The 59328-nt window shown below is 41.6% G+C and overlaps 2 protein-coding genes across 3 annotated transcripts; one reads left to right on the plus strand and one right to left on the minus strand.

The window, feature by feature from the left end:
• Positions 1–2638: 2638 nt before the first annotated feature.
• LOC135524684 (B-cadherin-like) lies at positions 2639–13811 on the minus strand. 2 transcript variants are annotated; one of them, XM_064952430.1, is made up of 13 exons: positions 13676–13811; positions 7329–7368; positions 7133–7170; positions 6890–7030; positions 6645–6800; positions 6394–6532; positions 6094–6266; positions 5879–6007; positions 5532–5717; positions 5111–5352; positions 3726–3865; positions 3364–3588; positions 2639–3224 (listed from the first exon to the last, which is right to left on the minus strand). In XM_064952430.1, the coding sequence occupies exons 1-13, from the start codon at positions 13706–13708 to the stop codon at positions 3061–3063; spliced, it is 1806 nt and encodes a 601-aa protein (XP_064808502.1). In that variant the 5' UTR covers positions 13709–13811; the 3' UTR covers positions 2639–3060. The 2 variants fall into 2 exon arrangements, with proteins under 2 accessions (XP_064808502.1, XP_064808501.1); XM_064952429.1 differs by having other exon boundaries at positions 7284–7368.
• Positions 13812–33842: 20031 nt separating this feature from the next.
• LOC135524686 (hippocampus abundant transcript 1 protein-like) lies at positions 33843–52791 on the plus strand. Its single transcript, XM_064952431.1, has 12 exons — positions 33843–34091; positions 37041–37136; positions 37825–37887; positions 37987–38114; positions 38368–38482; positions 38724–38942; positions 43422–43535; positions 45120–45191; positions 49536–49648; positions 49740–49837; positions 50284–50450; positions 51342–52791. The coding sequence occupies exons 1-12, from the start codon at positions 34011–34013 to the stop codon at positions 51546–51548; spliced, it is 1473 nt and encodes a 490-aa protein (XP_064808503.1). The 5' UTR covers positions 33843–34010; the 3' UTR covers positions 51549–52791.
• Positions 52792–59328: the final 6537 nt, after the last annotated feature.

Consider the following 59328-nt stretch of genomic DNA (forward strand, 5'->3'; position numbering starts at 1 on the left):
CTTGCCTTAATTTCATGTGTAGAAATAATCCAATGTTAATTTATTTTCACTGATGTGCACAACCAGCTACATACTTAAAATGAATGATAAAATATTACATGTTCTAGTGAATTAACAATGAATGAAAACAGATGTATTAACTGCAATGTTCCCTCTAAACTGTGCAGTGGCTCAAGAGATTGAATTTCACTGAGTTCGCCCCATAAGTTTGCACTTTATCGATCAAAGTTTCTCGGGGATCGAATCAACATTTTATCAGACCCTTTTTAATGCAAAAAAAAAGAAAACACATCTAACTTTGCAAGATTGAGTCTTTGGTTTTGTTTTAGGCAGAGACAGATCTCAACTGAGTGCAATTCTATTGATGGGTATCCCTCAAGCGTCTTTCAAATCAATTACCCTGGAGTGAATATGCTTTTCAGATCAGAACACAGAGCACATTTGTTGATATTCTTTGCTAGTTAGCGAGTTATTAGCCCAGTTATAGGTACATTGTATTCGGAAAGTATTCAGACCCCTTCACTTTTTCCACATTTTGCTATGTTACAGCCTTATACTAAAATTTATTAAATTGTTTTTTTCTTCTCATCGATCTACACACAATAGCCCATAATGACAAAGCAAAAAAAGATTTAGAATTTTTAGAACATTTATTAAAAATAAAAAGCCTGAAATATCACATTTACATAAGTATTCTGACCCTTTACTCAATACTTTGTTGAAGCATATTTGGCAGCAAATACAGCCTCGAGTCTTCTTGGGTATGGCTACAAGCTTGGAAAACCTGTATTTGGGGAGTTTCTTCCATTCTTCTCTGCAGATCTTCTCAAATTCTGTCAAGTTTGTTGGGGAGTGTCGCTGCACAGCTATTTTCAGGTCTCTCCGGAGATGTTAGATCGTGTTCAAGTCCGGGCTCTGGCTGGGCCACTCAAGGACATTTAGAGACTTGGCCAGAAGCCACTCCTTTGTTATCTTTGTGTGTTTATGGTAGTTGTCCTGTTGGGAGTGGAACCTTCTCCCCAGTCTGAGGTCCTGAGTGCTCAGGAGCAGGTTTTCATCAAGGATCTCTCTGTACTTTACTCTGTTCATCTTTACCTCAATCCTGACTAGTCTTCCAGTCCCTACCACTGAAAAACATTATGCTGCCACCACCATGCTTCACTGTAGGGATGGTATGGGCCAGGTGATGAGCAGTACCTAGTTTCCTTCAGACTTGATGCTTGGCATTCAAGCCAAACAGTTCATTCTTGGTTTCATCAGACCATAGAATCTTGTTTCTCATAATCTGAGAGTCCTTTAGGTGCCTTTTCACAAACTCCAAGCGGGGTGTCATATACTTTTCACTAAGGAGTGACTTCCCTCTGGTCACTCTACCATAAAGGACTGATTTGTGGAGTACTGCAGAGATGGCTGTCCTTCTGGAAGGTTCTTCCATCTCCACAGAGAAACACTGGAGCTCAGTCAAAGTAACCATCAAGTTCACCTTCCTGACCAAGGCTCTTCTCCCCAAGTTGCTCAGTTTGGCATGGCAGCTGGCTCTAGGAAGAGTCTTAGTGGTTCCAAACTTCTTCCATTTAAGAATGATGGAGGCCACTGTGTTCTTGGGGCCCTTCAATGCTGCAGAAATGTTTTGGTACCCTTTTCCCAGATCTGTGCTTTGACACAATCCTGTCTCTGGGATCTACAGACAATTCCTTCAAACTCATGGCTTGGTTTTTGCTCTGACATATACTGTCAACTGTGGGACCTTATACTGACAGGTGTGTACCTTTCCAAATCATGTCCAATGAATTGAATTTGCCACAGGTGGACTCCAATCAAGTTGTGGAAACATCTCAAGGATGATCAGTGGAAACAGGATGCACCCTGAGCTCAATGTCAAGCATCATAGCAAATGGTCTGAATACTTATGTAAATAAGGTATTTGTTTATTTGTAACAAAATTGCAACAAAAAACATTTGCTTTGTTGTGTGTAGATTGATGAGGGAAAAAAAATGTGTGATATATTTTAGAGTAAGGCTGTAACATATTGATTTCAAACATAGTCACACCACACATTTTCCTCTTTGTAACAGGCTGCTGCACTCACCTTTCATGTACAAGGTTCCAATCCAGCCAGTCCTCTCTGAAATATTTTATTGCTTTTAAAGGGGCAATCAGCAGTTGTTAAAATCCATTTTTGGACTTAAGTGATACCTTCCCATTGATTCTTGATTAATTTGTTTTTAATGTCTCAAACTTATTTCAGCCAATATCCAATAAATGTCGTTCCACTTCATGATTGTGTCCCACTTGTTGTTGATTTTTCACAAAAAAAGACAGTTTTATATCTTTATGTTTGAAGCCTGAAATGTGGAAAAGGTCGCAAAGTTCAAGGGGGCCGAATACTTTCGCAAGGCACTGTATCTGAATGTTTGGCTGGTTAGCTTAATGATCCTGCTTTATGGAACAGCCAACAGATGGGAACTGATGTCCTGCACAGTAGACACAATAAGACAAAAATATCACTCCGTGGTTCTGAAAAACTAGGCTAGATCAAAAGGCAAGATGCAAATCAAGATTGTGTGTTGTATGAGGGCAGTTAACCAATAGGAAAGAGACGCAGGTTTCAATGTACAAGGACAGAGAAACAAAAGGTGAGAATGAACCAAAAAGGCTTTATTCAATTTATATTAGAAACATGCATAAACCTCTCTGCAAGCATGCAAATGATCATGTTCTCCATGGAAATAAAAAACAAGCAACCTTCTCAACAATTGTAAAATATATCAGCAGTTCCCGAGGAAATGTATACAAACCCATATCTGCCTTGAAATGTAAAAATGCACACACAACGAGCAAAAGAAATAGAAAATGTGAACAAAAAAATATGCGTTGACATAAGTAATTCCGAAAAATGTTCAGTACTTTGATGGAAAAAATACTGGCAAATTAGCTGTGAATTTTCCTACTAATTTCTGGCTTTGTGACATACCCCTGCTGTCAAAAAAGTGACAACCTTCCCAAAACAAGCAATCCAGCTCTGCAAGCTATAAAATGCTAAGGAAATGTCATATAGGTCAGGATCTAACACAGAAATCCCCCCAGGTCATGCAGCTGTCCTCATTCATGGTGACGTGAATGACATGGTCTTGTTCCAGCCCGCCAGCATCAGTGACCCTCAGATTAATGTAGAAGTTTCTCTGCTCCCTCATGGCCTTGAATGTCAATTCAACCACAGTTCCTGGGACAGGAGAAAAATTGGACACATTTCAACTTTGAATGTGAAGAATGTTGTCAAAAGAACATACTTGGTCTGTTGATATTATTCTGAATACAAATGAACAGGCTAATGTAGAGTGAATGTGAAAAGCAATACACACCTGTTTCGTCCATTTGGGCAGCGCAATACATATTGGACCCTTCCAGAAGTTCTACACTGAAGGCTTCAGCAAAGCCTGGCCCGTCTCTGTCTGTCACAGCCAAACGCACTAGACGGGGGTCTTGGTTGCAGAGCTTCAACGGGGTGTCATCAATAGTCGGAGCATTGTCGTTTACATCTTCCAGCTCTATCAGAATGGTTCCAGTTCCAGTAGCAGGGATTTCATCTGATAACCCAAAACAAGATACTTTTATCAAATGGAGAAATGAAGAAGTCAACTAAATTAACCTTGGTTCCTTGGTTGAAGCCTGCTGGTGAACAAGATTGCTGGTGAACAAGATTACAACAAATTCAGAATTCCACCTTCGATGGCGAGAATGAGAACTCTGTATTTGCCATCTTTGGCAAAGGGAGACTCTCTGTCCAGGGAGTGTTTGGTTTTGATCATTCCGGTCTCACTGTTGATGTCCAGCCATTTAGCAGGATCTCTGTCCATGCGATACCTAGAATATACAGTACATTGAGTTAAAACATCACCATTCACAAGGCTTCTTGCAATCTTAATGCATCTGAATGTACTTTATCATAAAGGGCATGTATATCATTGAATTGACTTAGCAGCATAATGTATCTGGGGCAGCACCGTAGCCTAGTGGTTATATTGTTGGACTAGTAACCAAAAGGTTGCAAGATCAAATCCCTGAGCTGATGTAGCAGTGAGATGTTGTTCCCCTAGATTATGCACCAAGTTGCACACAAGGACCAATTCAAATAGGCCATGTCAAGAGGGGATTTTAATTCAGTGTATTTTTTCATTTAATTACAGCTGCATAGCTAATGTTTTTGTTTGGTGTACAAACACTTTTTCATATCAATATTGTACATACATGTGATTGTAAAAGTTTTGTATATTTTGGTTTAGTCCATCGCGGGTTACCTGTATTTCCTTACCCCCTTATTGTTCTGTTTTGCCTGACCTTCAGCTAGTATGGTATGTTTTCCTTGGCTCCGAAATTGTTTAATATAAAACCGTCATAATGTTACACAATGTACTGTTATGCTACCATAAGTTTGTTACAATGTGGATAATATAAAGATTTATGTTAACAAGTTTCACAAAGCTCACTTACTAGGGTATCTATTGTAACTTGTGAGTACTTGGGACAGTGTTTGAGTGAGTTTCCATGTGCTTGCGCAGGTGCCTGAGAGCTAGGACCGCGCCAAGGGTTAACATAATGAGTGTTGTCTCTTCGTGTGCAGGTATGTCTTTTACTTTGTCTGAATTATGTTCTGTATCATTTTGCTTGTATTGTATGGTGTGCTGTTGTGCATTGAATGTGTGCACGCAGCACCTGTTATTTCCTTTTGGCGCTCTTTTGCCTGACTTTCAGCTAGCAAGGTGCCTGAGAGCTAGGACCACGCCAAGAGTTAACATAATGTGTGTTGTCTCTTCGTGTGCAGGGCAAATAAAAATAATTCAACTAGTAACTAGTTGTGGCAGCGTCCTAATTAAAAGTACACAATGCAGAATGAACCACGCTCCACTGACAAGGTACAAAATCTGTCGTTCTGCCCCTGAACAAGGCTGTTACCCACTGTTCCTAGGCCGTCATTGAAAATAAGAGTTTGTTCTTAACTGACTTGCCTAGTTAAAAAAAAAAAAAAAATTTAAATCGATCTCCACATTTATACCAGGACCTCAACTGAATGAAATAAATTGCAGATAAAATAAAGTTTCATGAACTCACATGAGTTTATGTGCCATGATGTCTGGATCAATGGCTGTATACAGAACCAAATCACTGTCCACTGGCAGGTGTTCAGATATAGAAACAACCTTTTCCACTGGGTCAAAGACAGGGGCATCATTCCGATCCTCCACATTCACCTGGACTGTGGAGGTGGAGGTGGGCAGGGGGGTGGCAAATGGGACCTCATTCTCCACAGTCACCAACAGGGTGTAGCGATTGTCCTTCTCAAAGTCAAGGGGCTAAATGGGAACAAGACACAGTCAGGTTCATGACACAATGAAAAAAACATCAACAATTTTGTAAAATATTTGTATGGTTCTACAGTGAAATTCAGACCACAGTCAAATACATATGTGCTGTAACTTGGCTCCATTCACATACTCATCTGAACAAAGAAACCAAGAAACCAAGCAGGTACCTTGGCTGTGGTAATGATTCCTTCCAGTCTACTAGGTCCAGTGTTTACAGTGAACATTCCACCTGGGTCTCCATCTACAATCCTGTACTTGGTGGCCCAGTTGGAAGAGTGTGGCTCATCTCCATCACTCACTGGCAATTTGACCACAAGGGCATTCACTTTGTTCTCTGGGACAGACACCGTGTTCTGAAAAAAAAATACATGAAGAGAACATGTGAGAAGATGTGCTGTATGCCATTTATCAAGTTCAAATTTTCCTCAAGTCAGCTCCTTCAAACAAAATATTTCCCTCTTCAAGTCACCTTTACTGTTTAATGAGCGGTACTGTTTGCTGATTGTACACTTACCAAAGACTTCTCAAATTGAGGAGCTATGTCATTCCTGTCCATTACAGTAATTATGGATTTTCCGAAACATTTCAGACCATTGCCCTCCAAATCAGCAGCTTGGATTTCCAATGTATATTTTGGAAAATTCTGGAAAATGACACCAGATGGAGCACATTGTGAAATGTAGCGGTTACTGTAAGTTAAAATTGTATGCTAGTAGTATAGCCACTAACCTCTCTGTCCAGTCCAGCAGCATTGACCCGGATCCCTCCTGTGACAGGGTTGATGACAAACATGTTGGGACTCGGCAGCACAGGTTCCTGATTTATAATAGTGTATCTGACATCAGAATTGGCTGAGTTAGGCTCATCTGCATCGGTGGCTGTGACCTCCATGACCTCAAACCCTGAGAAGAAAATATTTCAACATAAATGATATTCATGGATGACAATAAAACATATTGAATATTGATATTGTACTTTTATTCTAAAACTCAGCTTAGTATATTTGACTCAATGTTGACTGAGACACACCTGGTCGGGATGCTTCCGGGACAATCCCTGTAAAAGGATCTTGGGTGAAAACTGGCTTGTTGTCATTCATATCAATTACTTGAACAATAATCTCCATTGATTCTTCTGCTAAACCCGCGCCAACAGCATGAGCCAAAAGCTAAAGGGGAAAATATATAAAAATGTTAAAATAACATGCATTCAATGTTATAGAATTCAAAAGGCAAAACAAACTGACATTACCAGATATTTGTCTTATTTACAAACATTACCACATAATGGTCTTGTCTCTCTCTGTCCAAAGGCTGGGTCACATAGAGAAAGCCAGAGTTTTTGTCCACAGCGAACAGTCCCACAGGGGGTTGATCTACTCCAGAACCAGTGATGCTGTACAGGATCTTCACCTTTTTATCATTGATGGATCTCATCTGAATGTATAAATATTAACAATGTTAAAACCATAACAAAATCCTGAAACAACCATGTTTTCTGCCAACATAAATCTACAATCACTCACCTGCACCATGTACTTGGGGAAAGGGCCTCTTGCGTTCTCTGGGAAGTTGATGGGAGGAATGACCCAATCCCTTTTCCTTCTCACCAGACCTACCAAAGGCTTTGGAAACTCCAGAACTGGAAGACTTGCAGGATATTTAGGCTGTGCCAAAAATATTTGTACAAATTAGAAAAATTAGACCAGCCCTATGATTAAAATTAGAGGAATGAAACTGACACTAAGTTTTAAGATCCACATTCTCACCTGAGAGGCAATGCCAGCATCCTCATGACCGAAGCCCTCTGTGAGGAGATCAAATGAATATGAACTGTTTAAAAGCAAACAATTCCACTACGGTATGTTGCTACTACTCTGTATAATGCAATATAATATTCTAGACAGTCAAATAGGTCACCCGCGGTTTGTTCCCCTCCAGTCAGTGGATAGTCAAAGCCATTACCTGACTGTAAAGCCTCAGACATTCTCCCCAGGGCCCAACCCTGAGGTTTGAAGGAAAAGGAATATTGAAAAACATGATATACACTTCCCTCTATATGTTATTGGACAGTGAAGTTAAATGGTTTTATTTGGCTCTACATTCCAGCCTTTTACATTGGAATGTTTAATATTAGGTGACAATACAGAATGCCAGCTTTTATTTGAGCTTGTTTTCATACACATCTGTTCTCTGTTTAAAGATGGAAGCACTTTATGTATCTAGTCCCCCTATTTGAAAAAGGCTTAAGCATTTGGACAAACTCCCTTTTTGTGACAGTTTCATAATCTAAACCAGGATTAAGCCTTAGTGTGTACTAGTTAAAACGAGTACATTTAAGTATAAAGGCACAAGGCGAGAACCAGATACAGGAGGCAGATGGATTGAGTCTGATATTTATTGTATCCAAAAGGGGTAGGCAAGAGAATGGTCGTGGACAGGTAAAAGGTCAAAACCAGTTCAGAGTCCAGGAGGTACAGCGTGGCAGACAGGCTCAAGGTCAGGGCAGACGGGTACAGAGTCCAGAAAACAGGCAAGGGTCAAAACCAGGTGGTCTAGTAAAAGACCATCGAAACAGGCAGGCATAAAACCCACTTGTTGACTTGGAACATACAAGACAAACTGGCACAGAGGGGAAGATAACACAGGGATATATACACCAGGGATAACAAGCGACACCTGGAGGGGGTGGAGACAATAACAAGGACAGGTGAAACTGATCAGAGTGTGATATTAAGTAGCTTTCATGAATGTGGCCTAAATTTGGCGTAGTTAGTAGGAGACTATGGAGTCCTGGAGTAAGGTAAGTAAGGTAAGTAAGCCTAAATGAGAACACCTGGGATTAGCCAGAGGATTTCATGAGAATGAAATGAAATATCTGAAGGAAGAACATGAAATGAAGATGAGAATTCTACAGGTTGAATTCGATATGAAGTTGGAAGAGAGAAACAGTACCCTGACAATTGTGATTACCAACCATGGTGAACAATATGACATGTAAAAAATAAATGTCTCGTTGTTTGGATATTCATGAGTGAGAGTTTTGTTGATCACCACAAACCACATTTTAAACCAGCCTTGGTTTAGTCACTCATTTAAATTTTGCTGCACACTATTTTAATTTTGTACAGAACAAACATTATCAAAGCAAAAATAAGCCATAATGAATACATTCCATATTTAAATGTATCTCATCTAGTTGAAGTGCTGCAATGTGAAAACAACTGTATGCAAGTCCTCGTTGGTCATTGCCTGCCTCAGCCATGGACACATCTGCTTGATCCTGATCTTCCATTGGAGGATCAGGACAGCAATGCTGCTTCAGGTAGTTGTGCAGCACAGCTGTAGCAATGATCACCTTGCAGCATCTTTTTGACTTGAAACGAAGTGTATTGCGTAAACACTGGAATCGACTTATCCATACTCCAAACATACTCTCGTGCAGATATGAGCTTGGTTGTATCTTTGCTGCTCAGCGGTTGTGGGATTTATGTATGGCGTGAATAAAAAGTTACTCTGACCATATCCACTGTCACCAAGTAGTAGTCCACTATGTTGTCCTCTCTGAAACGAGGTACACAATGAAGAGCTGCATCTTTCCAATGGGCAACAATGTTTGAAAACTCTAAATTAGGTGTGCATACACCCTGAACATTGATGGAAAACCAATTCTTACAGTTCCTGTGCTCCTCATCATCAGGAGTTGATGGACACTTTATGGGAACGTGACACAGGGAATCAGCCAATCACTCCTGGGAAGTGCCTATATTCATAGAATTGCAATTTATAGTTGGCTTGGCCAGCAGCATCAGGAAACTTGATGTAAAGACTCCACAGTTTACAAATGTCCCAGCAGACTTTAAACTATTCTACACAGATGTGTCACTGGCAACACACAAATCAACAGTTTCACGATGAAAGATTCCAGATGCCAAAAACCTCAAAATGATCAGAACTTGGAGAGAATTGGCTAAAGGCCTTCCTCTTTGAGACCGAGAGGAAAGTCTAGGCTCAAGCAAAGATCTCTCCAATGCATTTTCTTTCTACATACGAAAGAGGTCTCAAAGCCATTTCATCAAAGTAGTTTAATGGATTACTCCTATCCACAAGTACTCGTCTCTGGCCTCTGTAGTGCATGTTGGTCTTCATTTAGATATTCCAAATAGTCCATGCTCCCTCACAAACAGTACTAAGCAGAAGTTAAACCTGCCTCTTTGAAGGATTCATTTAAACTGCAATTTAGTCCTAGAGTAGCTCTAATCCTCCCTCTTGCACTCAGCTTTGTTTTATCCAGAACAGGCTAAATCGACAACTATTTTAAGATAAGTCTGTGCAAGTTGCTTTTGAGTTAAGACCGCTCAAACAGGCATTTTAGTATGGGACTAGGCTTAAGCCTCTTCTGTGAAACCGGCCCATAGTGTATTAAAAGTAGTCAAAGTTTAGTATTTGGTTGCATATTCTACATCAAGCTTGTGACACTACAAACTTGGATGCATTTGAGGTTTTTTTTTTAATCATGTTTTTCCCAATAGGATCTGAAAAATAAGGCTAGATTGTAGAATCAAAGCATAGTTTAAAATATATGGGAGCTGGTTTTAGGTCAGAAGCAACCACCACCCGGTATCAGTCCAGAACACAAGGAGCCAGTGTTTAAAGGGGGTTAAATAAATTATCCACACACACACACACCACTGACAGTAATTGTGTCTAGGGTTGCAAAATTCCAATAACTTTCCCAAAATGTCTAGGTTTTCCAGAAATCCAGGTTGAAAGATTTCCAGAATCAGAAGAAAATACAAAAATTCTACAACTGGTAAACTTGGGAATTTTCTGGAAAGTTAATGGAATTTTGCAACCCTAATTGTGTCTGACAAGGATTGCGGTTCTGAAAATAGAGCTAAAACTAAACTTAGTAAATATACTAATGAAAAGCGTGCAATATTGTCAGTACACCTTTCCTGCAGTCAAATGGCCAAATCGCCCTTTAGTTGCCTCATGGGTGGAATGTTAATATTTTTTATATTCATAATTTTTTTTAAATGTGATGTTTCTGGTGTCAAACAGTTGTTATATTTCAGTCTACTGTTATGTACATAAAGTAATATTTTGGGATGCAAACTCAAAATGTAAAATATTTCAACTTGATATCTGACATGGAACAGGTACCTTTTTTAAAAGCCAAAAACCATGTGTGTGAGTTGTACACTTCTGTTTTCGAAGGAGATTTGTTTAAGACTACCAAGAAACACTGTGACCCTGATTTAGCCCACTGTAGTAAAAGTTTAGCACGAGTGATATACACAGAAATTAGCCTAGCACCACAAGTGATAAATGCTAACTAACGGCTAATCAGTAACAGGCATGCTAAATACTAATTCATTCTGAATGGAAATGCCTCCCGGGCAGGTAGCCTAGGCCTGATTGGGCTACAGACTGTGAGCTAGGGGATATTAGGGTTATCAGGACGGAAAGCTCTGGGCCTACTGGGATAGACAACTGGAGACTGAGGGCTAAGATGCTCTGGACCTACTGGGACTATAGACTGAGGACCTAGTAGGAAAGAGGGTGAGGTGTCACCTATGACCGGATACTGAACACTTCGGTGAGGTGGGTCCTCCACGGGGACATCAGGCGGGTCTCCCAAGGCTGGAACTAGCAGGACACAGTTCAGAGGGGCTAACATAAACCCCAAGACTGCGACAGGCAGCAGACATGGACTGTAAAGACTGGAGGGGGCTCCCAGGGCATCATTGGACAGCAGCAGGCTGGACATCAAAGGATGGACTAGGCTGTTCCCACCAGACATGGACCGGAGATAGTGGTCGGGTGGACTGTAGGAACCTTCCATCTTCCTGACCGCTTCTATGAGCTCATCAATCTTGTCACCTGGCTGTGTAAACACAGTGTGTGCTCCGGTTGTCACTGGCAGTCCACGCTCAGGTCAACGCTGATCCCGGTGATATCTGGTCGAGGTTCGATGCTGATCCTCAGGATCTCTGGTCGAGGTTCGGCCCTGATCTTGGCGATCTCTGGTCGAGGTTAGCTTGAGGTGGGAACCCCGGTGTATTAGCACCCCGATGAAAAGGCTCAGGCTCTGTTCTCTATTCTGCTGGTCAGCCTGGGTGATGAGTTGTCGAAGGGGAAGGTCATTTTAAAGGCGGTATGTCATGTTTCGAGTGCTCAAGAGAACCCTCTAGCTGCTCTCCCTCGTAGGAGTGGTAAGTGAATGTGTGTGGTAGTCTGTTCCTTGACTTGTAGCCATGCCATAATTATCAAGATATTGTGGCAGGTGAGCTGGTCGGTGCAGATGGGCCACATCTTGTGGAGGATCTTCTCTGTTAACTGGCATCCTCGGGTTGTAGCAGTTACTGGATCCGCATCGAAAGGACCAGGAATAATAGGTGGGGCAACGCAGGCGCCGGTTTTTGGCCGGTAGCTACCATCATAGGGTGTCCTTCGAGAACACGAGGAAGCATTATTTCAGATCCAGGAGGTTTCAAAAATGATCCACACACACACAAAACCACTCTAACAGTAATGGTGTCTAACAATGATTGTGATTCTGAAAACAAAGAGGTAAAACAGACTATAGCACTGATACTGTATGCAGGACATGACTAACAAGCTAGCACAGGCTTGTATATAACAGCACGGGCTGTACCACTGTAGCAGGAAATGTGTGTTCACATGACAACCTACACAGGCTATGGAACTTGTAGAAAATGGTAAATATACTAATGTAAACAATGCAGTATTGTAAGTACATCTTCACAATATGAACACATTTACCATGAGCGGTGTACACAGAAAATAGCCTAGCAGCACTCGTGAGAACTGTGGTTTACCGCTAACAGGAATGCTAAATAATAACGCATTCTGAATGGAAATTCTAACACTAGCGAGCTAGCTAACAATCCCCACATAAATGTTGATTACAACAATAGGCAATCTTAAACTCCGAAATCAACAAGACAAACTTTAAGGCACTTATTTTTAGATGTACGCACAGTAAAATATCAGACAGCTAAGGTGTGTGACCACAGGAAGAAGGGTCATAGGAGTGCTCGTCATGGTAGGGAAAGCACGTTTCTGACATCTTGCCTGCCCGTGCTGGAGTCCTACAATGAATGTCCCGGGAATTCTATTGTTGATAGGCTGATATAAAACTGATTGGTGTGACCTTGACCAATAGGAACTAAAAGAATGGCGAATAATGTTTTGTGCCATTTTGGAGTCCATTTTATTCTAAGTAAGAATAGAAAATGTTTATGAACACGTGTACTTTTATGTGGATGCTACCATGATTATAGATAATTATGAATGAACTGTGAATTAAAAGGTTACAGAGGCACAAGGATCATACCCCCTAAAAAACTGTTGAACTGATAGTCACTGGAGGCCATCGGGGTGTGTACATGTGAGGAACTTGATTTAGAGAAGCATGGGGACACGCTCTCTTGAAGGAAGGGGGTAGTTTATTACATTAATCAGCTTTATAACCAGTGTTGAGCCTAACCGGCATACATAAGCTGCGTGTGAGTTTCAAATTTGGGGTAAGCATTTTCACCATTAAAATGCTGACCTCCCCTGTTATTGGTAATGATAAGATGTTAGAATGTTTGTTGTAGCCTCTGAAAGGCATCTTGCTCATCATTATTCATGATTTTTCTTAATCATGGCATTATCAGGATTTATTTTGAAATGTTCAGAAACATCTTAGAAGGAAATTATTCAAGTCACCATTCACTGTTTAGTTCCTATTGTGCAAAACATAACATAAAAAAAACAACAAAAACAAACTGCAAATGCATCCAACAAGATTAGAGTCTCAAACTTGATGTAGTCATTGCGTGCAAGGAATATGGGACCAAATACTAAACCTTTGACTGCTTTTATAGACTATAAGAGAATTTGTCCAAATATTTATGACTTACTAACATGGGGGGGACTAGATAAATAAAGTGCTTTCATTTCTAAACTGTAAAACAGATATGTATAAAAGAAAAACTCAAATAATAGGTGACATTCTGTAGTCGCCTCATCTGACACATTTGATCTCAAGTCCAAAATGCTGTAGAATAGAGCCAAATTTCAATTTTAGCTTCAGTGTCCAAAAACAAATTGAGGGGATTGTACTTCACCTATCATGTCAAAGCGGTACTGCAAATGATATCATATGCATGCATCTTTATATTTAGAAATGTAGAGTATATAAGCACTTGTGTCCCCACATTCAGAAAATATTTAATTTCACTTTGTAGTAAACATTAAAATATAGACCTATTCATTAGTCAAATTTAGCCAGAGCTCACCCAGATCAGGAAGATGGTAATGTCATATGACATCGTTCGGGAATACTAGTAATTTCAACTAATTAACAATAAAAACGTGACAAAATAACTCAATTTGGCTAAAGCGACACTTATCATCAACCAATTTTGCATTCAATGTCAGTTTGTCAAGCCACAACTTCCTGATGGAAATGAGAAGTGACACTCTTCAAAAGACCACATGGCTATGAATAGTTGCATGGACTGAAAGATATTGCAAAACTATCACTACTACAGTATTGAAAACTACTTAGGTTTTACAAACAAGGCCTCAGATCTATAAACTAATGACTGGACAAGTAATCAGATGAAGGGCCATGATCAGTAGCGCACAACAATGTTTTGAAACGAAAAGCAGAAATGACACTGTCTTGCAGTCTTGGTAAAAAACAAATGACCAAGAGAGTGTGTTGTGCATGTTTGCAGATTCAAGGGTTGTGTGGTAGCCACAGGCCACTGGGTACAACACATAAATAAGAATTTGTTCTTAACTGGCTTGTCAGTTAAATAAAGGTCACATAAATCAAATAAAACATAAATATAATTACAACAGGGATAATTAGGAAATATTTGGTTGAGATGATCAATGCGATTACAACCTATATTCACCCACTCAAAAAGACAGTTGAATTTCCAATGTTACGCTTTTAACCATTTTAAAAGTACAGAAAATTTCAAATGGGAATACAATGTCAGATATTTTGTATATTTATACAACAGATTCTTGTGTTGTCACTGTGCTTCATCTAATAGCAGAACCAAATGACCTGGATTGCAGATGAGATTACATTAAAAGTACATGGTGCAAGTGATCAGTGCCATTCAAGATTCTGCACAGATTATTACAGCAATTGTGAAGACCTCCACAGACCTGCAACCATGGCATGCTATCTTGAACATGTTTAATCCCATTCTTTAATTTAGATTTTTGGTTGAGTTGAAGTCGGAGAGGTGAATCCAACATATGTTAACTTGTCAACGAGTAGTTAATAGGCTTTTTATTGTATTTCAAACGTGATATTCACATCTCCATCTCATCCTAATTCACTACATTGGTGTCAAAAAGAGAGATGGCGTCCGTGAGGCCATCGGAGTGGCATGTAGAAGTGAGGGATTTGGCAAAGAGAAATTACTGAACACTGTAGCGACATTAATCCAACACCTAACGACCTTGTCAAGAGTTTCGGGCCTCCTTTCATGGTGCTTCCAGGCAGCCGCTCAAGAGTAAAATATGTACAATGTTTGAAATAATTGTTTGTGTTTTTTTGTTGTTGTGTCGCACTGCTCCCTGCTTTTAAACGGATTAAGCATTGCTTTGACAATGATGGATTGATTGTACAAACGTTGTGGAAAACTCATAAAATTTTCTACAGATTTACAAAAAACATGCACCTCGACTGGCACTGCATATCCGAGACAAACTTCAGTGCTTCGGGATAATGCGGCAAGAAGCTGGGTGAGAGGGAATACAGCTAGTAAGGGCACACAGGAAAATACTGACAACAGAAGGTAACAGACCTAAAATGCATCAAAAACACAATCGCTCACGTCAATGCAGAGCTCTAACTGAATTATGTGATGTCGCAAATACGTCCCAGAATGCCCCAGAGACTCCAAATGTGTTTGTTTGTAATTCAAGATAATTGATAAACAAAGTGGATGCATTTGAACTGCTTCTTCAATTAGTAAATGGCAGACATTGGATGTGTCACTGAAGCTTGGGCCAACAAAAATATCCCAGATGAATCTCTTTTCATATATATATCAGCTGTTCAGAAATGACAGGTCCCGAGAGGGGATGAGAGGAGGGTGTCTGGCCATGTATGTGAACCACAGTATGCAGTCAAAGAGAAGAACTGACCTAGAGAAAGAGGAATGTGAGTGTATGTGAATTCAGTTCTGTCCTAAACGACTCCCCAGCTCAGTTTCAACTCTGTTTGTGGGAGTACTCTACCATCCACCATGGGCAAATGAGAAAACACTGTTGATGTGATCAGGATGTCCTATCTCCAAATGGGTCTGTATGGAGACTTTAATCACCTGCCTATCAAGATGCTGACAAACTCCCATCCAGACATGAAACAAGTGGTCAAAGACAAGACCAGAGGGGACGCCATCCTAGATCTGATCATTACAAATATGAATAATCACTACAACACACCCATCGTACTTGCTCCTCTCAGATCCAGTGATCACAAATGTCTGCTGTTCTCCCCAAACACAACATCAGGAGGAGAAGCCAGGTGCAGCAGAAAAAGGATGTCTGGTAACTCAGAACAGGAAGGAGGTCTCGGCACAATTTATGGCCTGTACTAACTGGTCTGCCATATATGAGGTGGAGAGCATTGATGCAAAGGTGGAGATGTTCAACTCCTGCATTCAAACTGCACTTGATGTATGCATGCTAATAAGAAATAAGAAAACAACAGCACTGGACAAGCCCTGGATGACTGAGAGAATAAAGGCCACAATCAGGAAAAGACAGATGATTTTCAACAGATGAGGTACAACATTGAAATGGAGAAAATACAGAAACACAGCGCAAACACTTATCAAAGAAGCAAAGACAAACTACTACAAAACTGAAATCCAGGACCTAAAGAAGAAAAGCACTAAGGAATGGTGGAACTACATTAACAAATGACTGGTGACGAAAGAAAACATCAGGAGGGAGATTACAGGTCGAGGGTGTAATATTTGTGTTGTGGAGAAATGACCAGGCAGGAGACGGCAGTACAGTTTGTTTTTGTTTAGTCAAAACCTCTCGTGCTCTACAGCCCCCGGCACAATAGTGCGCATGTGCATTTCCTATTAGGTGTAGTAACGTAACACTGCCGTAATACATTACTGCTTAGTAAAAGCATAGTAACTCATATAAACAGATGTAGATCACAGATACTACAAAGGGTTCTGAAGACAAAGATGCGGCTGATGTTTTGAATGTCTTTTTTTGCTGAAGAATGGACAAGCACCACACCTCTTGCCACCTTCCCCCTGCCCATGCCTACAAGGCAGGTTGAGCTGTGCAGCATTGGCCAGGTAAAGCAAGCTCTGGCCAGACTGAGCCCATGTAAAGCCTGTGGGCATTCCAGCCTGGCTACTAAAAGAGCATGCAGAAGATCTAGCCCCTGTCATCACACACATTGTTACACCTCCTACTGGCAGGGGACTGTTCCTGCTGCCTGGAAGATTGCCAATGTGTGTCCCATACCTAAAGTGTCAAACCCATGTACAACGAGTGACTGGAGGCACATCTCTCTAACATCATGCCTTCGAAAAATCCAGGAGAGGTTCATAAAAAACAACTCATGCCAATAGTATTATCTGAGGGCACTAATCAGTATGCCTACCTCCCAAAGTCCAGCACTACTACCGCCCTTGTGAAAGCCACACACTCCTGGCTGACAGCTACAGACTACAAAAAAATGTTTTCAGTGACACTGGGTATGCAGACGATGTAGGGCTGTGCTGAGCCTTAACATTAACCAGCATCAAAGAGGACATTTCCACTGGCTTGGAGGCAAAGCAGCTGGAAGACTGTGCCACATCCAACAACATGCTCCTGTACGGGAAAAGGTCTGGAAATTCGGATATGTTTTTCTAGAGACCACCCACAACCTGCACCACTAATCCTAGGAGGACAGGAAGTACCAGTGGTCACAACAACTAAGTATCTTGGTTTTCATCTAGACTTTTAACTCAGTGGTGACACACATGTGGAGCAGTCAGTGAGGAAGGCCTCAAAACACCTACACTTTGAATGTTCTTGACAGAAATTACCTACCCACTGAAGATCTGGTCACAGTCTATACTACACTGGTCAGGCATTGTCTGGAATACGGTTGAGTGCTGTTAGTTGGATGCAGTAAAAAGCAGCAGGCCCAACTAGACAGGGTGCAGAAGAGGGCCTTGAGGATCATCTCCAGAGGTGGGGCAGTCCAACCAGAGCTCCCCTCACTGCAGAGCAGGCGAGAGCAGGCTGCAGTGCACCTGGTGAAGGACATGCGCACTCTTGACCATCCACTGAATGAACTGCTCCCTCCAAAAAGAGGTAAATGCACCACCAGGCTCCTGAGAAACAGCCACCAACTGTCCTGTATAACTGCCTGTATGAACCGCCTGCGTAATGCCACTCTACCCACTGCTATCAAATTGTATAATAACGCTAGCTCTTAAATGGTTCTCCCAAAAAAATTATTTTTTAATATCACATTAAAATATTTAAATTTCCATCACGAAGAATGTCCTGTAATGTTTACAATTGTTCAATATTCTATTTATGTTATGTATTACGTTTATTTTAAATGAGTGTTTTGCAATTAATTAGTCATGTAAATTCTGCATTTCTTCAGTTTCATCTGTGAGCAAGGCTACCCCCTGAATTAACTTAATTGGTGTCAGAAGTGAAATGGTGCCCGTGAGGCCATTGGAGGGGTCTGTACAGTGGTTCCTCCTTTAAAAGTTGCGGCATACTGTGGCACACCTTGCGTGCTGCCACAGCATTCTGTGGCACGTCATTTAATTGTCAGCCATTTTTTCTGTTACTGCAAGTTATTGCTAGTTTGACCACCGAAGGGCATCTTTGAGAAGCATTTGATAGTATTCCGTATTGGCATTACCAGAGAATTTAAAACCTTTTTTGTAATAACATAATATATGGCGTAATTAATTGAATTAATATTATGTTTTTTCTATTCCAAGAAAAACCATCAGGATGGAATGAAAAATATGGCGCTGTACAACGTGACGGTCGGCAGTACAGTACTGGGCTATTTAGCTAAAGAATCCCCGCAGGGCATGAGGAAGGAGTAGGCTGTCCATGTAAATAAGAATTTGTTCTTAACTGACTTGCTTAGTTAAATAAAGGTTACACTAAGAGCATAACATTAATTTTCTAATTATTGTCTAACCAATACCCAAATGGAGATTAAGTGAAAGTAAAAATCTCATTGATTTCTCAAGACCAGTCCCCATGCTTGCCTCAGAGCAGCGCGAAAATAGTTGTAGGCTTTTGCTACACCTGCAGGCGCTACACAAAACACTGAAATAAAATATAAAACATGCATTACCTTTGACAAGCTTCTTTTGGTGGCACTCCAATATGTCCCATAAACATAATTGGTCATTTTTTCCAATTAATTCCATACATATATACCCAAAATGTCAATTTATAAAGCGCGTTTGATCCAGAAAAAACAGCTTACAAAAACACAACGTCACTACAAAACATTTCAAAAGTTGCCTATAAAATTTGCCAAAATATTTCGAAATACTTTTGTAATACAACTTTAGGTATTTTTAAACATTAATAATCGATCAAATTGTATACGGGGCAATCTGTATTCAATACAGCAAGTAAACAAACCATGCTCCTTTTTACATCTTGCGCAACTCTCAATAGTGTAATGTTGTTCTAGGATGTGCTTCTTCTTCGTTGCACAAATGAATAACCTCAACCAAATTCCAAAGACTGGTGACATGCAGTGGAAGTGGTAGGAACTGAATGGTTCCTATCAAATATCCCTTGGCAAAGACAACTGAGGGAGCAGTCAGAGGCAAAAAAGTAACAGTAACAGTTAGTCCTTGGGGTTTTGCCTGCTACGTAAGTTCTGTTATACTCACAGACATGATTCAAACAGTTTTAGAAACTCACATTCAGAGTCTTTTCTATCCACATCTACTAATAATATGCATGTCTTATATTCCTGGCATGAGTAGCAGGAAGTTTAAATTGGGCATGCTATTTATCCAAAAGTGAAAATGCTGCCCCCTATACCTTAAAAGGTTAACTGACTTGCCTAGTTAAATAAAGGTTACACTAAGAGCATAACATACATTTTCTAATTATTGTCTAACCAATACCCAAATGGAGATTAAATGAAAGTAAAAATCTCATTGATTTCTCAAGACCAGTCTCCATGCTTGTCTCAGAGCAGCGCAAAACGGTGCTAAAATAGTTGTAGGCTTTTGCTTCTAACTTTTATATGCTCTTTAAGTAAATAAGACCTACACCATTTTTAACAGCACATTACTCAACAGCATTGAGACTCATTTCGCCTACGGTAGTCCCGCAGTATATTGAAAAAAAAAACAATTTCAATGACGTGACTCTCCGCCAATAACTACATTTAGAAGATTGGAGGACTCTAAATTCATATCTAAGGGACATTTTCCGTTAGATATTCTCACAGATCCTAAGGGGCTTTTATATAATTTATATAATTCCAAATTATAAATAATAATCTCTTTGTGTCAAAGTAACAATATTTTGGAGATTTCGTTTGCATTTAACCTAGAGTGAGTGAGAAAAAGGCATTCTTGGACACAAGGTGAGACATTCTCACTAATTTGTAAATAAAGCCAGTTTTGTATTTAAAATGATTTATTTCTGGAGAAACCTAACTTGATTATTCAGCAGACATCACTTGCTTATATTCAGTCAACACATATCTAAAGAATATCATGGAATATTTGAACAAGTAAAGGATTATGGATCCTTAACTAAGTAACCATCAGCATTTTGAATATTATGAGTATTTTGTCATTATTTTATTAACAAAAGCATAAAGATGCTGATGAAGAAATACAGTACTGTACCGTATATGCTTTTACATTTGGATAATAAAGCATGTGAATTACTTTGACGATAAAAGCCACCTGCATTTGTTTTTTAGGCTACTGTGCAGTCTGACAAGTAAACATAGCATACAATACATACTGTAGTAAACATGGGAAAGAGTACATGTGAGGGACTTGATTTAGAGAAGCGTGGGGACATGCTCTCCTGAAGGAAGGGGGTAATATAGCAACCATAACCCAACACCTATCGACCTCGTCAAGAGGTTCAGAACTCTTGGTGTTAATGTGTTGGCTTGACAGTTGATGAAACAGGGTTTGAGTCTCGGTTCGGACTACCCCGGAATTTGCTACAATATTGTCACATTTGAAATTAACCCGAGCTTGAAACCCGAGGCCTATTGTATTTTCTAGTTTGAGTTGAATTCTGGGTTGAATTGAAACAATAGCTGATGGTGACTAAATAGCATCATTGATGATACAGTATATGATTAATAAAGTTTGGTTACATTTAATTTGCTCTGTTAAACCTACCCTTTGGAATGACTTTGATAGTAACAGTGAATCTATTTAATTTTTAAGTGGAGATCTCTCAGCAATCATTCTCACAGTGACAAATATCATAGCTAGACAGGGCTTGTTTAAAACCCTGGATGGGACACCAAAGGGTAGCTATAGACAATATGAAAATAGGCAGAAACTGCTTCTCCAATAGAAATTCCCAATCATACTTGTGGGTTATGACATGGCATCGTTGGCTGGATAACCTCAGAAGCAGAAATAATTCATTGGGTATATCACTCGTCTCGCTACAAACTGCATGTGCAGGCCATCAAATCAAAGGCAGTCATTTGAAAACCTGTCAGTTTGTCACATTCACGAGGTTGGAGTAATAACATTGTCTTATAGAAACAAAGTCAACATATTTTATTTAAGGTTTGTCTATGTTGAAATTTGGCTATCATGGACACATGATCCTTTAGATGTAATTCCACCCTGATAACTTAAAAAAATTAAAATCCATTCAACCAGTGTGTGGCCATTGGGAGGTTTCATTATACAGACTGGAGGTGATGAAGATGACTACGACCCAAAACGCTTTATTAAAATGAAAACAACAGTTTTACCTTCCCCATTAAAGAGTCCAGTTTGAACATTTACAAAAAGCATATTGTTCTCAAAAATTATCACTAACAATGTGAAGTTTGTTAAGAAACGTTTCCATCATGTGGCTTTTTTGTGTTATTCAGCTCATTTACACATTTTGAGGAAGTAAGAAGAGCTGTAATTTGACCTATTCAAACTGGCCTCTCATTTTTCTATCTGTTAAACTCTGATGAAGTCTTCAGGCCGAAACACATTGGTTTTAACTTCTTGGTGACAGGGGGGAAGTATTGAGTAGCTTGGATGAATAAGGTGCCCAAAGTAAACGGCAAGACGGAGCTGCTCTTCCTCCCGGGGAAGGACTGCCCGTTCCATGATCTCGCCATCACGGTTGACAACTCCATTGTGTCCTCCTCCCAGAGCGCTAAGAACCTTGGCGTGATCCTGGACAACACCCTGTCGTTCTCAACCAACATCATGGCGGTGGCCCGTTCCTGTAGGTTCATGCTCTACAACATCCGCAGAGTACGACCCTGCCTCACACAGGAAGCGGCGCAGGTCCTAATCCAGGCACTTGTCATCTCCCGTCTGGATTACTGCAACTCGCTGTTGGCTGGGCTCCCTGCCTGTGCCATTAAACCCCTACAACTCATCCAGAACGCCGCAGCCCGTCTGGTGTTCAACCTTCCCAAGTTCTCTCACGTCTCACTGGCTTCCAGTTGAAGCTCGCATCCGCTACAAGACCATGGTGCTTGCCTACGGAGCTGTGAGGGGAACGGCACCGCAGTACCTCCAGGCTCTGATCAGGCCCTACACCCAAACAAGGGCACTGCGTTCATCCACCTCTGGCCTGCTCGCCTCCCTACCACTGAGGAAGTACAGTTCCCGCTCAGCCCAGTCAAAACTGTTCGCTGCTCTGGCCCCCCAATGGTGGAACAAACTCCCTCACGACGCCAGGACAGCAGAGTCAATCACCACCTTCCGGAGACACCTGAAACCCCACCTCTTCAAGGAATACCTAGGATAGGATAAGTAATCCTTCTCACCCCCCCTTAAATGATTTAGATGCACTATTGTAAAGTGGCTGTTCCACTGGATGTCAGAAGGTGAATTCACCAATTTGTAAGTCGCTCTGGATAAGAGCGTCTGCTAAATGACTTAAATGTAATGTAAATGTAAACTGCCTGCTACTCTGTCCCAGATGCTAATATATGCATAGTATTAGAAGTATTAGATAGTTTTAGAAACTTCCGAGTGCTTTCTGTTTGAATGATGTCTGTGAGTATAACAGAACTCATATGGCATATGCCTATCCAATATGCTGTGTCTATGGGGCCAGATTGCACTTCCCAAGGCTTCCAGCAGATGTCAACAGTCTTTAGAATATGTTTGAGGCTTCTATTGTGGAATGGTGTCGAATAAGAGCTGTTTCAATAAGTGGACTAGGCTGAGGCCAATCAGTTTATTTCCTGCGCGGTCTTGCGGGTGTGCCGTTCCTTCTTTTTCCTCTGTAATGAATACGCTATTGTCCGGTTGGAATATTATTGAAGATTTATTATAAAAAGACCCTATTTCACTGGCTGTTGGCGAGGTGGGACACTAGGGTCCCGAACGATCCCAGAGAGGTTAATATTACAGAAGCATTATCAACTTCCACTGTCCTTAAATACTTGTTGTATTTCAATTAACTATTCAAACTGGACTCTTAGAATGTCCAGTTCCTGTCTGATCTTCCTTACTTTCCGTTTCCTTGAAGCCTCCTTTATGCTTATCTACAGTTACTCCAATAGTGACCATTAGGTACTGATCTCCTTTCTTTTCTATTCCTCCTCTTAGTCTGACTGTAGGTGCCTGACCTTTTTCTCTCTGTTCTTGCCTTTGAACCTATCCTATCCTTTCTGTCCTTTCTACAGTCTCGGTGATTGTGGCCCACATTATCGCAGTGCATGCATGGTTCCTCACACTCCTTAGCCAAATGTCCTGACTTGCTACAGTTGTAACATTTTCAGTTTCAGGTTCTATCCATTTTTTCCTTCTCTCTTGGGTCCCTTCCCCTTCAGGCCTCCTCCTTTCTTTGACTGTCTCTATCCACTTTTCTCAATAAGTTTGCTAAATCCTGTCCTGCGTCCCCAGTCCGTGGGTTGGGCAAGGCAATTAGAGGGTACTGACTAGCGTCCCTTTCATCTTCGTCTTCCAGCCACTCTGCTACTCCTCTCCTCCCTGGGCTCTGGTTATGCGACTTCAGCCTTCTGGGTGGTAAAGCCGTGCCTCTACCTCTTTCCCCGACATCCTGTCGCTTGTTCAGCCTATGTCCTCGTTCGGTTAAATCTTTCATGACTTTCCCTTTGGTAGCTAGCCCTATCCTATCCTCATCCGACTCTACCCCTCCCTCTGCTCCAGGGGGTTCCCCATATGGGGGTGGTGGGACGGGAAGCACTTGCTGCCGTCTCCGCACCACCACTGTTCCATCAACAGGATTCTCTCTCCACGCCTGGGCTATCCCAGTGGGATATCATTTAGGCTTATGAGGGATCTCCAGAGGAGCAGTGGGAGTGATTGCTCTCTGTTGCTGGCAACTTACATCTTCCTAATTTTTCTTTTCTCCCTCAACTCTCTTCCTCACCTCGGCCAACCATACTCTTGCTGTGTCCAGCCCCTCTGCCTGTTGTTTATCTGCCTTGACTCCACAAACCCTATTTATTTGTTTAATCATTGATTCCAGTTTTTCTATATTTAAACGTCTGTCAAATTCATACTTTTTCCTCCATTTCAGGCCAAAATAGGTGCCCCTCTTATCTTTTCCCTGCATATATTTCTCATCTCCCGTTAATTCCGGGACCTCCTTTGAGGATTTACTACCCGTGTTTAGTAAAACCTTGTAGTTACTATGATATTTCTCACAATCTATGTGTATGTATTTCTATGATCTATGTATGTGCTCTTTTTCCCGTTATCCAATTACTATAGTTGCTCTCCTGCACAATCTATGTGTGTCCCTTTAACCTCTTACTCAATTGCTATCTTCCTTTACTATTGTGTGTACTTTTAAAATTCTGATTAAATTACTCCTATGTGTCTAATATTGATGTGTATGTCACTACTCCCTATGTGTGGGCTCACACTCTGATTATTTTGCTATCTCTTAACCTATGTGTGCTTTTCCTTTCTTGAAACTTAATCTATAGAGGAGTCTTTCGATCGGACATTAGGTCTCACTGTTTACAACCTATAAGCTATTTTCCAGGGGTCGTAAATCCCTAGTCAGCATCTATTTTTCCGTTGTTACTTGATCTTTTGACGTTAATATCTCGTATCTCACTCCGCCGGTATATTAGGTTTCCCTTCTTTCTCCATTTTTTGGACTTTATTTCAGTATTGTCTTTTGAATTGGATCTATGTCTAATTCACTTTTGTTAATTGGCCATTTAAGTTATTTGTTTGCACAAACTCCCCGTCCTATTTTTATTTTACCTTTATTTAACTAGGCAAGTCAGTTAAGAACAAATTCTTATTTTCCCCTATTTATATCCCTAGCTAATAACCTCTCAGCCATCCCTCAAATAAACATTCGGCCATTCCTCACAGACCTCAATTATTAAGCTATTTTTATTTATGGTAGTGCACACGTACCTCAGGTCATTGCGGACCTGCTCCCTCAAATCGATTCCTTGCTAATACACAAAGTAAAAGTCTCCTATATCTTAAATCATTCGTGAATAAAGATTACTGACCTTGTCTTGAAGACTGGGAAAAGCGATGTTGGTTGGATCTCGTCACCACCTCTATCGTGTACCAGTTCACCACTGGCCTGAAATAAACCTTCAATTCAGAGGTTAGGTGTTTGTCTTACGGATCCTGGATCCGCCCATGTACGGTTTTCAGCAGTTCCTTGGGACGACAGAGGCAGGTATTGAGATCCGGCTCAAAGGACCAAATTGTCACAAGACTATGTTCTCAATGTTCATAAACACAATTCAATTAACTACTCAACCTGAAACCCAGAATTTGTAAGAAACTGGTTGAAATTAATCAGACGGAGGCCCAGCTACGATAGTCATAAAATGTATTTACGAGAGCGCGCTGCTCTATTGTAGTCAGAAATGTACATACACTTAGGTTGGAGTCATTAAAACTTGTTTTTCAACCACTCCACAAATTTCTTGTTAACAAACTATAGTTTTGGCAAGTCGGTTAGGACATCTACTTTGTGCATGACACGTCATTTTTCCTACAATTGTTTACAGACAGATTATTTCACTAATAATTCACTGTATCACATTTCCAGTGGGTCAGAAGTTTCCGTACACTAAGTTGACTGTGCCTTTAAACAGCTTGGAAAATTCCAGAAAATAAAGTCATGGCTTTAGAAGCTTCTGAAAGACTAATTGACAACATTTGAGTCAATTGGAAGTGTACCTGTGGATGTATTTCAAGGCCTACCTTCAAACTCAGTGCCTCTTTGCTTGACATCATGGGAAAATCAAAAGAAATCAGCCAAGACCTCAGAATTTTTTTTGTAGACCTCCACAAGTCTAGTTCATCCTTGGGACCAATTTCAAAATGCCTGAAGGTACCACGTTCATATGTACAAACAATAGTACGCAAGTATAAAAAACATGGGTGTAACGGTTTTCTTGACTTGAAGGAGAGGCGGACCAAAACGCAGCGTGGTGGTTATTCATGTTTAATTTAAAAAGACATTATACATGAATAAACAAATAATAAATAATAAATAAACAAATAAACAAAACAAGAAACGTGAAAACTCAAAACAGCCCTATCTTGGTGCAAACACAGAGACAGGAACAATCACCCAAAAACACACAGTGAAACCCAGGCTACCTAAGTATGATTCTCAATCAGAGACAAAAAATGACACCTGCCTCTGATTGAGAACCATACTAGGCCGAAACATAGAAATACCCAAATCATAGAAAAACAAACAGACTGCCCACCCCAACTCACACCCTGACCATACTAAATAATGACAAAACAAAGGAAATAAAGGTCAGAACGTGACAATGGGACCACACAGCCATCATACTGCTCAGGAAGGGGACGCGTTCTGTCTCCTAGAGATGAACGTACTTTGGTGCAAAAAGTGCAAATCAAACCCAGAACAACAGCAAAGAACCTTGTGAAGATGCTAGAGGAAACAGGTACAAAAGTATCTATATCCACAGTAAAACGAGTCCTATATCGACATAACCTGAAAGACCGCTCAGCAAGGAAGAAGCCACTGCTCCATAACATCAAAAAAAATCCAGACTACAGTTTGCAACTGCACATGGGGACAAAGATCGTTCTTTTTGGAGAAATGTCCTCTGGTCTGATGAAACAAAAATAGAACTGTTTGTCCATAACGACCATCATTATATTTGGAGGGAAAAAAGGGGGAGGCTTGCAAGCTGAAGAACACCATCCCAACTGTGAAGCACAGGGGTGGCAGCATCATGTTGTGGGAGTGCTTTGCTGCAGGAGGGACTGGTGCACTTCACAAAATAGATAGCATCATGAGGTAGGAAAATTATGTGGATATATTGAAGCAACATCTCAAGACATCAGTCAGGAAGTTAAAGCTTTGGTTGCAAATGGGTCTTCCAAATGGACAATGACCCCAAGCATCCTTCCAAAGTTTCTCAAAATGGCTTATGGACAACAAAGTCAAGGTATTGGAGTGGCCATCACAAAGCTCTGACCTCAATCCTACAGAAAATGTGTGGGCAGAATTGAAAAAGCGTGTGCGAGCAAGGAAGCCTACAAACCTGACTCAGTTACACCAGCTCTGTCAGGAAGAATGGGCCAAAATTCACCCAACTTATTGTGGGAAGCTTGTGGAAGGCTACCCGAAACGTTTGACCCAAGTTAAACAATTTAAAGTCAATGCTACCAAATACTAATTGAGTGTATGTAAACTTCTGAACCACTAGGAATATGATAAAAGAAATAAAAGCTGAAATAAATAATTCTCTCTACTATTATTCTGACATTTCACATTCTTAAAATAAATTGGTGATCCTAACTGACCTAAGACAGGGATTTTTTACTAAGATTAAATGTCAGGTATTGTGAAAAACTGAGTTTTAATGTATTTGGCTCAGGTGTATGTAAACTTCCGACTGCAACTGTACGTGACTTCTCAGACCTCATAACCGAGGATAGCTTAATGTTATTTTTTCGATTTTTATGAAGCATTTGACACAGTGGAGCATCAGTTCCTCTTCCACTCCCTTGAGCAAATTGGCTTTGGAGATTTTTTCTGTAAGGCTATTAAGACTCTATACGAATGGTAACAGCTCTATCAAACTAAAACATGGCACCTCACCTAGATTTGAGTTAAAGAGAGGAATTAGGCAAGGTTGTCCTATCTTTTTTTATTAATCATCAAACTTCTTACAAATGATTTATATAATAGTACAAGGTATTTCTATAGCTGGTAAAGAAATTATTATAAGCCAGCTGGCTGACGATACTATACTTCTTCTGAAAGACGCTCGTCAGATTCCAATATTGATCAATGTGATTGAATCCTTTTCCAAAGCATCTGGTCTATATCTTAACATTGATAAATGTCAACTCATGGCTGTCAAAGATTGTATGACACCCTCATATAATGGTATTCCAGTGAAAGAAGAACTTACATATTAAGGCAAAAACATTACTAAGGATCAGAAGTCTAAAGGCTTACTAAATTTTAACCCTCATATTTAAAATAAAAACAAAAACCAAACAGAAGAAACTAAATAAATGGCTACAGCGGGACTGATCCTTAAAGGGAAGAGTCCTAATAACCAAGGCTGAAGGTATCTCTAGACTAACATATGCCACTCTATCTTTATATCTTGACGGTAAAATAAGAAAAGAGATAGACCAGATGCTTTTCAACTTTCTGTGGAGAAACCGTACCCATGACATTAGGAAAACTGTTGTAATGAACACTTATGAGTATGGTGGGCTGAATTTTCTGGACTTTACTACCTTAAATAATACTTTTAAGATCAACTGGATAAAGAAATTCCTAAGAAGACCCAATTCTATGTGGAATTTTATTCCTCATCATGTCTTCTCTACTTTTGGCGGCAGTTAACTTCATGTTGGCAACTATAATAGTGTCAAATTTCCAGTGAAACTCTCTGCTTTTTCATCAGCATTATCATGATCCTTAATTTATAAGCATAATTTTTCTCCACATATATTATATTTGGAATAATCGGGACATATTGTATAAATATACTTCTTTGTTTTTAGAATATTGTTTCCGAAATAATATCCTATTGGTGAGCCAACTTGTAAATGCAGAGGGTATTTTACTTAATTATAAGGAATTCTTATCACTTTACAAGATTCCTGTAACATCTAAAGATTTTGCAATTGTTTTAGATGCCATTCCCTCAGGTGTTGCTTTATTATTCAGGAACGTGTCAAGACCTCACCCTGAGAATATTCCTACGATTACCCCTGTTGACTCTTCAGTAGGAAATATTTGTTTCTCTTTTAGTCCATTCAACAACAAAGGAGCTATACGAGCCTTGTTTCAAAAGGATGTTGTACCTTTCGTCATACCATATTGGAATGGGTTTTATTGATAATGTCTGTTGGGAAAATGTTTGGATGTTGCCACACACATACCTACTTACTAACAAAATTAATTTCTTTTAAAATTATTCATAAATATTATCCTGCCATCCACTACATGACGAAGTTTTTTTTTTAAACATACAGTGCCATGCGAAAGTATTCGGCCCCCTTGAACTTTGCAACCTTTTGCCACATTTCAGGCTTCAAACATAAAGATATAAAACTGTCTTTTTTTATGAAGAATCAACAACAAGTGGGACACAATCATGAAGTGGAACGACATTTATTGGATATTTCAAACTTTTTAACAAATCAAAAACTGAAAAATTGGGCGCGCAAAATTATTCAGCCCCCTTAAGTTAATACTTTGTAGTGCCACCTTTTGCTGCGATTACAGCTGTAAGTCGCTTGGGGTATGTCTCTATCAATTTTGCACATCGAGAGACTGAAATTTTTTCCCATTCCTCCTTGCTAAACAGCTCGAGCTCAGTGAGGTTGGATGGAGAGCATTTGTGAACAGCAGTTTTCAGTTCTTTCCACAGATTTTCGATTGGAATCAGGTCTGGACTTTGACTTGGCCATTCTAACACCTGGATATGTTTATTTTTGAACCATTCCATTGTAGATTTTGCTTTATGTTTTGGATCATTGTCTTGTTGGAAGACAAATCTCCGTCCCAGTCTCAGGTCTTTTGCAGACTCCATCAGGTTTTCTTCCAGAATGGTCCTGTATTTGGCTCCATCCATCTTCCCATCAATTTTAACCATCTTCCCTGTCCCTGCTGAAGAAAATCAGGCCCAAACCATGATGCTGCCACCACCATGTTTGACAGTGGGGATGGTGTGGTCAGGGTGATGCGCTGTGTTGCTTTTATGCCAAACATAACGTTTTGCATTGTTGTTGGGTGGCTTGTGGCAAACTTTAAACAACACTCCTATTAAGAAGGAATATCACAGCAACTTGTAGGACGTTACTTGCTGACCAGACCGGGCATGTCGCGTGCACGTGCGTCACAAAATACATTTAGAAATCCATGTTATTCAATTATTACACCCACACAGGCCAACGAGCGTCTGCGATGCCAAGGGCTAAAAATAGAAGTAATTTCTATTTCTGACGCAGATTGCGCTGAAAGTCCTGCCTCTCCCATCTCCTCATTGGTTTATAGAAGCAGATACCCCTGTGCCATCTCCTCATTGGTTATACCCACGTGGGTGATTGAAAGACAAACTGTTTTGCCGGTAGTCGTGGTAATACTATGAAAGTTTAGATGCCAATCACCATATACAGTGGGGAGAACAAGTATTTGATACACTGCCGATTTTGCAGATTTTCCTACTTACAAAGCATGTAGCGGTCTGTAATTTCTATCATAGGTACACTTCAACTGTGAGAGACGGAATCTAAAACAAAAAATCCAGAAAATCACAGTGTATGATTTTTAAGTAATTAATTTGCATTTTATTGCATGACATAAGTATTTGATACATCTGAAAGCAGAACTTAATATTTGGTACATAAACCTTTGTTTGCAATTACATATGTTTCCTGTAGTTCTTGACCAGGTTTGCACACACTGCAGCAGGGATTTTGGCCCACTCCTCCATACAGACCTTCTAAAGATCCTTCAGGTTTTGGGGCCGTCGCTGGGTAATACGGACTTTCAGCTCCCTCCAAAGATTTTCTATTGGGTTCAGGTCTGGAGACTGGCTAGGCCACTCCAGGACCTTGAGATGCTTCTTACGGAGCCACTCCTTAGTTGCCCTGGCTGTGCGTTTTGGGTCGTTGTCATGCTGGAAGACCCAGCAACGACCCATCTTCAATGCTCTTACTGAAGGAAGGAGGTTGTTGGCCAAGATCTCGCGATACATGGCCCCATCCATCCTCCCCTCAATACGGTGCAGTTATCCTGTCCCCTTTGCAGAAAAGCATCCCCAAAGAATGATGTTTCCACCTCCATGCTTCATGGTTGGGATGGTGTTCTTGGGGTTGTACTCTACTATCCTTTTTCTTCCTCCAAACACGGCGAGTGGAGTTTAGACCAAAAAGCTCTATTTTTGTCTCATCAGACCACATGACCTTCTCCCATTCCTCCTCTGGATCATCCAGATGGTCATTGGCAAACTTCAGACGGGCCTGGACATGCGCTGGCTTGAGCAGGGGGACCTCGCGTGCACTGCAGGATTTTAATCCATGACTGCGTAGTGTGTTACTAATGGTTTTCTTTGAGACTGTGGTCCCAGCTCTCTTCAGGTCATTGACCAGGTCCTGCAGTGTAGTTCTGGGCTGATCCCTCACCTTCCTCATGATCATTGATGCCCCACGAGGTGAGATCTTGCATGGAGCCCCAGACCGAGGGTGATTGACCGGCATCTTAAACAGTTGTTGCCTTCTCACCAAGCTGCTTGCCTATTGTCCTGTAGCCCATCCCAGCCTTGCGCAGGTCTACAATTTTATCCCTGATGTCCTTACACAGCTGTCTGGTCTTGGCCATTGTGGAGAGGTTGGAGTCTGTTTGATTGAGTGTGTGGACAGGTATCTTTTATACAGGTAACGAGTTCAAACAGGTGCAGTTATTACAGGTAATGAGTGGAGAACAAGAGGGATTATTAAAGAAAAACTAACATGTCTGTGAGAGCTGGAATTCTTACTGGTTGGTAGGTGATCAAATACTTAAGTCATGCAATAAAATGCAAATAAATTACTTAAAAATCATACAATTGGATTTTTGATGATAAAAATTACAGACCTCTACATGCTTTGTAAGTCGGAAAACCTGCAAAATTGGCAGTGTATCAAATACTTATTCTCCCCACTGTAAGTTCAAAGATGAAAAAGCCTGGAAGGAGGAGCGATGACTAGAAATGATTCGGTTGGCCGTATTACGTGTGGATTAATTGGTGGAGTAGAGGAGCTTGTGCATTTCAGGTAAAATAACAACTCAATGTTTATATCCCAGGACAAATTACCTAGCAAGTGCAAGCTAAATAGCAAAATTGCCATACATGTTTAATGCTTTTCGACCTGTCCCAAAATTAATGTCATTGGTTAAGAGTTTGTTTTGATATTTTAACCTGCGTGTCATGATTGCATTTGGTGTAGGGGGACAAAATACATTTATGCACGATAGCACACGTGCGCAGCCGGTTTGGGTTCGGTGTAAGAAGCAAAGTTCAGTTTTCCTCAAAATAATAATTATTGCAAGCTATGACATGACTTAATAAAATCAAATTGAATAATGTTGCAAGAGAAAAGATAATTTGCCCTTATTTAGCTCGCCAGATCATTTGCACAAGGGGGAATGGTATATGGCCAATATACCATGGCTAAGGGCTGTTCTTAAGGATGCCGCCATGCGGAATGCCTGGATACAGCCCTAAACCGTGGTATACAGCCCATATATCACAAACCCCCGAGAGGCCTTATTGCTATTATAAACTGGTTATCAACGTAATCAGAGCAGTAAAAATAATTGTTTTGTCAAACCCGTGGTATACTGTCTGATACACCACGGCTTTCAGCCAATCAGCATTCAGGGCTCAAACTACCCAGTTTATAATTGTAAATAAATCCCCTTTGTGCATGTGCATTACCATAGATACATCCGACAGGAAAGTTTGAGGGATGAAAGTTGGACAGAATCTCAATCTCTGAGCAAGAAACATTTGGAAGAACATTAAAAAAACAGATGCTAGGCTATTTTCTGGCAATTGTGCTGTCATTGTGTGCCTTTAACCTTTAACTAGGCAAGCCAGTTAAGAACAAATTCTTATTTACAATGACGGCCAAACCCTCTCTTCACCCGGACGATGCTTGGCCAATTGTGGGACACCCTATGGGACTGCAGATAACGGCCTCTGATACAGCCCAGGTTCGAACCCGGGTCTGTAGTGACACCTCTAGCGTTGTGATGTTCGCTGCTCTGGCCCCCCAATGGTGGAACAAACTCCCTCACGACGCCAGGACAGCGGAGTCAATCACCACCTTCCGGAGACACCTGAAACCCCACCTCTTTAAGGAATACCTAGGATAGGATAAAGTAATCCTTCTCACCCCCCCCTTTAATGATTTAGATGCACTATTGTAAAGTGGCTGTTCCACTGGATGTCATAAGGTGAATTCACCAATTTGTAAGTCGCTCTGGATAATAGTGTCTGCCAAATGACTTAAATGTAATGTAAATGTGCCTTAGACCACTGTCTAAGACTTCAAACCGTTATAAATGGCCCATTTGCAAGATTTACAAGATAGGCATAGGCTGCAGATTAAAAACTGGGTTTATGATTGTAATTTGACTTTGCCATGGTTTCCTTAGATAAAGGCAGGAAGACTATAGCCCTTGAGACCTTGAGGTCTACATCTAATTTCAACTAGTCTACAGTAGCCTAGAAAAGATGTAGGCAAAATGTAACCTGAACGATTAAGCAGCTTGTTTTAGATTAATTTCAAGGTAAGAAGTACTTCTTTCCCAATAGCCTGCCGGAATAGGCTACTGAGGATGGTGTCATAATTTCGATCACTGAATTAAATATGAATAATATGTATATGAACTGAAAATGTTTGTCATGATTTGACCTTATATTTTTCCGAGATTCCAGTAGTTTTGAACGCGGCAATACGAGGTCAATTCATGACGTTAGTGATCTTCAGGTCTGAGCTCAAGAAAGAGGCCCGAGTTCAGGAGATTAAATTCCGAGTTGGATAACCGTTCAAATGTACTTTTCCCAGTCGGAGCTCGTTTTTTTCCAAGTTCCCAGTTGTCTTGAACGCACAAGTCGGAAGTCAGAGAATTTCAAATTCCCAGGTCACAGTTGTTTTGAACGCGACATAATCTTTGATTGTGGGTACATGCACGTCAGAACATCGTGTGATGAGACGTCATTACGTTTTAACAATGTTTTTGCAAAGATGGCGGTGGCCGAGTGAATGGACGAAACAGCCCTTTTAGTTCGAACATTTGATTTATTCCGTTTCTTATCCAACATAATCTGATTTAAATAGTTTGTCTAAAATTTCTTTACAAATATATTCTTATTAAACAAATAACTAGAATGGTAATATGACACAGAGCAAAAAGAAGAAACGGGCGAATCGCAGTCTCCTGCTGGCGAAAAAAATTATTATCAAGGATGGAGGAACGGTGAGTTTACACCAAAATCGCACTATTTGGCATCGTATTTCTTGAGATTAGTTTGCCGCATGTGGTATGTCTGTCTACAATATGTGAAATGTAACGCGCTAGCTCGTTCTGCTTGCCAGCGCCCTGGGGGAAGTCCCGATGCCTCTTCCTAGTCCTCTCAAAAACAAGTGCTAGCTACGTCAGCTAGCTAACGTATCTGCTGGTGCTAACTAACGTTGTCTGTTTGTTTAGTTCCGTGTAACGTTAGCTAGCTATCTTCTAGTAAAGGTATAGCTTCTCACTCAGCAGTATGGTAGCTACACTACATGACCAAAAGTATGTGGACACCTGCTCGTCGAACATCTGATTCCAAAATCATGGGCATTAATATGGAGTTGGTCTCACCTTTGCTGCTATAACAACCTCCACTTTTCTGAGAAGGCTTTCCTCTAGATGTTGGAACATTTCTGTGGGGACTTGCTTCCATTCAGCCACGAGCATTAGTGCAGTCGGGTAGTGATGTTGGGCGATTAGGCCAGGCTCACAGTTGGCATTCCAAAGGTGTTTGATGGGGTTGAGGTCAGGGCTCTGTGTAGGCCAGTAAGGTTCTTCCACACTGATCTCAACAAACCATTTCTATATGGACTTCGCTTTGTGCACAGGGGCATTGTCGTGCTGAAACAGGAAAGGGCCTTCCCCAAACTGTTGCCACAAAGTTGGAAGCACAGAATCATCTAGAATGTAATTGTATGCTGTACTGTTGATTTCCCTTCACTGGAACGACGGGGCCTAGCCAGAACCATGAAAAACAGCCCTATTATTATTCCTACTCCACCAAACCTTACAGTAGGCACTATGCATTCTGGCAGGTCGCGTTCTCCTGGCATCCGCCAGATTCTTCTTTCAAACTGCCAGATGGTGAAGCATGATTCATCACTCCAGAGAACGCGTTTCCACTGCTCCAGAGTCCAATGGCGGTGAGCTTTACACCACTTCAGCCAACACTTGGCATTGCACATGGTGACTTTATGCTTGTGTGCAGCTGCTCAGCCATGTAAACCCATTTCATGATGTTCCAGACGAACAGTTCTTGTGCTGATGTTGCTTCCTGCGGCAGTTTGGAACTCTGTAATGGGTGTTACAACCGAGGACAGGCTATTTTATTTTTTTAAACGCGCCTCTGCACTCAGCGGTACGGTTCTGTGAGCTTGTGTGGCCTACCACTTCGGGGCTGAGCTGTTGTTGCTCCAAGACGTTTCCACTTCACAATAACAGCACTTACAGTTGACCAGGGCAGAAATTTGATGAGCTAACTTGTTGGAAAGGTGGCAGCTTATGACGGTGCCGCGTAGTGCTTGGCGATATGGCCAAGATACCATATCACGGTATAAAAAAAAAAATGTTGACACTTTTATGTTTTTATTTTATTTGCTTTATAAGTTGTGCATGACCTCAGGGTGGCAACACATACCCATTTAATTAACTTAGAATGTATTTCTCCATTTTGATTAGTTTTATACTGTTCAATTCAACCCAAAATATTGTTTTGCATTTTCATAAATTTCTGCATTTACTGCACTCATTTGAGATCATTTCCACACTGCCATGTAGGGCTGCACTATATGGGCAAACAATCTAAACCATATTTTGAACCAAATGTTGCAATAGCAATTTGACATGATCTAGAGCAAAACACTTGAGTGAACTGTTGGAATCATGGAAATGGAATGATTATTCTAATTCTATAGTTAGAATATGATAGTGGGCACTTTGAATAGTGTTGTTTGACATGAAAACGAAGGAAAATGCCAGGGAGGAGTTATTGTGATAGGGTAGGAACCAAAGTGTTGATAATTGTTTCCTATGGGACCCTATAATCTTTGGCTACATTGACTGTTTTCTCTTAGCTACTTTATGTAGCTAACATATTGATGCTTCTTGTATTCCTCTTTGATTTAGAAGGTACAGTTTCACAAACAACATGCTGATTTAGAACTACACCATCACTGGTATTATCAGGCATGTCTACTCTGACTCCGTACATTTATTAGCGAGCTACCTAGCGATTAGCGGCTAACAAGATTTAGGCCCAACTTGCTAAGAAAAGACAAACTAGCTGCTTGCAGATGTGAGCAAAACAAACTAATAGTGTAATTTATAGAACGCTACTGGATTTATATGAAGACGCAAATTGAAACCAGCTTTGTTGTCATAAACATTGTTGCATGTGCTGCATTGATCATGCAGACTGAACGCAAGTGTCTTGTGGTCGAGGAACAACAAATGCGCTCCTTGAGTGGCAGGGTGGGACTAGGTCTGTGTGGAAAGCTGCATGGAGAGAGAGCCGAGAGAGATGACTCAAGTAGCGAAATAAACTATAAAAATTTACATTAAACACGGCGTATCACATTTAACAAATCAAACATGCAAATGCCATTATAGAAGGTAAAGTAAAAACCCAAACCAGCCCATGCATCAATACCGGTATATCGTAAAATACGGTACACCGCCCAGCCCTAGACTGCCACGTCGAAAGTCACTGAGCTCTTAAGTACGGTCCATTCTACTGCCAGTGTTTCTCTTTGGAGATTGCATGGCCATGTGCTCAATTTTATGAACCTGACAACGAGGTGTGGATGAAACGGCTGAATCCACTAGTTGGAAGGAGTGTCCACATACTTTTGGCCATAGTGTATAGTCATACACAGGTGATCATATTCCTGCTAACAAAAGTCAGATTTGTCAAGACTGCCACTACTGGCTCTTCCAATGTGGGAAATGTAACTTTAGAAGAGTCAATAGTGGCAGATACGAATTCTGTTGTTGATGACTGTACGCAGGAAGTTGCCACACTGTGTATGATGATGTCCTATTGCCGAGTTTACCTTTTAAATATATCTTATTTGAAAGTAAGATCATTGAGTATTGCTTGTTGACATACTTGCATAACGGTTCCACTCTGTTCACCAGGCACAAGGTTTCGGAGCTCCCAGCGTCTACCATGCTGTAATTGTCATCTTTTTGGAATTTTTTGCCTGGGGCCTTCTTACAGCACCCACTTTGGTGGTAGGTTGTCGTCTTTATGACCTATTATTTCATACAGTGTGATTTGTTGGCTGCTGATGAAACTATTTAAACAATAAGGCCCCTGGGGGATTGGTATATGGCCGATTTTACAACGGCTACGGGCTGTTTTTTAATGCTCGATGCAACGCAGTGCCTTGACACAGCCTTTAGCTCTAGTATATTGGCCATATATCACAAACCCTGGGGTGCCTTATTGCTATTATAAACTGGTTACCAATGTAATTAGAGCAGTAACAATACATGTTTTGTCATACCCATAGTATACGGTCTGTTATAAACTGGGTGGTTCGAGCCCTGAATGCTGGTTGACTGAAAGCGGTGGTATATGAGACCGTAAACCACGAGTATGACAAAAGATTTATTCTTACTCTTCTAATTACATTTGAACCAGTTTATAATAGCAGTAAGGCACCTCAGGGGTTTGTGTTATATGGCCAATATACCACGGCTAAGGGCTGTATCCAGACACTCTGTGTTGCGTTGTGCTTAAGAATAGCCCTTAGCTGTGGTATGTTGGCCATATACCATATGTTGGCCATATACCACACCCCCTTGGGCCTTATTGCTTATTGCTGGCTGTCAGTCAATCGGCATTCAGGGCTCGAACCACCCAGTTTATAATCAAAATTAAGTCTCTACTATGTGTTCTTATCCCCTTGTTATCCAGGTCCTACATGAGACATTCCCGAAGCATACGTTTCTAATGAATGGCTTGATCCAAGGGGTAAAGGTATGGTGTTTGAACAGGTGTTATTATTTTGAACAGCACATCTAGTTGCACTTCAATTCTATTTCCATTCATTGGGTGTGTCTTCTTATTGTGTTTCAGGGCCTGCTGTCTTTCCTGAGTGCTCCGCTGATTGGTGCCCTGTCTGATGTGTGGGGTCGGAAGTCTTTTCTCCTGCTTACTGTTTTCTTCACCTGCGCTCCCATTCCACTGATGAAGATAAGCCCCTGGTACGATGGCACGCAACCAGAGAGAGTCCATAGTTACTGAGATCACCATTCAAATGAATCATAGTTCTCTTGAAACTATTGTGGTTAAACCAATTGGGAAGATCTGAACTTCGTGCTGAATTTCACACTGTTCTACTTTGCACTATTCCATATTTTCAGCAAGATGCATTAGCTAATATAATGTGATGTGTTGAGGTGGAACTGAGAGTAAAGTGTAATAATAACTGAGTGCCATATCCTGCCTCTGTTTCAGGTGGTATTTTGCAGTTATCTCTGTGTCCGGTGTGTTTGCTGTAACCTTCTCCGTGGTCTTTGCCTATGTGGCTGACATAACGCAGGAGCATGAACGCAGCATGGCCTATGGTCTGGTGTGTATCAGACATTACCTACACAATTTATTCTCATCTTCAACTTTCAAGTTTACCACCTCACCTTTTTTGATTCAGTAATCTGTGGTCCATTTGTGGCTAAAATAGTTATATCCTTTAGAACCTATTTGCAATTTAGTCCCACTTAACAAAGCAGACATTTTGCACAAACTCAAGAAAGTGAAACTGCAATTTTATTTAAAGAGTTAGTCAGTAAACCACCTCTACTCTTGTTCGTTAGGTGTCGGCCACCTTTGCTGCTAGCCTGGTGACGAGCCCGGCCATCGGAGCCTACCTGGGCCGTGTGTATGGTGACGGCCTGGTGGTGGTGCTGGCCTCAGCAATCGCTATGCTGGACATCTGCTTCATCCTGGTGGCCGTGCCCGAGTCTCTGCCTGAGAAGATGCGGCCAGCATCCTGGGGGGCTCCCATCTCCTGGGAACAGGCCGACCCCTTTGCTGTGAGTACATGGTCCACTTCTAAAGGTTCTGTCAGTTTCTCTACCCCATGAATTATCCAACTGCTATGTTTATGTACCCCATTAGTGTGCTTTTAGAGTTCAACATGATTTGGATTGGCCAGATGAGATGCCTTCTCTTGACATTGATATTTATGGCAAATTACATGAGGATTCAAGAAGTAAAGGGTTAGCCCAGTCCTACCAATGTACAAATATATTGGCTTGTTTGGGAAACATTCTAAAACCTGTGAAGATGTGTGCTTCACTTTGGCACTGATCAGTGGTAGTAGCTAGAATTTGTATTAGGCTTTGGTGGGTCTCTGAGACCGAGGAGGAACATGGACATTCACTTTCTACCGCGTCACAGTCCTGATGATGGGGAAAGTTTAGAATTCAAAAATAACGTGCGGGGGGGAGACAATGGTATCAATGGAATTGGTGGTGGAGGCAGGTATTGTTCTTGGTAAAAAGAGGGCTCATCAATAGAATGTGGTGAGAATGGCTGTGCTGCAAGACCTTGTCCTCTTGACTGACGGCCATGGCTTCCCTTATGGAAGCATTATAGCATCTGGTTGTATGTTGACACTTTCAACTAGCTACTCATGTTACCAGTGGTCCTCCTGAGTCTTACCATTTGCCTCCACAATAACTCCATCACTTAATGTTTTCATTAGATTTCATAAAAGAACAAGACCAACTGAGATGTTGTATGCATTTGGGAAGAGAAACTGACCAATTGTAATGTGGTTAAGTTGCAAGAGGTTACACCCTTACAATTAACCACATTACAATTGGTCAGTTTCTCTTCACAAATGCATACAACACCTCAGTTGGTCTTGTTCATGTGTTTGGACTGAATTGTTTGGTACAGGCCATGTTAGTGTACCTCAGCTTTTAGTTATGAACAATGTCTTTCTAATTGGGCATAGAAACCAAAAGTGCCCAAAACCGGTTAACCGTGCTGAAATGGCACACAAACACAATTTTTGAAAAACACAATGGGATTTACCTGGCATAAGGAACAAGCGTTTAGACCCGGGTGTGTTCTACATCATGCAAACCTGAACTCTCCTAAAATGTTTTTTTTTTTTTACCTTTATTTAACTAGGCAAGTCAGTTAAGAACAAATTCTTATTTTCAATGACGGCCTAGGAACAGTGGGTTAACTGCCTGTTCAGGGGCAGAACGCCAGATTTGTACCTTGTCAGCTCGGGGATTTGAACTTGCAACCTTCCGGTTACTAGTTACGGTTACTAGTCCGGTTACTAGTCCAACGCTCTAACCACTAGGCTACCCTTTGATGGTCCATGCTATGCTACATTTTGCAGTTTTAAAGCAAATTTCATGCAATTCTACTCACTTTGTCATGGGGCTGAGGGAGAATTTCCTGAAATTCTACACACTTTGCCGTGGCTTATGCTGTGTTCGTATGCTGAGCGACTCAAACATAACAATCAATGCCATGACATTTTTGGAATTTTATATTGTTCCTGACTGTCAATGTTTTATTTTGGTGGTTGTTAGTTCTCAAATATCTTGTTTAAAAAATATATATCATGTCATTATATTTTTCTACATACATTATATCTGGTTTTAGTCATTTTAAGTTTACCCTGAAAAATGATTACAATTGTAATTATTTGTATAGATTTTTTGGAGTGGTCCGCAACTGCTAAATGAATATAGGGGGGAACTGAGACTCACGTGGGCACATTTGTTGATATTCCTTGCTGAGTTATAGCTATTACTGAGTTATATCACATATTTGGTCAGCAAACAGTCTTTGTACGGTCATGAAATTCTTAGAAAATTCTTGGTGTCTGCATCAGCTGCGTGTGTGCCAGAGGAGAGAGTTAGACATTTACAGCAGGTAGGCCTAGCCCATAAAAAAATGACAGACTAACGAGAGAGCCAATTCAACACATCATGTAGTTTTTCGGTAGTTAACTAATAAGTTGGGGTGTAATGGTTCACCAAACCCACAGTTCGGTACGTATTGCAGTTTTGGGGTCAAGTTTTGGTACAGCGGGAAAATGAAATGCCAACCGTTACTGTAGTGAAATAAAGCATACAAAGTGCTGATATTCCTGATTCCATATGATAATGAAATGCCTGATGAGAGCACAATCAGGATTAGCAACTTTTCTTAAATGAAAACATGATTAATCAACAACACTAAAATAAAGTGCAATGTGTGTGAAATCAATATGTTAACATGGCTCGGACATTGTATAGGCCTATGCTATAAGGATTTCTTACAAAGAGAAAAATATGCACACTTGAGACTCATAAAGGGGGCTTGTCTGTAGCACGGTACTTCTCCCACTCCGGGGCAATGAGATGGGCTGTCACTAAAGCCTTGCAAGCCTTAATGCTCAAGTCTGTTTTGGACTGCTGATGGTCAAAACAGCAAGTTACAAGTGACCAAATCAGAGTTGTGTGTGTTCAGACAGCAGTCATTTACTGACACGGCTATGCTAGTTGTCATAGTAACGACAGGTGTGTGTGCAGTCATGTTGGCTGATTTGGTGGCAGTACTTGTGCTTCCTATCACTCAGAAGTTATGTTTCAAACTAAGGTGACAACCCTTCCTATCATGGACGTTTCTCAGTTGCTTTGAATGTTCAAAATCATAGTGTAAAAACACTTAAATCCTCAAAGGATAAGATGTTCCAACTTTCAAAACAAGTCCTTTTTGGCTAGCCACAGCAGTCAACTAGGTAGCTGTTTAGCATTTTAGCACATTCACACATTTGTTTGTGTTTGTGAACATTTTACAAGGTAGTTAGCTACCACATGTTCTTGTCAAACTGTCAACAGTGTAGCTACCGAGCAACAAGATATGTTTAAGTCTTAACTACTTGAGGACAAATAAATCAGATTTGACCGTTCAGACACAAGTCACATGGCCAGGAATCAGATGTTTTTTCTGAATTCAAACCACCTATGAAGTTGGCTTGAAATATAAGATTCCAGTCTGTTCCGATTGCAGGAAAATATAACCAATTTGAAATCAGATATGCAAATAAATAGGATTAGTACTTAGGACGTAAACAAGGTGCTGAAATCCCCTATTTTAAACCACAGAGAATGGGAGCATATCCATGGCTACAGGCTAAACATGCCTATTGCTATTGTAATTTATTTGGCCTTGTCAGAATCCGCTGCGAAGAGCTGCTTGAATGCAGAGGGGAGATTAAGTTTATTTTGATTTACTTTTTGCGTTTCCGCCTTGCTCCCAGTGGTATGAATACTTTGGTGATGTCGGTGTAAATGTGTCAACATATTTGAGGTGCTGGGAGCTGCATAGGCTATTCTGGTTGAGCAGTGGCTACATAGTATTGTGAACTCTCTGTCCATCGCCATTGTAATCTACTGTGAAGCCATGCTGATTACAACATGCAGAGCCTATAGGCGTTGTTTGATGATCATAATTTATTTTATTCGGGTTCATCGTGCGGACCGAATCAAGATCCCCATACCAAATGTTCCGTATGAATACATTTACCCTTACTCCCATTATTCTCTGGATATGTTCGATGAAATGGCTTACTTTTTTAATCATAGTCTACCATCTGTTGTCTTACTTGTCACTGATAAACAATTATATTCTACTGGCTATTGTTGATAGTCTATCAAGAGAAAGCTACAAAAAGATACCTAGCCTTGGCTAGCCCACGGTAGACCTTGGCTAGCCCACGGTAGGGCCCACAGTAGGCCTTGGCTAGCCCACGGTAGGGCCCACGGTAGGCCTTGGCTATCCCACGGTAGGGCCCACGGTAGGCCTTGGCTAGCCCACGGTAGGGCCCACGGTAGACCTTGGCTAGCCCCCGGTAGGGCCCACGGTAGGCCTTGGCTAGCCCACGGTAGGCGTACAGTATCAATATCTATTTTGAAAAGCAGTCGGTCTTAAAGGGGCAACATCCTATTTTGAGATGTAATAAATAATTACAGACCTGCTTTAGAAACAAACATTTACACAATTAATCTAAAGCAATTGTATCAAATAGAGTAATGTCTTGCATTGTAAAATTATATCATACAGCTTTTAATACATAATTAATAATAACGAAATGTAGCCTATTACTAGCTGAATATAGAGAGAAAGCATACACCCCAATGCATTTAACTGCCAGTGAGGAAAAAAAGTGAACATTGAACCCTGAGTAAATATCCAAATCAATGCAAGAACAGAAGGGCATGCCAAGATGGCTAGTCATTATTAGTCAGGTCATTTAAAAATTGGTGCCAAAGGTTAGTGGAAAAAGCTAGTCTAGAGCCCTGGATTGACCTACAACAATGAGGCTAAAGGATTATTATTTTTTTAGTCTGAGCGAAATCTCTCCCTCTCACTTGCTCTCTGGTTGTGACCCAGTTCTCATAGAAGGCCTCCTTTCTGCCATAAGACTTGTGAAGGAGTGGATGGGTGTTCATTGTACATCATATTGTTATCACCAACCCCTTGCTTTCTGTCTCCAGTCTCTAAGGAAAGTGGGCCAGGATTCCACTGTGCTGCTCATCTGTATAACAGTGTTCCTGTCCTACCTCCCCGAGGCTGGCCAGTACTCCAGCTTCTTTCTCTACTTACGACAGGTCTGTCTACAATGTATTCTGTCAAAAGTGTGGCCCAAATAAACAGTGTGTGTGTGTGTGACGCATGTCAGATGTGTCCACCCCTTTCCTGTATTAAAATTATTCTCAAATGTTTATTCTATTCTACTACCATTTACTTTGTTCCTATTCTTATCTTGTATTATTTCTTAATGTTGAGAAGGAACCTGCAAGTAAGAATTTCATTGGACGGTGTCTCCTGTACATAAGACAAACTTAACTTTTTGAGTTATTGCCATGATCAATGTCACGGAGGTCAAGTCCCCTTCATAGTCAAAATATTTGGCAGACTTGTCAAGGGGGTTTTATAGTTAATTTGAAGAACATTGCAAAGTAATTTCACAAATGGTCCGTTACACCGTTCATTTCTGTTCTTTGCTGCTTGCAGCTACACTACATGCTCGTCAAACATCTCATTCCAAAATCATGGGCATTAATATGGAGATGGTCCCCCATTTGCTAACAGCCTCCACTCTTCTGGGAAGGCTTTCCACTAGATGTTGGAACATTGCTGCAGGGTCTTGCTTCCATTTAGCCACAAGCATTAGTGAGGTTGGGCACTGATGTTGGACAATTAGGCCTGGCTTGCAATCAGTGTTCCAATTCATCCCAAAGGTGTTTGATGGGGTTGAGGTCAGGGCTTTGGCCAGTCAAGTTCTTCCACACTGATCTCAACAAAACATTTCTGTATGGAACTCTCTTTGTGCATGGGGACATTGTCATGCTGAAACAAGAAAGGGCCTTCCCCAAAGTTGGATGCACAGAATTGTCTAGAATGTTATTGTATGCTGTAGAGTTAAGATTTCCATTCACTGGAACTACAGGGCCTAGCCCGAACCATGAAAAACAGCCCCAGACCATTATTCCTCCTCCAACAAACTTTACAGTTGGCACTATGCATTGGGGCAGGTAGCGTTCTCCTGGTAACTGCCAAACACAGATTTCTCCGTCGGACTGCCAGATGGTAAAGCGTGGTTCATCACTCCAGAGAATGTTTCCACTGCTCCAGAGTCCAATGGCCGCGAACTTTACACCATTCCAGCTGACGCTTGGTATTGCGCATGGTGATTATAAGCTTGTGTGCGGCTGCTCGGCCATGGAAACTCATTTCTTGGAAGCTTCTGACTAATAGTTTTTGTGCGGACTATTTTTACGCGCTTCAGCACTCGGCGGTCCCGTTCTGTGAGCTTGTGTGGTCTACCACTTCGCGGCTGAGCCGTTGTTGCTCTTAGACGTATCCACTTGACAATAACAGCACTTACAATTGACTGGGCAGCTCTAGTAGGGCAGAAATTTCAAACTGACTTATTGGAAAGATTGCATCCTATGGCGGTGCCACTTTGAAAGTCACTGAACTCTTTAGTATGGGCCATTCTACTGCCAATGTTTGGCTATGGAGATTGAATGGCTGTGTGCTGAAATAGCCAAATCCACTAATTTCAGGGGTGTCTACATGTAGTGTATACTTAGCTAAATCATTGTCTTTGCTTGATGATGGGTGTAATTACTTTGGTCTCACTGGCAGTACAATCATATGCATTTTGTTTTAATTTATTTTTTCTACAGATTATGGGATTTTCACCTGAAAGTGTTGCAGCTTTCATAGCTGTTCTAGGACTGCTTTCAATCGTTGCACAGGTTAGTTGTCATTCAATTAACATGTACAGTGCCTTCAGAAAGTACTCATACCCCTTGACTTATTCTACATTTTGTGTTACAGCCTGAATTCTAAATGGATTATTTTCTCACCCATCTACACACAATGCCCCATAACGACAAAGTGAAAATGTGTTTAGTGATGGGGTTTGTGCAATTTTATTGAAAATTAAATAAATAAATATTAAATAAATATTATTTTATAAGTATTCCCACCCCTTTGCTATGACACTCCAAATTCAGCTTGGGTGCATCCAATTTCCTTTGATCATCCTTGGGATTTCACTACAACTTGATTGGAGTCCACGTGTTGTCAATTCAATTGTTTAAACATGATTTAGAAAGAAACACAACTGTCTATATAAGGTCCCACAGTTGACAGTGCATGTCAGAGCAGAAACTATACCATAAACTCCAAGGAACTGTCTGTAGATCTCCAGTATGTCTCATCACAATTCTATCACAAAAGTGAGTACACCCCTCACATTTTTGTAAATATTTGAGTATATCTTTTCATGTGACAACACTGAAGAAATGACACTTTGCTACAATGTAAAGTAGTGAGTGTACAGCTTGTATAACAGTGTAAATTTGCTGTCCCCTCAAACTCAACACACAGCCATTAATGTCTAAACCACTGGCAACAAAAGTGAGTACACCCCTAAGTGAAAATGTCCAAATTGGGCCCAAAGTGTCAATATTTTGTGTGGCCACCACCATTTTCCAGCACTGCCTTAACCCTCTTGGGCATGGAGTTCACCAGAGCTTCACAGGTTGCCACTGGAGTCCTCTTCCACTCCACCATGACGACATCACAGAGCTGGTGGATGTTAGAGACCTTGCACTCCTCCACCTTCCGTTTGAGGATGCCCCACAGATGCTCAATAGGGTTTAGGTCTGGAGACATGCTTGGCCAGTCCATCACCTTTTACCCTCGGCTTCTTTAGCAAGGCAGCGGTCGTCTTGGAGGTGTGTTTGGGGTCGTTATCATGTTGGAAAACTGCCCTGCGGCCCAGTCTCTGAAGCGAGGGGATCATGCTCTGCTTCAGTATGTCACAGTACATGTTGGCATTCATGGTTCCCTCAATGAACTGTAGCTCCCCAGTGCCGGCAGCACTCATGCAGCCCCAGACCATGACACTCCCACCACCATGCTTGACTGTAGGCAAGACACACTTGTCTTTGTACTCCTCACCTGGTTGCCACCACACACGCTTGACACCATCTGAACCAAATAAGTTTATCTTAGTCTCATCAGACCACAGGACATGGTTCCAGCAATCCATGTCCTTAGTCTGCTTGTCTTCAGCAAACTGTTTGCGGGCTTTCTTGTGCATCATCCTTAGAAGAGGCTTCCTTCTGGGACGACAGCCATGCAGACCAATTTGATGCAGTGTACGGCGTATGGTCTGAGCACTGGCAGGCTGACCACCCCACCCCTTCAACCTCTGCAGCAATGCTGGCAGCACTCATACGTCTATTTCCCAAAGACAACCTCTGGATATGACGCTGAGCACGTGCACTCAACTTCTTTGGTCGACCATGGCGAGGCCTGTTCTGAGTGGAACCTGTCCAGTTAAACCGCTGTATGGTCTTGGCCACCGTGCTGCAGCTCTGTTTCAGGGTCTTGGCAATATTCTTATAGCATAGGCCATCTTTATGTAGAGCAATAAAAAAAAAATCAGATCCTCAGAGTTCTTTGCCATGAGGTGCCATGTTGAACTTCCAGTGACCAGTCAGTATGAGGGAGTGTGAGAGCGATGACACCAAATTTAACACACCTGATCCCCATTCTGTGCAGCCGTCTAAATCGACCTTGCCAAGGCTTTCGACTCTGTCAATCACCATATTCTTATCGGCAGACTCAGTAGCCTTGGTTTTTCTGATGACTGCCTTGCCTGGTTCACCAACTACTTTGCAGACAGAGTGCAGTGTGTCAAATCGGAGGGCATGCTGTCCGGTCCTCTGGCAGTCTCTATGGGGGTGCCACAGGGTTCAATTCTCGGGCTGACTCTTTTCTCTGTATATATCAATGATGTTGCTCTTGCTGCAGGCGATTCCCTGATCCACCTCTACGCAGACAACACCATTCTGTATACTTCCGGCCCGTCCTTGGACACTGTGCTATCTAACCTCCAAACAAGCTTCAATGCCATACAACACTCCTTCCGTGGCCTCCAACTGCTCTTAAACGCTAGTAAAACCAAATGCATGCTGTTCAACCGTTCGCTGCCTGCACCCGCACGCCTGACTAGTATCACCACCCTGGATGGTTCCGACCTTGAATATGTGGACATCTATAAGTACCTAGGTGTCTGGCTAGACTGTAAACTCTCCTTCCAGACTCATATCAAACATCTCCAATCGAAAATCAAATCTAGAGTCGGCTTTCTATTCCGCAACAAAGTCTCCTTCACTCACGCTGCCAAACTTACCCTAGTAAAACTGACTATCCTACCGATCCTTGACTTAGGCGATCATCTACAAAATAGCTTCCAACACTCTACTCAGCAAACTGGATGCAGTTTATCACAGTGCCATCCGTTTTGTCACTAAAGCACCTTATACCACCCACCACTGCGACTTGTGTGCTCTAGTCGGCTGGCCCTCGCTACATATTCGTCGCCAGACCCACTGGTTCCAGGTCATCTACAAGTCCATGCTAGGTAAAGCTCCGCCTTATCTCAGTTCACTGGTCACGATGGCAACACCCACCCGTAGCACGCGCTCCAGCAGGTATCTCACTGATCATCCCTAAAGCCAACACCTCATTTGGCCGCCTTTCGTTCCAGTTCTCTGCTGCCTGTGACTGGAACGAATTGCAAAAATCGCTGAAGTTGGAGACTTATCTCCTTCACCAACTTCAAACATCTGCTATCTGAGCAGCTAACCGATCGCTGCATCTGTACATAGTTTTATCGGTAAATAGCCCACCCAATTTTACCTACCTCATCCCCATACTGTTTTTATTTATTTACTTTTCTGCTCTTTTGCACATCAATATCTCTACCTGTACATGACCATCTGATCATTTATCACTCCAGTGTTAATCTGCAAAATTGTAATTATTTGCCTACCTCCTCATGCCTTTTGCACACAATGTATATAGACTCTTTTTTTTTCTACTGTGTTATTGACTTGTTTATTGTTTACTCAATGTGTAACTCTGTGTTGTCTGTTCACACTGCTATGCTTTATCTTGGCCAGGTCGCAGTTGCAAATGAGAACTTGTTCTCAACTAGCCTACCTGGTTAAATAAAGGTGAAATAAAAATAAATAAATAAAAATTCACACCTGAGACCTTGTAACACTAACGAGTCACATGACACCGGGGAGGTGACCAGGAACCCACTGACAGAACTGCATAGTTCCTTGGCTAAGATGGGAGACAATCTCTACAGCACCTCACCAATCTAGGCTTTATTGAAGAGTGGCCAGACGGAAGCCACTCCTGAGAAAAAGTCACATGACCGCACCTCTATCGTTTGCAAAAGGCATGTGAAAGACTCTGCGAGCATAAGGCAAAATATTCTGTGGTCTGATGAGACGATGTAACTCTTTGGTCTGATTGCAAGGTGCTATGCAAACCTAATCACCCATCTAAAACCATCCCTACCATGAAGCATGGTGGCGGCAGCATCATGCTATGGGGATGCTTTTCAGCAGCAGGGACTGTGAGACTGGATAGAGGAAACAATGAAAACAGGCAAATCCTTGATGAGAGCCTGCTTCAAAGTGCAAACGACCTTAGACTGGGGGCAAAGATTTACGTTCCAACAGGACAATGACCCCAAGTATACAGCCAAAGCAATGCTGGAAAGGCTTCAGAACAAGAATGTGAAAGTCCTTGAGTGGCCCAGCCACAGGCCAAACTTGAATCCCATAAAAAATCTGTGGAAAGACTTGAAGATTGCTGTTCACCGCCACTCCCCATCTAACTTAACAGAGCTTGAGAAAATATGCGAGAAAGAATGGGGGAAAAAAATCCCCAAATCCAGATTAATAAATATAAGCAAAGGTGATGCTGACATGCCCAAGATAACTGAAAGCTGCTTCTACAGAGTATTGACTCGGCAAAATAAATGTGCGAAAATTTCTAAACTGTTTCCACTTAGTCATTATGGGGTATTTCATCCATTTTGAATTCCGGCTGTAACACAACAAAAATGGAATAAGGGTTATGAATACTGTCTGAAGGTGCTGTAATCTCAATCTCTGCCATGTTATATTAACCTGGTTTGGGCATTAATGAGAACTTTCATTACATGCAATATTAACATTCAAATAAATGGTCTCCAATTATATTATTTTTCTTTTCTTTGTCAGACAGTAGTATTAAGTTTACTCATGCGTTCCATCGGGAACAAGAACACTATCTTGCTCGGCCTTGGGTTCCAGATACTACAGCTCGCCTGGTATGGGTTTGGCTCCGAGCCATGGTAAGCTTTTTTAAAGTAACTCATCTGATTCAGGTCAATGAAGAGATACTCTTTCAAGTGACTTAATCTGTTTTCTCTCATCTCTCTACAGGATGATGTGGGCAGCAGGGGCTCTAGCAGCCATGTCAAGCATCACGTTCCCAGCAATCAGTGCTTTGGTTTCCCGCACTGCTGAACCAGACCAACAAGGTTTGTACTTTGTTATAGTTTTATTTTGCATCTATGCGTAGTCACTTTACCCTCTATCTACATGAACATATTAGCTAAATTACCTCGACTAACCCATACCACTGCAGTGACTCTGTTCCGGTACCCTTTTCTTCATTGTTGGTTAAAGGCTCATACGTAAGCATTTCACGGTAAATTGTATTCGGCGCATGTGACAAATATATATTTTTATTTGATTTTGCATGTTCTTCGATTCATCTATTGGCCTGGTCGTAATTGGAAATGAAAAATGGTTCTGTTAATTAAAGGGGGTGTTCAGCGAAATGACATTTTAAGCAAAAATCTTCAAGGAAAGGAAATAATTATTTAAATGTGTAATTTTTATGAACTATCCCTTTAACTTGCCTAGTGAAGTAAAGGTTGAATGCAATCCAATTGATAAATTATTGTTGGCTGTCATCTCACAGGAGTGGGCCAGGGGATGGTGACAGGGATCCGGGGGCTATGTAACGGCCTGGGCCCTGCGCTCTATGGCTTCATCTTCTACATCTTCCACGTGGAGCTGGATGCGCCTCCAGATGGCAACGGGGACACTCCGGTCCATACTCAAGCCCACCTTCAGCTCCTCCCACAGGTTAGCCCCCAGCTCCCCAACCCCAACCTTTTCTGCTCCTCCCACAGGTTAGCCCCCAGCTCCCCAACCCCAACCTTTTCTGATCCTCTCACAAGTTAGCCCCCAGCTCCCCAACCTTTTCTGATCCTCTCACAAGTTAGCCCCCAGCTCCCCAACCCCAACCTTTTCTGATCCTCTCACAAGTTAGCCCCCAGCTCCCCAACCCCAACCTTTTCTGATCCTCTCACAAGTTAGCCCCCAGCTCCCCAACCCCAACCTTTTCTGCTTCTCTCACAAGTTAGCCCCCAGCTAACTTGTGAACCTTTTCTGCTTTTCTGCTTCTCTCACAAGTTAGCCCCCAGCTCAGCTCCCCAAAATGTTCAGCTCTTTCCACAGGTTAGCCCCCAGTGCCACACCCCTAACACCAACCTTTTCAGCTCCTCCCACATCTTAGCCCTCAGTGCCACACCCCAAACACCAACCTTTTCAGCTCCTCCCACATCTTAGCCCCCAGCGCCACATCCCCAACGTTTTCTGCTCCTCCGCCTTATTGTTTAGATCTTTAGCCCGAGCCCAATCAAACCTCTACTCGTCCTCACAATACACAACCGGAACCATTCAGATAATACATTTCACTTAGTTAGCGTAGACTTTGAAGGTTTGTTTTGACATCCAAGATACCTCCTCAAAAATGACCAGACAGTTTAACAAGGTTCTATCCCTGTCTTAAAAGTTACTATGATTATGTAGACACTATGCACACTTAGAGGGTTTTGGGCACTATTTAATGTGAACTAGTTATCAAGTATCAATACACTTGTGTAACCATAATTTGTTAAATGTTCCTAATCACTTCAGGTATGGAAAATGTGTTTTTTTTTACATTATTTTTTAAAATTTCCTCCTCTTCAGAGTTCCATCATTCCTGGCCCGCCCTTCCTCTTCGGAGCATGCTCAGTGCTACTAGCGCTCCTGGTGGCACTCTTCATACCAGAGCAACCTCACCTAGGCCTCCGGCCCGGCAGCTGGAAGAAGCACAGCTCGCCCCACGGACACCCTCACAGCCTGCGGCCGCCCGGGGAGGCCAAAGAGCCCCTACTGCAGGACTCAAACGTGTAACACTGGCTACTTAGGCCAGATGCCCTCCCTCTTCAGAAAGAGAGCTCTTTTATATAGGTATAACAGACAGCAATCTAAAAGCTATATTAAGAGTTACCACTATATATGTATACATAGGAGTATGTTTTTGAGAGAAAGTTCTATCCAAAGGCACTATTTGCAATGGCTTATATTTATTGATTTTTGTTTTTTCCTTGAACTTTTACAACAACAAAAATATTCCCTGGACTGTTTTGATGATATTGAACAGGGGCGTAGCTCACTCAGGGACGTACACCTGGTAAGACGGGGCTGTTTCTGAACACAGTGTTCCACAATCAGAAGAGGGCATCTCTGTACAACAAAAGCAACCTAGAAAAATAAGCAACCTAGATGCATCACAAAGACTGGTTAGTCCTCTAGAATTGGGCCTTCAGCTTTATGGAACGTGGTGTGAGAAAATGACACTACGGGGCCGAGTTGGAAATTCAGGTGGCATTTCCCCAGATCTCAGCATAAAAAGCCTTAATCCACATAACCATGGAATGTGAAAACGCAATGGACTTGGAATGGTACAGCTGAATTTTTAAAGCACCTTTTATTTTGAACCTCATATCAAACTGCTGCCTATATGAATTCCTACTCCCACTTCGTCAGACTGACTGGTGCCTTTCCTTGGCTTTGGGAGTGTTACTTTTTGACGGGACCACAATGAGATCTTGAATCGCCCCCCCGATCGCTCTCTCTGAAATCATGGAATGTGTGACAGATTGGCTTGGTATTTTTAGTCTTTTATTCTCATTTGTACATGTACACGGCCAAGTCCCTGACATGTATGGATCGTACAGTTACAGGAAATGATCATACAAGAAGGGTTTGCCTTTTTTTTAAATATCTCGTCAGCCAACACGTTGCATAGTAAAGGAATCCATAGATCCATCTCCAGTGGCCTTCTATAAACCATTTCACTTGTACAAACAATGCGCTCTTGTTTTAACTTGCTAATTGACCAAATACCAAAAGAAAGTACATATTGAATCATGAACGTTGTGAAATATTAGTTGTGTGCTCTAGTTATTTATGAGTTGGTGTTATGTAAAACATTGCAATTTCTTAATACTGTATGCGATTTTCTTTTCCATGTATTGTAATATTGTTTTGCTGCCTTATTTCAACCTTTTAAACATTAAATTGTTGACTGACCGTGTAAATATACATTAAGTATAGAACCATGCATTTCAATAAAGCGGAATATTTTGATGTATGTTGGATATATGGCTGGGAAACCTGTGCTATTTTAGGTGAACAGATCATTGAGCCAAATCCAAACCAGTATGACAAGTCTATACTATATCTGGTAGTCAATGCATTTTAAGGTTCCACCCATGTTCTTTAATTGTACACTATAAGATAAATTAATAATTTTGTATGTTTGTTTTCCAAGTTATACTGGGTGGGAAGGAGACTCCATCTCGCCTGTTGTCAAATACACATTGCAGGCAGTTATTTTACCAAGAAAACATTTAACCTCGTGCTATGTTTCTTATCTTACCTATAAAAAATAAATGATTTCAGGAAATCCACAAGATGCATATCAACTTCACAGTTCGAAGATGACAAACCAGCTAATGGATACTGAACAAAAATATAAACGCAACAATTTAAAAGATTTTACTGAGTTACAATTCATAAGGAAATCAGGCAATTTAGTCTGGTTGTAGACCATAGCACTGAGACTGCACTTGTGAAGGTGGTAAATGACCTTTTAATGGTGTCAGACTGAGGCTCTGCATCTATCCCCGTGCTCCTAGACCTTAGTGCTGCTTTTGATACCATCGATCACCACATTATTTTGGAGAGATTGGAAACCCAAATTGGGCTACACGGACAAGTTCTGACCTGGTTTAGATCTTATCTGTCGGAAAGATATGTTAAGTCTCTGTGGATGGTTTGTCCCCTGACAAATCAACTGTAAATTTGTGTTCCTCAAGGCTCTGTTTTAGGACCACTATTGTTTTCTCTCTATTTTAACTCTTGGTGATGTCATCCGGAAACAGTGTTAACTTTCACTGCTATGCGGATGGCACACAGCTGTACATTTCAATGAAACATGGTGAAGCCCCAAAATTGCCCTCCCTGGAAGCCTTTGTGTCAGACATAAGGAAGTGGATGGCAGCAAATGTTATACTTTTAAACTTGGACAAAACAGAGATGCTTGTTCTCGGTCCCAAGAAACAAAGAGATATTCTGTTGAATCGGACAATTTTGATGGTTGTACAGTCGTCTCAATTAAAACTGAAGGACCTCGGCATTACTCTGGACCCTGATCTCTCTTTTGAAAAACATATCAAGACTGTTTCAAGGACAGCTTTTTTCCATCTACGTAATATTGCAAAAATCTTAAACTTTCTGTCTAAAAATCATGCAGAAAAATGTATCCATGCTTTCGTCACTTCCAGGTTAGACTACTGCAATGCTCTACTTTCCGGCTACCCGGATAAAGCACTAAATAAATTTCAGGTAGTGCTAAACACGGCTGCTAGAATCTTGACTGGAACCCAAAAATGTGATCATGTTACTCCAGTGCGAGCCTCTCCACACTGGCTTCCTGTTAAGGCAAGGGCTGATTTCAAGGTTTTACTGCTAACCTACAAAGCATTACATGGGCTTGCGCCTGCCTATCTTTCCGATTTGGTCCTGCCATACATACCTACACGTACGCTACGGTCACAAGACTCAGGCCTCCTTACTGTCCCTAGAATTACAAAGCAAACAGCAGGGCATTCTCCAAAATAGCTCAATTTTCATGGAATGGTCTGCTTATCCACGTGAGAGACGCAGACTCGGTCTCGACCTTTAAGTCTTTATTGATTGTTTAAAATGTAATTTTACCTGTATTTAACTAGGCAAGTCAGAAAAGGACAAATTTTTATTTTCAACGATGGGCTAGGAACAGTGGGTTAACTGCATGTTCAGGGGCAGAACAACAGATTTGTACCTTGTCAGCTCGGGGGTTTGAACTTGCAACCTTCCGATTACTAGTCCAACGCTCTAACCACTAGGCTACCCTGCTGCCCCAATACTTCTCTTCAGTAGGTCCTATGATTGAGTGTAGTCTGGCCCAGGAGTGTGAAGGTGAATGGAAAGGCACTTGAGCAACAAACTGCCCCTGCTGTCTCTGCCTGGCCGGTTCCCCTCTCTCCACTGGGATTCTCTGCCTCTAACCCTATTACAACGGCTGAGTCACTGGTGCTCTTCCATGCCGTGCCCAGGAGGGGTGTGTTACTTGAGTGCGTTGAGTCACTGACGTGATCTTCCTGTCCGGGTTGGTGTTCCCCTTTGGTTGTGCCATGGGGGAGATCTTTGTGGGCTATACTCGGCCTTGTCTCAGGATGTTAAGTTGGTGGTTGAAAATATCCCTCTCGTGGTGAACCTGCTGGTCATCTATGAACATTTGAACATCTTGGCCATGTTCTATTACAATCTCCACCCGGCACAGCCAGAATAGGACTGGCCACCCCTCATAGCCTGGTTCCTCTCTAGGTTTCTTCCCAGGTTCTGGCCTTTCTAGGGAGTTTTTCCTAGCCACCGTGCTTCCACACCTGCATTGCTTGCTGTTTGGGGTTTTAGGCTGGGTTTCTGTACAGCACTTTGTGACATCAGCTGATGTAAGAAAGGCTTTCTTTATAAATACATTTGATTGATTGATTGAATTTAAATAAATACATTTGTCCCTATGCATTTTAAATGACTGGGAATAGAGATACAGTGCATTCTGAATGTATTCACACCCCTTCACTTTATCTAAATTTTGTTACGCTAGAGCCTTATTCTGAAATGGAAACAAAAATAAAAAATCATAATCAATCTACCCAAAACACCCCATAATGACAAGCGAAAACAGACTCGAAATTGAGCTCAGGTGCATCCTGTTTCCATTGATCATCCTTGAGATGGAGTCCACCTGTGATGAATTCAATTGATTGGACATGATTTGGAAAGGCACACACCTGTTTATATAAGGTCCCACAGTTGAGTCAGAGAGTAAACCAAGCTATGAGGTCAAAATAATTGTCCGAAGAGCTTTGAGACAGGATTGTGTCGAGGCACAGATCTGGGAAAGGGTAACAAATAAATTCTGCTGCATTGAAGGTCCCCAAGACCACAGTGGCCTCCATTCTTAAATGGAAGAAGTCTGAAACCACCAAGACTCTTCCTGGCCAAACTGAGCAGTCGGGGGAGAAGGGCCTTGGTCAGGGAGGTGACCAAAAACCTGGTGGTCACTCTAACAGCTCCACAGTTCCTCTGTGGAGATGGGAGAACTTTCCAAAAGGACAACCATCTCTGCCACACATCAGTAAAAGGCACATGACAGCCCGCTTGGACTCTCAGATTATGAGAAACAACATTCTCTGGTCTGATGAAACCACTCTGGTGTGAATTCCAAGCGTCACATCTAGGAAACCAGGCACCGCACATGGCCAATACCATCCCTACGGTGACGCATGGTGATGGCAGCATCATGCTGTGGGTATGTTTTCAGTGGCAGGGACTGGGAGACGAGTCAGGCTGAAGGGAAAGATGAACCAAGCAAAGTACAGAGTTCCTTGATGAAAACCTTCTCCAGAGCACTCATGACCTCAGACTGGCGCGAAGGTTCACCTTCCAACAGGACAACGACCTTAAGCACACAGCCAAGTCAACGCGGGACAAGCTTCTGAATGTCCTTGTGGTCCAGCCAGAGCCAAGACTTGAAACCGATCGAAGATCTCTGGAGACACATGAAAATAGCTGTGCAGTGACGCTCTTCATCCAACCTGACAGAGCTTGAGAGGATCTGTAGAGAAGAATGGAAGAAACTCCAAATACAGGGCTGCCAAGCTTGTAGCATCATACCAAAGAAAACAAAGTACTGAGTAAAGGGTCTGAATACTTATGTAAATGTGATATTTCCGTTTTTTAGTTGTAGTACATTTTCAAAAATAAAAAATATGTTTTTGCTTTGTTATTATGGGGTACTGTGTGTCGATTGATGAGGGGGAAACAACTATTTAAGCAATTTTTGAATAAGCCCGTAACGTAACAAAATGTGTGAAGGGGTGGGGATACTTTCCGAATGCATCTGTTGGTCACAGATACCTTAAGGTAGGGGTGTGGATCAGAAAACCAGTCAGTATATGGTGTGACCATTTGCCTCATGTAGCACAACACATCTCCTTCGCATAGGATTGATGTTATCCCACTCCTCTTCAATGGCTGTGTGAAGTTACTGTATATTGGCGGGAACTGGAACACGCTGTCGATCCAGAGCATCCCAAATGGGTGAGGGTGAGTATGCAGGCCCAGTGGCGACCCATCATTCAGGGCAGGAGGGGCAGCCAGCGGAAAATACGGAGCGTAGGGATTGGTCATGTTCTCTAGTTGTGCCATGCTTGACTGAGTGTTCTGTCACTCATGGGGACACTACGTCATACAAAATCTATGGGGGGTAGCTCAAATTCAAGCCTCTTGGGTTCTGCCATAGAGTTACATTAGAAGTACCCATCCAAGATCATTGGCCACAAATAAAATGACATCAATACACATATGTGCCGTAGCTTTCATTGGACTGATAATCTTGCCAGCAAGCTAGACAAGCAGTCATCGTCATGAATCAAGTCGACAATCTACTGGCAAATCCTTTTCAATCCTTGTCATATGAAGATAAATAATGAAAATAAATACACATTAAACATATCGTTGCTCATTGGCCATAGAAGATGGTGCCGGAGGAGATGGCTGCCATTTTATGGGCTCTTAACCAACCGTGCTATTTTGTTTGTTTTTTGCATCGTTTGTAACTTATTTTGTACATAATGTTGCTGCAACCGTCTCTTATGACCGAAAAGAGCTTCTGGACATCAGAACAGCAATTGCTCACGGTGAACTGGACAAACCACTTTTCTTTAATGAGTCGGGCGAGAGGGATTTACTCCAGACACCCGATAAGACACTCGTCCCCATCAATCGCATGAGAAAAAGACAGAAATATCGCGGAAGGAGATTGGGGTGCCTTGTAAGGATCCGGCAATGAGTGGCTAATCTGCCTTTGCCATCGGTACTATTGGCCAATGTACAATCGCTGGATAATAAAGTGAACGAACTACAAGCACGTATATCCTACCAACGGGACATTAAAAACTGTAATATCTTATGTTTCACCGAGTTGTGGCTGAACGACATGAATAACATATTAGCTGGCTGGCGGGTTATACACTGTAACGGCAGGATAGAACAGCAGCCTCTGGAAAGACAAGGGGTGGCGGTCTACGTATATTTGTAAACAACAGCGGGTGCACAATATCTAAGGACGTCTCAAGGTTTTGCTCGCCTGAGGTAGAGTATCTCATGATAAACTGTAGACCACACTATGTACCAAGAGAGTTATCTATATTCTTCGTAGCTGTCTATTTATCATCAGAAACCGATGCTGGCACTAAGAACGCACTCAATGAGGTGTATGCGGCCATAAGCAAACAGGAAACCGGTCATCCAGAGGCGGTGCTCCTCGTGGCCGGGTATTTTAATGCATGGAAACTTATATACATTTTTGTCATTTTTACCAGCATATTAAATGTGCAACTAGAGGAGAAAAAACTCTAGACCACCTTTACTCCACACAGAGACATCTGCAAAGCTCTCCCTCTCCCTCCATTTGGCAAATCTGACAATAATTTTATCCTCCTGATTCCTGCTTACAAGCAAAAACTAAACCAGGATGCACCAGTAACTCAGTCAATAAAAAACTGGTCAGATGAAGCAGATGCTACAAATAACTAGGTGTCTGGTTAGACAGTAAACTCTCCTTCCACTCACATAAAACATCTCCAATCCAAAGTTAAATCTAGAATTGACTTCCTATTTCGCAACAAAGCATCCTTCACTCCTGCTGCCAAACATACACTCGTAAAACTGACCATCTTACCGATCCTCGACTTTGGCGATGTCATTTACAAAATAGCCTCCAACACTCTACTCAACAAATTGGATGCAGTCTATCACAGTGCCATCCGTTTTGTCACCAAAGCCCCATACACTACCCACCTCTGCAACCTGTACACTCTCATTGGCTGGCCCTCGCTTCATACTCGTCGCCAAACCAACTGGCTCCAGGTCATCTACAAGACCCTGCTAGGTAAAGTCCCGCCTTATCTCTGCTCGCTGGTCACCATAGCTGCACCCACCCGTAGCACGCATTCCAGCAGGTACAGTGGGGAGAACAAGTATTTGATACACTGCCGATTTTGCAGGTTTTCCTACTTACAAAGCATGTAGAGGTCTGTAATTTTTATCATAGCTACACTTCAACTGTGAGAGACGGAATCTAAAACAAAAATCCAGAAAATCACATTGTATGATTTTTAAGTAATTAATTTACATTTTATTGCATGAGTATTTGATCACCTACCGACCAGTAAGAATTCCAGCTCTCACAGACCTGTTAGTTTTTCTTTAAGAAGCCCTCTTGTTCTCCACTCATTACTTGTATTAACTGCACCTGTTTGAACTCGTTACCTGTATAAAAGACACCTGTCCACACACTCAATCAAACAGACTCCAACCTCTCCACAATGGACAAGACCAGACAGCTGTGTAAGGACATCAGGGTTAAAATTGTAGACCTGCACAAGGCTGGGATAGGCTACAGGACAATAGGCAAGCAGCTTGGTGAGAAGGCAACAACTGTTGGCGCAATTATTAGAAAATGGAAGAAGTTCAAGATGACGGACACTCACCCTCGGTCTGGGGCTCCATGCAAGAT

Source organism: Oncorhynchus masou, chromosome 31, assembly GCF_036934945.1.
Source record: "Oncorhynchus masou masou isolate Uvic2021 chromosome 31, UVic_Omas_1.1, whole genome shotgun sequence".
Lineage (NCBI taxonomy): Eukaryota > Metazoa > Chordata > Actinopteri > Salmoniformes > Salmonidae > Oncorhynchus > Oncorhynchus masou.

What these genes read in the sequence shown, in the direction of transcription:
- LOC135524686 (XM_064952431.1), top strand. Translation starts at nt 34,011, where the DNA reads ATGACACAGAGCAAAAAGAAGAAACGGGCGAATCGCAGTCTCCTGCTG. An exon ending in GGGTTTGGCTCCGAGCCATG is followed by an intron (nt 49,649 to 49,739) that starts GTAAGCTTTTTT and finishes ATCTCTCTACAG; the next exon opens with GATGATGTGGGCAGCAGGGG. An exon ending in ACCTTCAGCTCCTCCCACAG is followed by an intron (nt 50,451 to 51,341) that starts GTTAGCCCCCAG and finishes CCTCCTCTTCAG; the next exon opens with AGTTCCATCATTCCTGGCCC.
- LOC135524684 (XM_064952429.1), bottom strand. Translation starts at nt 13,708, where the DNA reads ATGTCATATGACATTACCATCTTCCTGATCTGG. An exon ending in CTGCTGGACTGGACAGAGAG is followed by an intron (nt 6,008 to 6,093) that starts GTTAGTGGCTAT and finishes GTCATTTTCCAG; the next exon opens with AATTTTCCAAAATATACATT. An exon ending in TGCCCAAATGGACGAAACAG is followed by an intron (nt 3,225 to 3,363) that starts GTGTGTATTGCT and finishes CTCCTGTCCCAG; the next exon opens with GAACTGTGGTTGAATTGACA.